Source organism: Miniopterus natalensis, chromosome 17, assembly GCF_054644295.1.
Source record: "Miniopterus natalensis isolate mMinNat1 chromosome 17, mMinNat1.hap1, whole genome shotgun sequence".
NCBI classification, from domain to species: domain Eukaryota; kingdom Metazoa; phylum Chordata; class Mammalia; order Chiroptera; family Miniopteridae; genus Miniopterus; species Miniopterus natalensis.
In genome coordinates, this window is record NC_142097.1 from 37,787,825 (window position 1) to 37,858,033 (window position 70,209).

Here is a 70,209-nt window from a genome sequence, read left to right on the forward strand (position 1 = left end):
TCTGGAAACACCCTAGGTAACAGGTTCATGGCATTTTCTTAATAAACCAGACAGGCACAGGCACTACGCCCACATCGTGAGGGACCTTCATTGGCCCAGCTTGTGTCCCTTGCCCACTCCTTGGCTAGAAGGGGAGCCAGCTGCTGGGCCCAGGAAAAAGAAAGATGTCTTTATGGCACGTTCCTGAGGCTGCCCGTGGATCCTGTGGGCCGGGCTTACCCGCAAGCACCCCTGGAGGAGATTACCAGCAATTATATAATTATAGCGATGCCCTGTTGCAGGCTGGATTCCTCGGGAAGCTCAATGAGAAAGAGCTGGCGTGCCTGGAGGAGTTGGGGGGATGCCCCTTGAGGTGGCCCAGGATTGGGCAGAGGAGGCGCCCAACGGCTGTGCAGGCTTGACCCCTAGGGGGCACTGGAGGCCCTGAATTGTTTGGGTATAGCCAGGCCTTTACATTCCCCAAAGGAGCAGTCATTGAACGTTGGCTGCAGAGGGAAGGGCATGGCCATGGGTGAGGTGTCTCCCTGCAGCTGAGGCAAGTAAGTCCCAAAGGAAAGGGGTTGATGGCTGGGGGTCTGCGCACAGCGCTCCCAGCAACAGGGACTGCGAGTCCTTCATTAAAGGGGGACCCTGAAGGTGTTCACAGTGTCCACCGCTCGGCGGTAGCAGTCATCACCACCCCCCTCCTCCTCCTACAAGCCCAGTGACCATTAGGCAAGCTACATGACTTCTCGGGCTCAGTTTGCTAATCTGTCCAATGGGCACGACAGCACTTCCTTCATTAGATTGTTCCGAGGAGTAAATGGAGTCCCCTATTTAAGTGACCCGACGTGGTAGGTGCTGAAGACATCTCAGTTCCCATCCTGGTCTTCTTTCCCAAGGAAACAAGGAGGTTCTGGGAGCTTGCTCGGGGCCTCTGTCCTTTGCAACATCTTGGAGAGAAGGAAGGAGGAAGAACCAAAGGAGTAGGAGCAGCGACAGCCCTGTGTTTAGGGGCCACAACGAGGCCCTGAATGCTCAGATTGAGCTACTGTATGGGAGTAATTATGGCTGCTATTTTTTGCGCACTAGTCTAATAACGTTAATTTGGTGACAGCCTGATATTATAACATCCTCTCCCACACAGAGGTGGCTCTACTTCCCTATTCCCCAGAATCCATTTGCATTTTTCTTGGGGGTTTTGGAGCTGGGGAGCTGGTGACTCATAGCTGGAGGGGGCGTCCAGGAAAGGCCCCTCTCCCTATGGGGGCGTGAGCTCCTGGCAACATCGCCTGGGGACGGGCGAACTTGAAACTTGCCCAGCTTCCCTGGGAATGGCCTTCTAGCTTTGCTCTGGGCCTCTCCAAAAGCTGGCAGAACTGGCCGTTCCTGAGCCATGTCACCAGGGCACACCTTGTAGAGGAGGAACCTGTGTGATGTGGTTGTTTAAGGGCCTTGGAGCCGAAGGAAAGCACAAGGGCCAGAAAGAAGAATCACATGAATACTCAGGGCTTAGAGATTTGTGAAAATGAGAACAAAAGGTGGCCTCTGAGGGGGGGCTGCAAAAGGTGACTTGGCTGTTTTGCTGAATCAACTCAGAAGTGCATCCATTAGCGACCGGGCAGGTCCCTGCAACAGGGCAGCTGCAGCTGCGAAGGAAGCGAAGACCGAGGTTCAGAAACCAGAGAGCGGGTGAGGGGAGTGTCTCTGAACTGCAGTATTATAGCTCATCGGAGGAAAGAGCCATAATAGAACATTAGCATTTTGCAGCCACCGTTGAAATAATGGACTTAAGGCCACGACTGTCAATGGCCACTGACCTCACAATGGGAAGACAGCCAGAGGGTGCATGCCTCCTAATTTCAGATGACAAAGTTAAGAAATTATTGTTCATATTTTAAGTGTTATTATTGCCATCGTCGTTTTTAAGGAATCTTAGCTTTTGCAGACCCACAGTAAAATATTTACGGAAGACACGGGTCTGTAAGGAGAGGCAGATTGCTGTATTTTAGCTTCACTGGGAGCGGTGGGGACTTGGAGGCAACCTGACCCGAGAGATGCTCTGGAGGAATTGTGGTCGATCCGGGAGATGAGCTAGCAACTCTGGCCTCTCGATCCCATTCTCCTGGTGTCTGTCTCTGAAATTTTCACTGGGATTTGGGCAAAAGACAGTGGATGTCAACAGAGGTGCCCTAGGCAGTGATCAGAAGCAGTGGGCTATGTGTTCATGGAGCAAAACAGGAGCTGGACGAAAAACTGAGAAAGACAATGGCATGCGCACACAATCCCATTTTTTCAAGTGAAAATACACCTGCAAAACCCAACACCACACACTTTAAGGAGCACCTATAAACAAACACTGAGCACATCCGATGGTTGCTCACGGGGTGGGAGGGGAAAGGAAAAAAATGAATGAGAAACTGAGAGCCAAGATTGGGGTGGAAAGATGATGGCTGGGCACCGTGAACTGGGAAGGATACTGATTTCAAACTCTGCCCTGGGGTTTAGGATAAATTAATACAATAAAGTAAAATCAGGTAGGATAAACTGCCTAGGAGCAGCTGGTACACAGTAGGTACTAGATAAATGGTAGAAACAACCAAAATAATACAGGAGCATAATTTAATTATTATTACTAGGCTCTCAGGGTAATTATTAAGAACACTTTGACCATGTTTCCCATCTTTTTCTTCTTCCCTCATCCAGAAATAAAAGTCCACCATTGTGTTGCTGGGACTCACTGAGGGATAATAGGGAGAGTCTTCCCAAAGAGACAGGCTGGAAGGATGTCTTTGAAAGAGGTCAGGGAAAATAGTGAACCCTGGGGACAGTCCCCATGCCTCTTGGGAAGGAAATGAGCCAGGAAGTGCAACTGGTGGTTCCCAGAGTGGTGGAGACCAGAGTTTCTTGCAGGGCCCAAGAGGGGTGGTAGAGTTGGGCTTCTGAGGACAGAGCCACCAGGAGTTGGGGGCCTGCCTCTGCAAGGACCCCAGGGCCTACACTGTGCTGGGCCGTGGATTTCCAGCTACCTGGTAGCCTCTGCCATCCCCTCCCCATGGGACTCCTGGGCAGCCCTTGGGGACACTGAATTTCCCACCAACCAGTTGAGTATGGCACAAAGTTAGATTTAATTCGATTTAGAGAAACGAGGTGATACTTGTCGCGTTGAAGTGTGGTGAAGTGAAAGTCATTCACACTCCACAGCTTTTCTTTGCGCCTCCCGCAGCTGGCAGGCAGCACGGGAGCTCACACGTGTGGTGTTTCAGGAGCCGTTGTGTTGAACACACAGAAACATCCCTTCCTCCTCTCCAGAGGATGGGCCTCAGCGTCGGGTCTCGTCGCCCAGGGGACTCCCTCTGGCCGTGTGCTCCACGGTGTCCCAGGATTCAGCCCGGAAAATGGGACCCGGGAGCCAGAGTCTGCCGTGAGCTCACCTCCAGGATCTGAGCCTGATCCCTCAGCACCTTGCTTGGATCAGGTTGTTGGGATGTGACAGATGACCGCTGGTCACACACTCAGTGGTCAGTCCTGACAGGTGCCGTGAGTCCCTCCAGTAACTAGCGAGCAAGGGGAGTGGGGTGAGGTCCCACCACCGGCTGATCTCACTCGGGAAAACCTGGACTTGTTCTGCAGCCATTTCCAACACTGAATTGTGTGAAATGATAGAAAACAGGTGCACTGGTCTCTGCCCTGGCCCCTGGCACAGCTCGTGAGGCCCTCGTAATAAGTGCCGAGGGCTCTGCGCACGTCTATTGTTTTACTCTTTGGTCTTTGGCCCTGTTCCTGACACCGGGCTCCTACGTCCTTTGGAACTTCTTGGGTGATAGGAGTGTCTTGTTCTAAAGAGGCAGCTCCTGGATGGCCTCCGGATGGGGGTTGGTCTCGAGAGAGCGCCAGCCGCCATTAGAAGCTCGGAACTTCCAACCCCACCCCACCCTCCGGGAGGGGAGAGGGACTGGAGATTGAGTTAATGATCGATCAGGCCTATGTGATGAAGACCTACATGAAAATCCCCGACGTAAGGGGCTTGGAGAGCATCCTGGCTTGTGCACTTCTCAACATCACAGGGACGGCAGCTCCTGTGCCCAGGACCCTCCCAGGCCTCACCCCGTGTCTCTTCATCTGGCTGTTCACCTGCACCCTGCAATGTGCTTTTTACTATAGAATAAATTGGTGAGTGTGTTTCCCTGAGTTCTGTGAGCTCTTCTAGCAAATGATTGGATCCAAGGAGGCGAGTCATGGGAACCTCTGATTTGTAGCCAAGTTGGACAGAAGTTGTGAGTAACCCGGGGACCTTCTTCTTGTGACTGGCGTCTGAAGTGGGGGGCTGTGTTGTGGGGCTGAGCCCTTAAGCTGTGGCATCTGCGCTAACTCTGGTTGGTGTCAGAATTGATTTGAATTGAATTGTAGGACACCCAGCTGGTGTCATCGATTGAATTGAGCATCATGAGCAGACATGTGACAAAAAGTCAGGATTAACAGTGGAGCGCTTTCAGGGGGAGGGCGCCTCACCATCCTTTCCCTTTCCCAGCCCCTTTCCTTCCCCATCTATCTCTGAATGGAAACCTAGACTATTTCTCTGATATGGGACTTGGTGCTATGGCCATGCTGGGCAGTAGAACTGAAGACACCAACCATGTGGCACAGGACTTGCAGAACACTGCAAGAGAGTTAAATGAGACAGTGTTTGCAAAGAACCTACTATGTGCCATCCACTTTGATAGGGCTTTACAAGCATGTTGGTGATGATGACGTCTGGTGATGTCTTGATTCAAGATGGCAAGTCCATTTCCCCCAAACCTATGGCTGACCTTGTAGGACAGTCCATCCATCCAGCCTTGATCAGTTAGGGCCCTGAGAATTGCTTTGGATTTAACATGATACTCAGCTGGAGCCTCCTGTGGGGCCTGTTTAATTTAGTCTCTTTACCATTTTATTTATAAAGGTAAGTTAATCAGAAAAGGATTTACGCACATACCCCCCCCCCCCCCCCGATTCCATGGTGTTTTCATGCATGCAGATTTTCTTGTATCTGAAATGGGGTAGGAAGCGGATACGTGAATGTGGGTGGATTTAATATTAGAATTGACCCAAAATCAGTCTGCTGAGAAGACTGTAATACACGGTCTCTTTAGTGCCTGATCAGAAACCTCCAAAGCCCTCAAGCCCTGTTCTTTTTATGATTGCTGAGCGTGAAATGAATTATTCAAAGACCAGTGATGAAGATTGGCTTAAACTCTGCAGCAGGAGCCCTGAGACTGCAAAGTCATTTCTGAACATCCATCAAGCCTACTCAGGGCCTGAAGTCCACCCCTTGGCCCTGATGGCGGGGTGGAGAGCACGCTGACTCCAGAACGCGGAGTGCCGGGTCCTTTCTCAAGGGCAGGCTCTTGCTGCATCCCACTGAAGACCCGCTCACCAGGGAAAGGGCCCGAGAGCAGAGGGGCTGGGCACAAGCCCACGAACTTGACAACTTGCCCGAGGCACAGCCTTTGTCTAAGGAGGCAGGGTCAGGGAGGGCTGGCAGGTAGCAAGGAGGATGCTAGGCCTTAAGCATCCTTGGCTGCCCACCCAGCACCCTTTCCCCTTCTTTTCTTGCATCTTGTTTGGGAGGCCACTAGACTTCCAACTAAACTCATGGGAAGGGGCTTTATCCCCAGTTCCAAGGGTGAATCCTGGTGGATCTAAGCCAATGGTTCTCCCCCTGGTATCATGTCAGGATCACATTGGGAGCTTTAAATAATTCATGCGTCTGGAACCCAGTCCTTAGAGCCTAGAGCATGGCACAACCTTGGCATCACCTGGAAGCTAGTTAGAGAAACAGACTCTTAGGCCCCACCGGAGAACAACATGAGAATCCCAGGCTAGGAGCACAGCTGGTGAAAGCCTGTCATGTGGCAGGTGTGTTTTCCACCGATGGTTGCCATGACAGATCCTGCTTCTCCCACTCTCCTCGCAATGAGACTTTGAGGCTCTTACGTCTTGAATCAACAGCACCTATGTTCCCTCCCCTTAAATCTCAGGGGTTTGGTCATACTGATGGAAATGACACCAGCAACCTCCGAGGCTACTTCAAAGGAAAGCGATGCTGCCTGTCTCTTGGGATGTTCGCTCTTGGAACCCAGCTTATGCTCTGAGGAAGACCAGGCTCTACGAGGAGCTTGTATAGGTGCGCCAGCCGACAGCCCTCGCTGAGGTCCCGGGGTCATCAACTGCCAGACAAGTGAGCAAGCCCTGGAGATGACAGTCACTGTCTGAGAGATCCTGAACGAGAGCCACCTTGCTGAGCCCAGTCAACCCCTGAAACTGTATAATGATACAGTTGTGATCGTCTTACACTACTGAGTTTTGGGGTAATTCATTATGTAGCAATAGACAACTGGAGCACATGGTCACCCCTCCCCTTGCCAGATGGTGCTTTAGGAATGGGCATGTGACCCAGTTTGGGTCAATAAGACATGAGGTAGAGCCTTCTGGGAAAGTTGTCTTTGTTCCTAAGAAAGACACAGAAGACAGTCCTCCTCTTCCTTCTGATCTGCTGCATCTTGATATGACTCTTGAAATGGTGCACCACCCTCTACGCATGGGGTGTCCAGGCTGCAGCTCAGCCTGGGTCCTGGCTGGCTGGGCCTGAGCGCTCATGGACTTGCTGACTCCCCTCAGCCCCACACTCTACACCAACCCTGCATTCAGCAGAATCCACTTCTGCACCCCCTCAGGACGTGGGGTGTTTGTGTTCCAGAGGCTAATTAACTTCCTAAGGGTCCTATTAGCATATGAGAGTGTGTTGACTGAGTGTGGAATAAAAGTCAAGACTGAAAGAATTGCAAATGGGCTCTGTGTGCTCACTGAACAAATGACCTCAGCTAGAGGGACAGCCTGGGAAGGCACAGAGCCCTGGGTGTGCATGGATGAGCTGACTCCCCACACCCCCAATCTCTGTGCCAACCCTGCAATTCTTAAGGCGGAATGCCATTTCCTCTGCCTTCTCTCCTTTAGCCACTTGGGATGGTTAATTTTATGTGTCAACTTGGCTGGGCCGTGGTGCCCAGGGATTTGGTCAAACATTATTCTGGCTGTTTCTGTGAGGGTGGTTTTTTTGTTTTTGTTTTATGAGATTAATATTTAAATCAGAGGACTCTGAATAAAGCAGATTGCCCTCCTTAATGTGGTGGGCCTCACCCAACCAGTTGAAGGCCTGACTAGCCCAAAGACTGACCTCCCCTGAGCTAAAAAAAAATCTGTCGGCAGATGGCCTTCAGACTTGAGCTGGAACTCTTCCCTGAGCCTCCAGTCTGCTGTCTCCCACATTAGATTTTGGACTTGCCAAGCCTTCATCATCAGGTTAGCCGGTTCCTTAAAATAAATCTCTTTATACATACACATCCTGCTGGTTCTGTTTCTCTGGAGAGCCCTGACACTCCAGTTGGGGGCGTGTAAGAGGCAGCCGATCCATGACTCTCATCATTGATGTTTCTATCTCTCTTTCCTCCTCCCTTCCTCTCTCTGGAGTTAATAAAGATATATTTAAAAAAAAATACAGTAGAGAACCTGGCATTGTTTTGCTAGTCAAAACCTCAGATCCAAAACGCATAAGCATCTGGAGGACTAGTGGGTCACGTCCTGCAGAGACCCTTCCACCATTTTCCATTCCCTGGACTTCATGAAAAATGCTTCACACATCCAAGTTCAGGTTTTCTACCAGGAAAACGGGCATCGGGCCGCCTCATCTCCTGGGGCATCTATTTACCTACATATGTCCCATACCTGGGAAGCAGATGCGGCCCTGTATTAGGATTAGATTGGCAACCCCCACCCCCAATGTTCACGGGTATCCTCAGGAGAGCCGCCGGATCATTCCCAGTCTGGCTTGTTCAGACTCAAAATGCACCAGATGTCAGCAAATCCAGCTCCAAGTCCCATGCAGCCTTCTTGAAAGCTGCCTTCTGCTGAGGTGGTACAGACATCTGTCTGCATGATTAGATTTTAGGGTCTTGGACCAGAAAGATAGCCCATGTGAGCAGGGACAGTATCCCCAGGGCATGAAACAGTGCCTGGGAATATTAACTTGGACAAACAAAATTCTGAAATTCTCATGATCAGAGTCACTTCCTTGGGTTAAGGCATTAAAGACCCCTGTGAAGTATGTTATGGAGGGGCTATACATATTAAGACATCATCAGCCATTAACACCTCTTGTGACTTCATCAGAGTGGCCTCAGAGTGCCCTTAGCCCCTTGGGGACCCAGGTGGGGCAGCTGAGTTCTGGTAGCAGAAGGGGAGAGAGTCACAGCCTGCGGGGCAGGGGTGGGAAGTGGAGAGCACAGACAGGTGTGTGGTATGGAGGGATATGGGTGATAAAAAGAATAAAAGATTTCACAAGGAACACTGCTTGACAACGTGGAACCAGCTGGACCTCCGTAGGAGTCACCTTTTGTCCCCATAATGGGCCAGATCATGAACGTGAGGGCCAGGCCAGTCGGCAAGTACACAAGTCCAGCTGGGTCTGTGGAAGGAACTTGGCATCTCGGAGCTGGCCTTGGCCTGGGCCGTGAAGTTGGATGTGCAGGGATGAACAGCCAGCTGCGACACCTACCTGTCCCAGGAAAGGGGAGAGCAGCTGGGGTGACTGGCACTCAAGAGGTGGGGCTACACCACGCTCTCAGCCAATCCGCTTGCCCGCTGGCTCCAGACTCCTGACACCACGGTGGGGCAGTCAGAGATACTCTGGGGGGAGCAGGGAGAAAACATGGATCAAGTGACAACAGCTAAGTATGGGGGCAGCCCCTGCCTGTCAACCACGGGCCAGGGGCTCACGGGCCAGCAGGGGAGCATAGGAGAGGCTGACTGGCTGTCCGCAGTCCCAGAGGGAGGCCGTGAGGCTCAGCAGGGGGAGGATGACATCTGGTCGTAGTCGGGGCACTTGAGCAAGGCTGGGTAGTTGCTGTTCATCTGCAGGGAGGCGTCGCTGGAGATGTCGGAGGGGCTGCGGCCCCGCACCCAGGCGTCGGGGTGCAGGAACTGGCCGGAGTAATCGGAGCAGTTGCTCAGCCGTGGGCGGTAGAAGCCGGGGTGGGGCCGGTACATGTCCTCGGCGGTGTACCTCTTCATGAACAGGTACACGGACATCACCCCCGCACTCTGCAGAGAGAAGGCCGGGGAGGGCTCACTGCTGGGGGCCTGGCCTTGCTCCCGGGCCGGGTGTGCATGGGACACAGCCATGAGAGCAGCGGGGGTGGGGAGGGAAGTGGGTACGGGTCAGCAGCAGGGCCCTGGGACACCCTGGATGGAGCGGACACCAGCAGGTAAACCAGAGACGTGTTTTGGGGGTGCAGGCTGGCAGAGGAGTGGCCCAGGATGTGTGTGGAGGGTCTTGGTCTTCCGGCTCAGCCTGGGCGGTGCCCGCTCCCCACCCAGCCTGTCGGAAGGGTTACCTCTGTTAAAAGGAAGGAGATGGCAGCGAAGGCAAACGACCAGCCGTACTTGTAGCTGAAATAGGTCTCTGCGTCCTTGGTCCTGTTGAGCATCTCGTCATTGATGCTGGAGATGTAGAGCACCAGGCCCACCACAAGAGAGAGGCCTGGGTGGGGGGAGGGGTGCTCAGAGAGGAGGCCGGGGGGGGGGGTTGCTGAGGGGGCACCCACCTCCCCCTGGGGTTCAGAAGAAAGCCATGGGCCTTGTGGCGACAATGCACTCATTTGGAGTTCAAGGGGGACAGGGGCTCTCCTCCCGAAGACCCTGTTTAGAACATTACCTTTTGGAAGGCGGACAGTCGCAGGTAAGAAAGCTGCCTGTCCAGCCGCCTCCTGAGCCGTGGTAAGCCCGATGGTTCCCACCCCACCTGCCCTCTAGGATCATCTGTCAGGCATAGGTACCTGACCCCATCCGCGGACACTCAGCGTCACCTATGGGCTAGTACCGTCTAAACGGCTCCCCAGGTGACACTAATGTGAACGATGGGTGAGAACCACTGAGCTAGCAGGTGGCTTTTGCTAAACTGGGGAGTAAGACAGACTCCCCGTCACAGAGGCAGCCAGGCCTCCTATCGCAGGCTCCAGCGGTGGGCGGTAACATCACTGTGGCTCGCGGCCTGTGCAGCCCACCCGACCACCGGGCGTGGCCTCCTGAGATGGCCAGGCAGCGAGGTAAGGAGAGTTTGTGTAGATTCTGGCAACCATTACATCAGTGGGGGCACTGGAGCCCAAGTGCCTGCTGCCACTGTGCAAGTGACGGCCGCAGGCACTGGCCCCGTCAATTAGTAACTGTAACTGAATCGGGACATAACTAATTACTGTGTTTTCAGCTGTTCAGGTTTAATTCCATTTCCGTGATTAAACTAGGGCGGCTTGAAGGGTGAATGTCCAGGGAAAATCAGTGATTTAAGACTTCCTTGGCGCTTAACTCAGGTTTGCATCACGGGGCTCCAGTGGACCCTGTCTATTGCCATCATTAAAATAACTTCCTGCGGCCCCGTTCAGTCTGAGCTTCCCGATCCTGTAGCCTGCTGCGGGAAAATCTCAGGTGCCTCAAAGCTACTGGGCAGCCGTGACCATTGTCAGGTTCATAGAAAGATAAAGAGCTTCACCCTGGGTCGCCACCGCTTGGACTTGGTGGAAATATCACCACGCAGAGGGGGGGCTGAGGACATTGCAGGTGTCAATGAATAGGTGTTGGGTAGATGGACAGAAGGGTAGATGAAGACACAGCCCTTCGAAGCCAGGAATACCCACTGCCAGTGGGAACTAGAAAGTACATGGCGGGGACGGTGCAGTGGAGACCCCTGGGCTCTAATCCCAGCTGGCCCCTGGCTGAGCCTGTCAGGTCACTCCTCCTCCAGAAGTCACAGAGGGGCTCAAGGTCGTCAGAAGTCTCCTTCTGACTCTGCCCAGGTCACTGACTCAGCTGGTCGGGTGCTGGGGGCTGACCCACAGCCATGAGCAGGGCTTCCCAGAGCAGGGGTGTCTAGGAGTTAAAAATCCAGACGCACGACAACATGCTCACCTGAAAGGATGAAGAAGATGCCGGAGACAAAGGCCAGTATGGTCCTGTGGGGACGGATGTGTCCGATGTTGCTCAGGATAAACCCAATGAACATGAAGAAGAGACTGACCAGCGGGAATGGCGTGGCCGAGCGGATCATTTCTGATTTGAGGGACAAAAGCATGCTGCCAACCTCCAGTGGCCTTACTCGCTGCTTACTCTCCCCTGAGCCGAGTGTTCCTGGCAGTGTCTGCCAGCTGGTCCCCAGAGCTGCACCCTGCATGAGCTCCCCGGGCTCCACCCCTCCTTGGGTGGCCTGGGACCTCCCAGTGCTGCCAGGGCTTTGTCCCTTGGCCCTTAGCCTGTGGGGTCTGGGCTAAGTCAGGGGGGATCAGTGTCGGAATTGTATTCCAAGTTCACTCTAGGTGTCAGAACCAGCTCTGGTGAGGCCAAGGCCATGGAGTCAGTCTCGTTGGGGGCCAGAGGGCTTGATTCAGTCCTCTGAGTACTACGGCCTGAATGTTTGTCCCCCTCACAAATTCATATGTTGGAACCTAATGCCCAATGTAATGGTATCAGGAGGTGGGGCCTTTGGGGGGGTGCTTAAGTCATGAGGGTGGGGCCCCCATGCATGGGATTAGTGCCCTTATAGAATGAGGCCTCACAGAGCTCCCTCCCCACTCCCGCTGTATGAGGACACAGCCAGAGGGCACCTGCTATGAATCAGAAGAGGGCCCTCACCAGAACGTGACCATGCTAGAGCCTTGACCATGGACTCCTAGTCTCCAGAACTGAGAGAAATACATCCCTGATGTCTACAAGCTACCCGGTCTGTGGTATTTTGTTATAGCAGCCCAGACAAAGATGCTGAGCATGGATGCCCTCTCACTTGCCTGGGTCACAAGATTGGGACAATCCAGCAACCTGTCACCACCCCCGGGTAGATAATTGACAGAGCAAGTTCTGGTGAGCTCAGACTAGCACAACCAGCTGAGTCTAAGGACATTAGCTCCTGAGAAACAGGCTGGTCACCCGACTCTTCCCTCTGCCCTGCTCCACTCTGTCTGGCCAGGGGCCCAGGTTGGAAAGTCCGAGGCACCTACTCAGAACGTTGACCGTGGACTCGGACGTCAGCTGGGTGTTCATGGGCATCACATACTCTATGGTGAAGCAGCGTCCACGCTCCTCACCTGTGAAGACAAGAATTGTTTACCTTTCCAGGCCCTTCTGGAAGGTGGATTTGGTGCTTCCAAATGCTTCTAGGATCTTCAACCCAGGGTGTATTTGCGTCTGGACTAGCTCCAGACTCTAGGGTGTCCTGGCCCTGGCTGGTGGCCCACAGCAGGAGTGGGGCACATCCTGACATCATGTTCTTCCTGAAGAAGCACCACTGTGGAGACAACTCGAGCACCAAGAGTTGCCTGAAAGTGGCCAGACTGCAAACTCAAGCTGGGTGAAACATCTGCTTGTTGCTTCGGGACAGACTCAGTGCACAGCTGGCTTAGATTCCCCACTGTGGGCGTCAGGGAGCAGAGCCCCAAAGCCGTTAACCACTTCGAAGCCAGACCCTGGTGACTTCAAACTCTGCTTCAGATTTAAGCAGAGAGGTGAGGTCAGTAATGGATGCCATTCCCAAAGCAGACACACGACACCAGTAGGCTGGGCCTGGGGGTGTCCTCCCTGATAAATACTGGTGGGCACCAGGGGCTGCTCCTCTCTCCGGGGCAGGGCTGTCTGCAACCCTGGTGGCCCTTACCAGCGAGGAAGCACACACGCCATAGGCCTGAGTGCAGGGACATCTTGATCTCCGTGCTCTGGTTCTGGGGCAGGATCACGCCCTCCTCCAGGTACAGCCAGTAGTCGGTGCTGACGGCGATGCCCAGGAGGCCCAGGCCGCAGACGGCAAAGACGCTGCTCAGCAGGGTCAGCGCCTTCCTCCCGCAGGCGCTCATCTTCCCGACGGTCACGTGGGTGGCCTGCAGCCGTGGTCCCACCGGCAGGGAGTGGGCTCTGGGGACAGGAGAGAGGGCGAGCAGGCAGTGGCAGCCATGGCTCCGAGGAGGCCAAGATGAGGGGTTTTGAGGTAACTAAAGTGAACCCCACCTGGCTAAACTGATGAGTAAAGACCAACAGGTCAGCTCTCTGGAAGCCAGGCCAGAGGGACAGAGTTGCCACCCTCTTCCTCTCCCTGCCAGGAATTCACAGCTTTCTGGCCAGGCTACTGCAAGGGGCCACCTTGTCCTTTGTGGGAGTCCCCCTTGCTGGATAATGCTATCCATCCATCCATCCATCCATCCATCCATCCATCCATCCATCCATCCATCCAACCATCCTTCCATCCATCCATCCTTCCAGTAGTAATCCATGGTGCCCAACATGGGATATAAAAAGACAAACATTGAACATGACACTACCCTTGACCTTGAAGATGTCCCGTCTAGAAGAACAAAGGCCCCCACAAAGCAGGTAGAATGGAGCTGGGTGGGGGCTATGGTAGAGATCTGCCCAAGAGCCCAGGAGCAGGGAGGAGGGATGGAGGAGTGAGCTCTGCTGGGTGGCCTCGGTGTTGAGAAGGACTCCGAGGGTCACATGAACCCTGGCAGGAGCTGCAGCATCCAGAAGGAAAAGTGGCAGCAGCCTTAGGAAGAGGCAGAGGGCAGAGGTGGCCTCTTGGGAAGGTCTCTTCCTCATGGACTACAAGCAGTTGTAGTTCTAGGTCAATGGAAGTAAAGAAGCCACACCACACAGTCCAAGCTCAACGGGCCTCCTAACCCACCTGATTAGAAACGTTCTGACTCTTAACTGCTCAGCACACAGTGTTGGCAGGAGCCAGCTCTGACCCAGCCAGAGAGAAGCTAAGAACCTTTTCAAGGTGAGCCAGGAGCATGCCTGCTGATGCCTGCCAGGGCCCTGCACTGGGCTCGGAGCTGGGCAAACCTGAGGAACAAGGCAGGTGGGTGCTGACCCCACGGAGCCCATGGCCCAGCTCAGGGCTCTGAGCACTGGCTGCAATCTAGAAGCACCCAGGGAGTGCTTAATAGTCCCAATGCCTGGGCGGTGCCTGCATTCGAACCTCACCCTGCCTCCCCCTCAAGACTCTTCTCGTGCCACCCCTCTGAGTGTTTTCCAAAGCAGGTTCCACAGAGCAAAAAGTTCCTTGGAATATTCTAGCAAAAAGGACTCTGGTGGGAAAAGGCTTGGGGAGCGCCGCCTCTACGCCTGGAAGAATCCCACCGCACATTCATATGTCAGAGCCTCGGAAAGTGTGTTTAGCGTCACTCATTCCAGTGTTTTCCAAACTTCTCTGGTCACACAATGGCGTCTGGTCCTGTGAGATCCACTTTGGGAACGAGGCTGTCCCCCAAGGAGAACAGGCCTGCCCTACCCGCCCCACGAACCTGCTGGGAGATTAAACGTCACAGCAGCCACGACAGGGCTTTGGACAATCTAAAGAGCACGGTGCAGTGGAGGGAATTATTAAGCACCGGCAGGGCTTTGGAAAATCTAAAGCACGATGCAGTGGAGGGATCTGTTACTAAGCACCGGTGGGCACAGAGCTGTCCCCGGAAGGCGGGCGGGTCAGGGGTTCTGGAATATGACGGACAGCGCCTGGCCGGAGCTGGACAGCAATTTTAATGATAAGCTTGGCGGCGAGACAAAGAAAGATCTGGGTCTTGGAGGCTTGGAAAGATGAAAGTGGAGAGGAGATTGCATCTGAATCTATAAATACAAGAAATAAAAGAAGAGGCAGAAGCTGACCCGATCCGCCAAACTCTGTAACAGCAGAGCTTGAAGCCTGGCATGAGCTTGGGAAAAGGGAAAAGTCCCCTTCCAGAGTATGTGGCAAATTTAGGGACTCTGCACAGAGCACAAAATAACATTCTTATTCTTTACACAGTGTAGTTATGCCTCTGTTATGAAATCATAATTATTTACACATAAATAATATCATTAGGACCTCACAACAACCCTGCAGGCAGGTGGTATTAGCCCCATTTTGTGGACTGGAAAATTGAGGCTCAGAGATGTTAAGTAGCCTACAGGACATCATAGGTGGGTGACAGGCTGTGGACTGAAGCCCAGGTCTAATCCCAGCCTGTGCTCTGGCTACACCATCGCCCCCACTGAAGTGCAAACAGTTCCGGGTGGGTCACTAGGGAATCTAGAAATGTATGTGACACAATATTTGGAAGACTGCCTTTGTAAATGGCTAAGTGTCACCTAAGGGCTGTTTCTTGAACCTGAGCTTCCTCTGGGCAGTCGCCGGGCATATCTTCTGATGTGGTCTTAGCATTTCTGATTCCAAAACCCACCTTTCTGGTGGGCAGACTAATATTTCTCCCAAACCACAAATAAGAAAATCAAGGTCCAAAGGGGAGACGTACCTTGCCTATGGAGGGACAAATGTGTGAACTGGTAAGTTTTGGAATGCTGATCCATGCCTTTTCCCCGTGCTGCATGGCAAATCATAAGGCAGCCGATGAAAATTGCCTGTCCTGCCCCATTCCAAAAACAGCATTATTTGCATCTTAGTTCATTGCCTGCCTTTCTTCCGATGTGACCGCACACGCAGGCACCCAATGTCTTCTGTTGGGAGCAGGGGTGGGGGTCCCCTTGAAGACACCGGTCTGGGATCAGTTCCTAGTTCCCACATAACCAGGCTTTTATCCAAGTCTTTGCTTTGACACAATTGCTTCTCCTTCCCATGAATCCCATTCTCCATCTCCAAGGCTCATTTGATTTTCCTGATGGGGAAGGCAGACACTTTTTATAAGTTGCTACCACCAGGGTAGATGTTTACACAATAATATTAAGTGAACAAAGCTGGATGTAAACCCACATGTCTAACAAGAATTCAACTATGAAAAAAATTCACAGGCTGGGAAGAAAGAAACAAAAACGTGGACTGTGGATGCTTCCAGGTAATAAGGTTATGTATATTTGATTTTCTTTATTACTTTCCTGCGCTCGGCAAAGCTTCTGAAAAAATGTATTATTTCTATATCCAGAGAAGAGAATTAAAGTAAAGACTAGAGTCGTCGGTTCTCCAATCGCTGCCTTCGTGTTCGGGGTCCCAGTGAACTCCTGGGCTAGAGATGCTGAAATGCAGTGTTATCCTTTGGGGCTTGGGGCCCAGAAGCAGAAACAAGGCAGCTTTGAGTCTTTTAGGGTGATTACCTGGCTGCCATTATCTCTAAGTATTAGCTTGTTAATTATCAGGGATTAATGGTTGCTAATTATCATCCATGACTAGCATTATGGAGAAATGTCTTGTGGAGAATTAAATCACGAATGGCACATTTCCCTGCCCAAGCCAATAATAAAAGGACTTGCAATGAGGTGCTTAGGTGCTCAGAGACGGGTAGGGGTCCAGGTGTGAGTGGGAGCCCAGTTAGAGGACTGGACAGTAGTTTAACTGGAGAGAAGGAGAGAGTGGAAGGATGGACCAATGCAGAGTCCTGGTCTCAGTTTCGTACCATCCCAGACAAACCCTAGTACCGTGCTGAAGGCCATGACATTCTGTGGTGGTTGGAAAGTGACCACAAATTCCTTGAAACTCCTCCCATTGAGAGGTGAGGTCCACACATGCCTCCTTCCCTTGAGTCTAGGCAGGTTTGTGACTGCTTCGACCAGTAGCGTACACTGGAATGATGCCACCTGACTTCTGAGGCTGGGTCATAAAAGGAGATGCAGTTTCTGCCTGGTTCTCTTGGGAGCTCTCTCAGGGGGAAGCCAGCCCCCATATAAGAAGTCTGACCCCCCTGAGATCACTATGCCTTAGAGCAGAGTTCTCAAATTCGGCCCTGTTGACATTTGGGGCTGGGTGATTCTTTGTTGTGGGGGTGTCCTGTGCATTATAGGATGTTCAGCAGCATCCTTGCCTCTTTCCATGTCCATCAAATGCTGGTAGCACTCCGGCTGTAATAAATGAAAATGTCCCTCTGGTTGTCAACACTGCTCTGGAGGCCATGCACAGGTGCTCTGGCTCACAGCCCAGCTGAGCTACCAGCCCACAGCCAGAATCAGCTGCCGGCCATGGGATCGAGCCACCTTGGACATCCAGCCCAGTTGAGCCTTCAGATGACAGCAGCCCCAGCCAACGTCTGACTGCACTTGCATGAGAAACCCCAGCAAGAACTCCCTAGCTGAGCACTTCCCAAATTCCTGACCCACAAAATCATCAGCAAAAGATATTAGTTGTTGTTTTATATCATTATGTTTTAAGGTATCTTGTTATACAGAAGTTACCAAAATAACTGTATTACTCATTTATTAGCATCTTCTTTTAACTGCCCAAGTATGATATAAATCCCAGGTGTGATTGCAGAGAATGTAACTTAGTGATGGAGGGTGTGAGGGTCATAGTTTAATCCCTGGAATTTACAGCTATGTGGGGAAGTGAATGGCATACGGGCTTTGGGATCAGGCAGATCTGAATTAGAAGGCCGGCTCTTTCATTTAACATCCTGGGCAAATCACATGACCACTCTGAACTTCAGTTTCTTCATCTGAAAAACAGGGATCGCTTCATAAGGGTAATTGTGAGGGTTTATGGAAGTGTCATTGGATAAGGCTGGGCTACCGCGTGCCAGCTCAGTAAATGCTGCAATCAAAAACTAACACACCTGACACCCAGAGCAGTGAACAGCACAGATGTAATAGGGTAATTTTGTGATTTTTGTCCTTGAAAAGGAACAAAATGGCCCAGACTTTCTCATCATTATCCAGCTCTCCAAGCTCCCTCTCATCATGGTGGTTGGTTCCTGCAGAATCTTCATCCCCTCTGCCCCCAACAAAATCTCAATCTTCCTGTCTCCTCTCTCACCTCCATATCAACAAAGGCTTTGGCTTGGAGAGATTTTAGGTTTTTCTCATTTGAGGAGCTAAACTGCCCACTCAGGAGCTCTGAAGGTAATGGAGACTGTGGTTTTATTTCATGGGCCCGCAGGACCACTGCACGCTGGGCACAAACATGCATTGAAGGCCCACAGGACAGGAGCTTTAGAACAGGACAAACAGGGACCACAATGACGGGAAGGGTGATGACAGTTGCCACTTATTGGGCCAGTTTATCTACTGAGCATCCACACTCTCGTTCCGACGCCTACCTGGCCAAGTCACATTATGATTATTTTTTTACATAGAGGAACCCGAGGATGGTCACCCAGCTCATAGTGACAGAGATGAGATTCAACCCTAGGTGGGTGCGACCCCTGAGCCCGGGCTCTGTGCACCCTCCTCCCACCCCACCCCCTGCCCCTTGCAGCCATGGAGACCAGGCCCCTCTTCCATTTAATCCAGACATTCAAAAAAATTCTGCCTCCTCTCTTTAACAGCACAGAGGTGGGAAGTTGACGTCAAAAATCATTCTTAACAAAGGGGATATATGGTGTAAAATATAAATGAACAATGAGCCATAAGACCGTTCCATAAATCTCTGAGTTTGAGCAAATGTGTCTGTACCTTGGGGCTTCTGTCCTTCTGACCTGTGCCCATCAATCCCCGCCCTGCCATCAGCCACGAATAACACAGGCTCACCCCCCTCTGCCCCGCTAAGTCACCCCCCAGCTGTGGGCACGTCGGGGACCCCGGCAGCAGCAGAGATGCAATCGCAGCTGTCCTGGGAGGCCCACCACCCCACAACGAGGGCAGCCGCCCGCTCAGTCCCATCCCTCCCATCCCAGCAGATACGGGTTTTTATTTGTAGCATTTGCAGAAACCCAAGTCCCTTTTAGCAAAGGCAGAGTCGCACACGCCCTCTTTCCTTTCGGTCCCACGCAAACACAACCGCCCCGGGGCTGCGCACGACATCGCTCAGTGACAAGTCTTAATAGCTGGCAATTAAGCCCACTCCCCGCTGCCTCCTCTCGCTCCCACCGCCGCAGTGGCGGTGCCCGGAGCCCCGCTGCCCCCGCGGCGCCCAGGCGGGGAAACGAAAACCCGCCTCCTACCCTGTGTCTTAATGCGTGTAGACAGGAAAAGCGGTCAGGCTTGATCTGATTTCGGTGACACTGGCCATCTATCAGGTCCAGGCCACAGAAGCCTCCGGGGAGAGAGCCGGGCTCAGGGCCTGTCTTTTCCTTGGGACCCTGACTCGGGGTCTGCTGCTCCTCCGAGTCCCCCGGCTCCCCGGCTCCTGCCGGCTGACGTTTATTGGGTCAGGACTCGGCGCCAGAAACGGCTCTAAGCGATTTTACACATATTAATTCACTTAATCCCCGAAACAACCCTTGGTGGTAGGCGCTATTATTGCAGTGAGGAAAATACTAGTGCCATCTTCCAAGGGGAATGAGGGATTAAATGGCCCGATGCGGGCAAACAGCTTAAAGCGGGGGCTGCAGCCCGGCTGGCGCGTAGTGAGCGCACAGTCATCTCAACTGTGCCATCACCTCCACCTAACGGACGAGCGGGTTGGTGGTTCGGCCATAGAAAGTGGGGGGACTGGGATCTGAACCCAGCAACCTGGCCCCATCCCCCGCTAGGCGAAGCTGCCTCTCGCTCACATCAGCCTGGGGAGGGGGAGAGGTCCTTTAGACACAGTGCTTCGCTCATCACCTCGCAAATAATCGCAAATAATTGCCTCCGAGAAGCGGAGGCCCTGGCTGTCGAAGGGAGACTTTGACCTAGTTTTGCTCAGCAGCAGCCTCTTGCTGACGACGAGAGGGCTGAAGGTTTCACGCCCTTTCCGGCTCGGCCCGTGGATTGCTCGGGTGGACGGACACACCAGGTATTTTTCATACAAAACAGACAGTAGGCGGGGGACTGGGAGGGAGGAGAGAGAAACTGAGGCTCCCGGCCGGGCCCTGAGTTACTCCTGGTTCTGTCGGATCCCCTCCTCCAAGCTTGGTGCTGGTATTTGTGTTTCAAGAGAAAATTTTTTATTTTTTCTGCCGGATTCGTCATCCTGAGAGAAGGGAGGAAGGTGGGATGGGGGAGCCTGCGGAAGAACATGAGCCTGGCTTCGGAGCAGCTACCTGGACGGCTCGGAGCCCTGCAGACAGCACGCCGCTCCAGAGAAACGCTGATGCAGGAGGGCTCTGGGAGACGATCGATGTGGCCCGGCCAGGTCACCCAGCAGCGATGTGCTCCTATAAATACCTCCTGCCAGCCGTCTTCCCGCCTCCAGCACATTCTACCATAACTCAGCCTTCTAATGGCCCGCAGCGCACATGCCCAGGCCTCCCTCCTTCCATCACCCCAGGCTCCTGCCCCTTTGAGCCCCAAGCCCTGGGGCAGACGGACAGCTGGACAGGTGGCTGTGGGCCCCAGAGAGACGCCCACAAGCCCTGAGTTCCAGCCCTCCCCATGGTGCAGAAAGGAAAGGAAGTGCCAGCCACCTCGGGGTGAGGGCCTTGAACCAGGGGCGAGGAGAGAGAAGCGGGAAAGGGCCTATGTGTTTCCCTGAGGAGTCAGTTCTCATCAACACGATGTCTCCTGCTCCTTCGTCTGTCCCTGTGACTTCAGGTGAAATGAAGTCTGGGTCAACCTGAGACCCCAGGGGCCTGGTTCTGCACATGCCCACCCCCTGTGAGTGAGCAGGTCAAAGGCCATGTGGCAGGGTGAAGGTCCAAGAACTCTCTCAGGCCTGGCAGGTGACCCAGCGGCCCCCCTGGGGGGCCCTGCTGCTGACCCAGGAGGCCTTGTCCCAGCAGATGCCTCACAACTCTTGAGAGAGAAAGTCAAGGTGCAAGGATGTCTTTAAAGAGGGTTTACTACCTCCTGACTGGATGACAGAACTCAAGACCTGGGCAGGGAACTGAGGGCGAAGAAGGGGGGGTTTCACTGTGTACCAGGCCCCCAGGAGAGGGTGTGTGACAAGGGTGCTGCTCTCTCTGCTTCTCAGCCAGTGACACCACCTCCCAGGCCCGAGCCGCTGGGCAAGGAAGGGCACTGGTCTGGAAAAAGCAGCACAAGGCAGGACAAGTGTGAGCCTTAGCCCGGCTGTCACTGCCACTGCTGCTTGCTGCTCAGGCCGTGGCCCCATCGAGGCTGGATGCCCCGGGCGGGGTGTCTGGCTGCCAGTCCGGCCTCTGTGGGAAGGAGGGGGCGGGGCCTCAGGCATGTGGCTCCGCCTCTCAGAGTCTCATCAATAATACAGGAGGGATTGGTCCTTCACATGGTGGCTGTGAGGATCCCGTGACATGAAGTAGGTCGTGGGCTCTCTGCAAATGTTCATCTTCATTCCCTGATGCAGAAAGGAAGCCAGGGAGGCCGACCCCAGGGTGGGAAATACTCGGCTAACAAGATGACACTGGCGGGGTGGGGACAGGTGGGAAGAAGCTTGTGCGCCCCTCACTTTAAAACCAGACTTGACAACTGTCTCCTAGCTGAACAAGGCAAAGACTGGGAGGGGACTCTGCGGGGCTGGGAATATAGAAACCGTCAGAACTGATAGAGAGGACACTGCCTGCCCTCCAGGAGGCCAGCTCAGGTGGGAGGAGAAAAGGGACCTCTCCCAGAATCCCACGCATGACAGGATGGAACAGGACACAGCCCCAAGCCTTACTACCAGGCGGCCTCAATCCCTGCTGCTCATGAGAGTCACCTTGAGTTTTAAAGACAGCCCAGAGCCGGACTGCTCCGAGACCAACTACACCTGACCTTCGGGTGGGGTGAGCGTAGGGGAAAAGGAGGCATCGATATTTGAAAAATTCCAGGTGAGTCCAACGAGCAGCCAAGGCCGAGACCCATTACCCACCACGGAGACCCTCACCAGCCGGAGATGCGCGGGCCCCACACCCCGGGTGTGATTCTAGTTCAGTTTGGACCAGAGCTGAGCTATGCAGCATGGCAGCCGCTAGCCGCACGGGGCCCTTGAGACTTGAAATGTGGCTGGTCCAAGCTGAGATGTGCCATGAGTACAAAACACGTCTGTTTAGCAACGTTGCTACATACAAGATCAATGTACAAAAGTCAGTAATGGTACAACGCATTCAAATAGATTTAAGAACTCAGAAGATACCACTAAGTGAAAAGGAAAGGGGCAGCTGTGAGAAAATGTTTCAGCGCAGACATACGGCGAAGGATTAATATCCAAAATATTTCAAGAATTTCTATAAGAAAAAAAGGTGACCCCAAAAGAAAAATAAATGGGAAAAAGACAAAAATAGACATTTCACAGAAAAGGGAATGGGTGTCACTAGACATGAAAAGATGCTCCCTATCACTAGTAATCATGGAGATGCACGTCCAGATGACCATGAGATACCATTTTATTCCCACTGTGATGGACAAGAAACCTGACAGTACCAGATGTCACTGAGAACAGGCCACAATGAGAACTCTCCCACACTGCAAGTGAGAGTGAGATTTGGTACAGCTACTTGGGAAAACAATTTGGCCTTCTGTAGTAAAATGAAACACGTTTCCTAGATCACTGTGTCCGTGCCATTTCATTCCTCAACGATCCCCGTAGACGGGCATTATATTTATATCTTTACTGAATGAGGCTGAGAAAGCTTAAGTATTTTGCCATTGTTCATATATGCTCTGAAGTGCCAGGGGCACTCAGTTTAACATATTTATGACATTTGTATTTATGTTCATGAGTGAGATTGGCCTATAATTTTTTCCACTGTCCTGTTTAAGTTCATCATCAAGGTTATATTAGAACCACAATAAGATACCATTACACACATGCTAGAATGGCTAAAATTAAAAGGATTGACAACAGTAAGTGTTGACAAAGATCTGGAGCAACTGGAGCTTTCATACATTGTGCTGGTGGAAATGCAAAATGGTACAACTACTTTAGAAGACAGTTTGCAGTTTCTTATAAAGTTATGCATGCCTCTGCCACACAACCCAGCAACCCCACTCCTAGGTGGGCAGGCTTTTCGCCTCCTGTTCATGGAGCGGGTCTCAGTGGCAACTTCTGGCCTTGCCAGGGGTCAAGGTCACATCCTCCTGTCCCTGGGTGGGCATTAAATTTTCAGACTTGAGCTACTATGGCCATATCTGGGTCCAATACCTCCTGATCCTCCTTGGTATCAGTTCACATGCTCAAGGCTCTGGGTTTGAGTCCCTTGAGGACTTTTCTTGAGAGTCAGTCGTGTATTTTAAAACCTTCTTAAGTGCTGGTGGTTGCATGGGAGTGAGTTAGCTGAGCTTACTGTTGCTGAAACTGGATGTGTCTAATTCAGGACCTACTTTTCACCCCCTGTCTTTCCTAGAGGTGGTAGCAGAAATCTCTAACAGCCTACGCCAAGCATTCTGGAGGGGGTGGGAAGGGAAGAATGCCTCTTCCTAATTCTCTGAATTTCTCAGTGTGTTATAATAAGCACAATCTATTTCTCCAATCGGAGTGGGTGCGTGTATGCATAAACACATACATGAACTTTAATTTAAAGATTAACAAAAGATGACCTATATATAAAGAAAAAAAAAATATTTTTAAACCAGAGCAGCTTCATGGCAGAGGGAGGCTGACAGTGAACTCCCTCCGCTCTCTTGGGACGGCCTTCTCTGCTTCTTCCTGGGCACGAGCCAGCCGGCCCCAGGCTTTTGCAATGCTCTATTTTTATTTTCATTATTTAACTGTGTCCAATATACACTGCTAAGTGGGGCACTCAGCTCCATAGCTTAATGGACAACTGGCCTCCGTCTGCAAAGGCGCAAGTCCCATGGAGCTCCCCAGGCTGTTAACGGGGGTCCTTGGGGCCCCTGCCCCTGTCAGTTTCCATCCAAGGCAGAGAGAGCAGGGATGGGCTGCCAAGGGCGGGACACAGGAGTAAGCGAAGCAGCAGCGCCCACTGGCAGCCTGCGCTCAGGAGCAGGAAGGCTGGCGGGGCTGGAGGCGGGCTATCAATTTGTCTTTTCACCTCTACTGGCTTGTTTACCAGTCACTGAACTCAGCTCCTGGCCAGACTGGCTGGGAGCTGCACTGACCCACCTCCTGGAGAACTAAGGGGGTGTAATTCTTCCACCTCTTCTTTTTCTTGGTCATTTGATTTCTTGGCCTTCACAGTGAACTAAACTGCATCTTCTGACCACCTGACCCCACACAGGCTGCACACCCAGGAAACTGGAAAACAATGGGGTGAGTCATCAGGCAAACAGGCTCAGAAGTGTTTGCCGATCCACAGCACTGACCTTGGCCCTCAGCATTCATGGAGTTTTACCAAAGGTTTTCATTGGACCCTTTCATCAAGCCCGGGAATGGCATCGTCCTATGGATGGCATGATCCATTCTGCAAGTGAGGACACTGAGGCTGAGAGGGGTACCCGCCCAGGGGACCTGAACTGTGTCTCCTGGGTACAGTCCTCAGTCTGTATTCTCCCCATGCTCTCTCCTGGGAGGCCGGGCGCTTTCGCAGGAACCCCTGGGAACAGAACTCAGGGCACTGCTCAGCCAGGAAGTGTAATACGCAGGTCTTGGAGTGGGGGGCACCCCGGGATGCCCTGCTGGATCTGCCCCTGCCCAGGGTAGGACAGCAAGGCAGGAGGGCTGCTGCTTTCTCTCTGATTCCGAGTGCAGGGCAGGCAGCCCGCCTCCCCCCCTCGCTGGCTGGCTTCACCCCTCCGCAGCCCTTCCCTCCCCAGTGTGTCCGCAGGCGCATGAGATGATGAGTGTTTCTCATTCCCCCACAACAACACATTCATCAGGAGGGAGACAGCCGCTGCGATCTGGAGGGAAGGCAGGAGCAGTGCAGGAAATCAATAACGGCGAAGGATGTCTCTATATCATAACTCCCGTGTGCTCTTTGCCTCTGCAGAGGCAGGGCAGAAAAAAACACTGGCTGCATTTTTTATTCTAATTTATCTTGAAACTGGGTGAACCCAGCGGTGCCCCCTTAATGGCTTGCCATCGCCTGCTGGCACTTGGGTTGACAACACGCTCTCAATGTGCACAGGGCCGCCCGTTTATCTGACTTGGATGTCCTGGCTGCCCTCTGCTCCAGTGCTGGGGCCTGCTTGGCAGGGTCAGAACACAAGTCATTAACTTGGGGGAGGTGATGGGAGAAGGTCAAAGGAGGGAATCAGGGCCACAACCACAGCCCCAAATTCATGTCTCCTGCACAAAGAAATTCCTACTTTCTTTGGGTTCAACTACTTTTAAAGCTGAGCTGAAATCCCAATAGCCTTATCAGCCAGTAACACTTTAGTCTGAATTTATAGAGCCTTGTCTTCAATGGGGACAGTCACAGCACCTGTGTTGGGGACATGGTGAAGAGTGCATGAGGTGGCTCTCAGACAGGACCCAGCCCACATCTGTTCTGTCATCAGCTGCTGTTAAAGCCAAGCTCTGGTAACTACCCAGGGCTCAGCACAGTTCCTGTATGCAGCAGCTGTTTGCCTCAAGTTTCTGGAAGCCTGCTGTGAGAGTGGGATAGGGGAGGGTATGGGGTGCCTGGAAATCTGGAGCAATGTCCCATAGGAAGGTTTCAGAGGGGGACAGCATGAGGGTGCAGAGGGCCAGGTGGGGTCCCAAAACCACCATGTGCCTGCCACTGCACTCGGAGCTGGGAACTCAGAGGTGGATGCCAAGCCCAGCCCCTACCCTCAGAAAACCCAGCTCAGAGTCGCTGAGCCCCCAACTTGGGGCCTTTATCTTCATGAACTCAGGGGACAGCCAATGCCTTGTGCCCTGGCAGGGTGGAGCTGGCCTTGCCAGCACTTGGCATGCTCCTTCTGCAGAGCAAGGTGAGGCTGGCTGAGGCATCGCGGGCCTCCAGGATGAAAAGGTGTGAGTGAAGGTCACCCACCAGGGAGCAGCCACCTATTCTGAGACCAAGTGAGATTCACACAAGAAGTCACCTGCCTCCTAGGGCAATGGCTGGGCTGTGTGGATGCATCACCCACCCCGTGGGGAAGGCACTGCTTTCTGGCATGCCAACACGTACTGCCCATGGGTGCCAGGATGGTGCTCCCAGCACCCTCCTCCCTGGGCCCTGCTTGGAGGAGAAGCGCGATGGGGAGGGGAGCGCCAGGGGCAGTCAGGAGCAGGAACAGAGTGGAACTCCGCGAGCCCTAAGCCTCTGCCCGGCTCCGCAGGAGCAGGAGGAGAAGAGGCCAGCTCCCAGGCTTTGGGCCCTGAGAGACCTGGGTTCGAATCTCACTCTGCCACTTATTAATTCAGTGACTGAATGGTTGCTCAGCCTCTCTGAGCCTCAGCTTCTCATTTGTAAAGTTTCTTTAATTTGGAAACAAAAAACGAAACAAAAGACAAAAAAAACCCCACTCACTAAAAAACCCTCCGAACAATGGTATTATTATTTCCAGTTTACCACTAAGGAAAGCTGAGAGAGATGGAGCACAAGTGACTTGGTCAAGGTCCCTGGCAGTGAGTGGTGACCAGACAGAAGTCCTCAAGGCTGGCCCACAGCCATCTCACCACCTGGCCTTGCTGTGGTGGTGGGACATTCCCCCAGCCCTCGAATCGTTTTTATACTTTACAGATGTCCTCTGTAGACCACCAGCTTAACCTCTCTGGCAGTGGAGAGGAGGGGGCACAGCAGACGGGTGGGGGAGAAGGGTTGGGGAGAGAAGGGTTTGAGGCTCCCCTGCAGCACACCGGGGACGTGGCGCCCTCTTCTGGCCTTTGCTTGTTGTGTAATGAGACAGCCTTTGATTTCTCATCTCTCCACAGCTCCTTCTGCTCCCGGTGGCCTGGGCCCAGACTTACTCTCACAGCCATGGCCCCAGCAAGCTCCAGAGCTGGGAGGGCTTCGGAAGTTGTGGCTGGAAGCTCCCAAAGGGAGGGGCTGTTTTATTCCATGAAGCATCTCTGAGCCTGGGCACACAGTAGGTGTCCAGAACGTGTGTGGAGAAAATGAATCCTCTCTCCCATCCCATCCTCGAGCAGATGGGAAAGAGTGACCCAGAGAGGAGTGGGGACTTGCCTAGGGGTCTCCTGAATGCCCATCCCTAGGCCAGGGAAGTTCCTGCGGCAGCCCCCGAGAAGATCCGTGTGAAGGATGCTTCCTTGGGCAGGTGCAGAAGGAGCCGTCCACCCAGTGGGCATCGTCTTCAGGTGATTGAAAGATTCTCACAGTAGGATCTTGGGCATGTTCTCTTGGGCGGGGCCTGCCTGGCACAGTCAGAGGGCCTTGGACATCCGATCATCCCACTAGATGGGGCAAACGTGCAAGGACACACCAATGGGGCTTCACACCCTCTTGAGCACATGCCGATACAGGCGTGTGACCAACAGTCCCGGGAATTTCCTTCCTTAGGAACCTATTTCTGACAAGTACCATGTAGAAAGTGAGAACCTGGCAATAGGCCCACTGACACCCTCTAACTTAGAGTCTTAGGGGCTCAGGGGTCACAGAGCCTTGATCCTGTGTCTGCTGCCCCAGTCCCTGCTCACCCACACAGCTATATGCAGCTTCATCAGCTCAGCTCCCGGAGAGGCCAGGCCAGCCTCCTTGGGGACTGGCAGAGCCTGGCCCCGAAGGCCCAGGGGATGGTGACTCAGGAAGAGCGGCTCTTCCTCCTCAGCTCTCGGAGATAGAGAGAGAAAGGGAGCATTTGACTTCCCTCCCGAGATAACGGCCTCGAACTCACCAGATGGCACTGCTGCCGCTCAGCGAAGAGGTGCACAAATCCAGAGCGGGAGCCTGAGGCTGGGAGAAACGGAAGGTGCTGCTTGCCCTCTAGGCCCCTGCTGGCACGAGTGTATGGAGAGGGAGGGAGTACGAGAGACGGCACAGGCAGCAGGAGAGACGGCACAGGCAGCAGGAGAGACGGCACAGGCAGCAGGAGAGGCGGCACAGGCAGCAGGAGAGACGGCACAGGCAGCAGGAGAGGTGGCACAGGCAGCAGGAGAGGCGGCACAGGCAGCAGGAGAGACGGCACAGGCAGCAGGAGAGGCGGCACAGGCAGCAGGAGAGACGGCACAGGCAGCAGGAGAGGCGGCACAGGCAGCAGGAGAGGTGGCACAGGCAGCAGGAGGGGTGGCACAGGCAGCAGGAGAGACGGCACAGGCAGCAGGAGAGACGGCACAGGCAGCAGGAGGGGTGGCACAGGCAGCAGGAGAGACGGCACAGGCAGCAGGAGAGACGGCACAGGCAGCAGGAGAGACGGCACAGGCAGCAGGAGAGACGGCACAGGCAGCAGGAGGGGTGGCACAGGCAGCAGGAGAGACGGCACAGGCAGCAGGAGAGGTGGCACAGGCAGCAGGAGAGATGGCACAGGCAGCAGGAGAGGTGGCACAGGCAGCAGGAGAGACGGCACAGGCAGCAGGAGGGGCGGCACAGGCAGCAGGAGAGACGGCACAGGCAGCAGGAGGGGTGGCACAGGCAGCAGGAGAGACGGCACAGGCAGCAGGAGGGGTGGCACAGGCAGACAATACGCCATTCTCTACAAAAACCCTGGGAAAGCCGAGGCTGGGAGAGGCTCTGTGACTAGTCCAGGGCCACACACTGCTAGCAAGTGACTGAGCTCCAAAGTCCACGTTTCAGTGGATGACAGTAGAGTGTGGACAGCTCAAGTTCATGTCCCATTCGTATCAAGGACCTTTCTGGGCCTTGAAACACAAGGTAAGGAAATAGTCCTTACTTCATAGGACTGCCGTGAATACGTGTGGAAAACTCTTGGGACAGTGTGTGCACCTGGCTCGTAGTGAGCACTGGCCTTACTGAGGGAAAGCTGAAGCCCATCAGGTGATGGGGCCCTTCACAGCCTGACTGCCCCCCCGCCCCCAATGAGCCACCCCCCTCCTGCTTGTTCCTTAACTTCCTCCCCCTGCTGCTGGAAGGCCCTTCCCCCAGATCTGTGTACACCTCCCTCCCCTCCTTCTCTCCCTCCCCTCCTTCCAGTCTCTGCTCAAATGCCACCTGCCAGCAAAGGCCCCTCTGAAAATGGCGCCCCCACCCCACAGCTCCCTAACCCCCGCCCCGCCCTGGCTTTCCCCTGGCTTTCAGCAGCCGCTGTACGTTCCCTCTTTCAGCATCTTCACTGTTTGCCCCCCTCTGTCCAGCGCTCACTTCCTCAAGGGAGAGCAATTAATTCTGTCCGTTCTGTTCACAGCTGTATTTCCAGTGCTTCCCACAGCAGGTGGCTCTACTTCCCAGGGGACATTTGGCAATGTCTGAAGACATTTTTGGTTGTCACAGTGGGAGAGGGGTGTTGTCGACATCCTACCATGCACAGGACAGCCTCCCGAAAGAGTAATCCGGCCCCAAATGCCAATAGTGCCACAGCTGTGTGCCCTTTACTCACAACGGTAGCCAGCATGCATACAGCAGGAGCTCATAAATGGCTGTGAGGGCGGAATGAAGAGCTGCTGCCACATCATGGTTGTTATTATTTAGGAACAGATGTGGCCGAGCACAGTCTTTAAGAATGGTCTGCACTTGGGAGTTCATGCCAACGGGTCCTACTGGTGACCTGTAACCTTTCCCCTCTGGTCTGAGCTCTGCCCTCGGCAGCACTCAGGACAGGCTGTAAACTGCTCACTGCTGGGCCATCATGAGTTTCAGGTCCCTTGAGAGCTGAAGTGACGCCAGCCAGCCCCTCCCGGCGAAAAGCCTGCCTGCGGGCCCCCTGGACAGGGACTGTCAGTTTCTCAACCCCACGATCCCCAACACTTGCTCCCACACTGGAGAACTCAGGACCATGTGCGCAGCTGGGCGCGGACCCGCCCGCACAGTCCTGTAGGGTGACCCAGCTGCCCCTCAGCCCAGGGAACTCCCAGGTCCAGGTGAACCCTGCAGTTTGGGCTCCTTTCGAGGAAGGGCAGCGCGGGCTGCGGGGCGCTCAGGGAGGCACAGGCGTCGAACCTCCCCTGGCGCAGCTCGGCGCGGGCCTTCTGCTGACCCAACCATGACAGCTGACGGTCCGAAGCAGCCAGGTGGCCCGCCGGGCTGCGGGGTGCGGAGCGCCGCCTATGGAACGCGCTGAACACCGCGGACCACGGGCAAAGGGAGGGGGAGCAGCAGGGAAAGGAAGGGTGCTTTTGCTTTGGGCTCCAGAAGTGGGCTGCTGAGGCCCAGCCAGCCGCTGGATTGGAAGCCTCTGGAAGCTTCTATCTAACATCTGCACCCCTGGCAGGCCACCCAGCCCACACTCCCAGCAGGAATTCCCACTTGAGGTTCACAACTTTCCTGCCTACTGCCAGCCCCATCGGTCTCCCGGGGGCCTCCTCGGGCCTCCCAGCTGGGCCTTTCTCTGCAAACTGAAGCTGGGAAAGTACCACCTTCTGCCCGGCCCCCCCCCCCCCCCCCCCCCCCCCGTTATCTCTCCTCCTCTCTCTTCTGCCCTCTCCCTCTCCCCTCACAGGTCCTGAAAGCTTTTAAACAAGTCATCAATGCTACAGTTTAGTTGCTGACATAACTGAGTACAAGGCCATACGCCAGAAGATTTACACAACACCTTGATTTACACAACACCCAGCCCATGCTACAGATGAGGAAACTGAGTCTCGCTGTCAGTGACCCAGCTGGGGTTGGAGCCCGCATTTTCCACCACGATATTAGGCTGCCTCCTCCAGCCACGTGTGGATAATTCAGTCAACCTCTCCCCTCTGCATTCCCCTCCCCCATCTCAGCCCCAAATCACCAAACCCCGACTCACAGCCCAAGAATGGCCAAGCTCTCACAAGCCTGCTGCCAGCTGGCCGGGGCCTTGGGTGCAGCCCACCAGGATGCCAGGGTTCTACAAACTGGACCTGTGCGGACAGGGCAGCCTGGCTCCACCCCACCCTTTGAGGCATCCACTACCGTTTGCATGTGAGAGGGAGGCAGAAGTTTGGGGGGGGGTGGGGATGTCTCAGGCGCAGCTACAAATTTCACCCTTTGTAGGCACCCTAGGGACCTGGCCCTGAAACGAGATGCCCCCAGCTACCTCCAGCTGCCCAGTTAGCAGAAAAGCAAGGCACAGCTCGGGTGTCTCAGGCAGACTCCAGGAGGCAGGCTGGCTGTGGTGTCAGCAGAAAGATGCAACCAACCTGTCACCAGGTTGCCTGTGGTCCTGAGATGTCCGGAAACCAGTACATCAGATCCAGGCCAAAGTCACCCCTCGCCAATGTCCCGTGCAATCTGGGAGGTTAACTCATCAAGCCCGGGGGTTTATGGAGATGAGGGGGTGAGCCTGGGGTGGCTGGGAGGGTGGTCCCACCTTGTGCTCCCTGGCATGGTGTGGAGCAGAAGCCAGCTCCTGACGGCCAGAGGACAGCTGCCAAACCTGAAGACAGGCTCCCCCATTTGGGTCCCTGGCCTGGGACCTGCTCTCATCTGGTCACTGAAAATCCAGTGCAAAGTGGGTGGGCTCCTTTCCTTTACTGAACAGCAGCTTCTTCAACCATAAAGGGGACACCGAGGTGCCTGGCAGGTTCTAGGGGCAGGTGAGCGCGCGGCTACACCCAGCACTGAGCGGGCACCCTGACAGCACAGGCGAGGCTCAGGAACGAGTCTCTTTCCTCCCCAGCCAGGCTCCCTATTTCTCTGTTAAGTCTTTGGGCCCCAGGAAGTGACAATTTGATAATCAGTCCCAGGAAGTGATACATTTGACTTCACTTACAAAATTTTACCAAACTGCACCTTCATCAATGGCCAAGTTAGGGTGAAGGCAAAGAGGCAGACCCAGTGACTAACATGGGGGCTCTGAAGTGGCCGGAGGAATTGGGGCGTCTGCCCGGGGACCACCCCCCCCAGACCACCTTCCCTTCTCCCCCGCGGGGCCACCTCTGCTCCCGGGCACCTGGCAGGGGCACCAGCTCCTACCCAGCCAGACCCAGGCATCCTCCGGGTCCCGCAGCCAGGCGGGAGGGTCTGGGGCAGGGGGACCCGCCGGGCGGCCAGCCCGCTGCAGAGGTGAGGCCACCCCGCAGGCCCGCTGTGGTAAGTGGGGAATCCACCCGCATAGACAGCCCAGCTCCACAGGTGGCCGAGGGCTTGCGGTCCCGCATTATCCGGATAATTATCCAGCCCCATTTGAGTCGCCCTGGGAGTCTGCCCTCGGCTTTGGAGGGGCAACAAGGGCTGCCCAGCAGCGTGGGCAAAGAGGGGCATGGCCACCTCCCCACACATCCCCGTACACGCACTCACACACTCACACACACTCACACTCACACTCACTCATGCCCACTCACACTCACCCTCACACACACACCGTCACGCGCACACTCACACACACTCGCTCACACACACGCACTCACACAAGCACGCACTCACACTCACGCACACACACACTCACCCTCACACACGTACACTCACGCACACGCACACGCACACTCACACACACACTCACACACTTCCCACCACGCGCCCGCCTTCCCGCGCCCGGCCCGGGTGGGGCGCGCGGGGGGCAGTGAGGCCCCCGCGGGCTGCGGGGCGATGGGCGCGGAGGCAGCGGCGGCCCCGGGAGGTCGTCCTCCGCCGCCCCCGGGGTGGAGCGCGCGGGGCGCCCGGTCCCCGCGGCACTTACCTCGCCGGAGCGGCCGCGACCCCGATTCTGGCGCAGAGCCCCCGCCGTTCCGCTGTCGGGCGGCAGGCACCGCGCGAGGTTCCCGGAGCCCGACCGCTCGCCCGCGTCCCGCCGACCAGCTCCGCGCGGGGCACAGCGGCTGCAGCCGGGGCCGCCGGAGCCGCGGACTCGGCGGATGCGGGCGGGCCGTGGGCGGGCCGTGGGCGGGCCGTGGGCGGGCCGCGGGCGGGGCCTCCCTCGGCGCCGGGCGCCCCCACCCCGGGCTTCGGGACCCTGCGGACGCGGGGCTCCTCCCCAGGAGCTGCACACGCGCCTCGCCTTTGTGGGGTTTGCAGGCGGAGGAGGGGGCTGGCGGGGAGGGGAGGCTTTCCGAGGCCGCACAGGGCTGGGCTGAGCCCCCCTCAGCCTCGGGTCAAACTTACCTGCAAATTCCAGCTGCTGCCGCTGCTGCTGCTTAGTAGTAGCCCCAGTGCCATCTAGTATTTACTGCCCGCTTGCTGTGCCCTCGGCACTGCTCAGAGCGCCTTGCATGTACGGAGTCATTTGAGCCCCGGAACAATCCCATCTTACAGAAGGGAAAACTGAGGCACAGAGCAATGGCTTGATGTGCTCCAAGACACACAGCTGGAACACGGCAGAGCCAGGGCTGCGGCTCCAGGATCTGTTCTTTCAAAGCCTCACCATGCTTTCTGTCTGTGTGGTATTAAACGAATTGCTCCTTAAAGGCAGAAGCCCTGGCACATAGTAGGTGTACAGTTAGTATTTGTTGGGTGAATGACCGTTGAGCCAAAGCTGTTAAGGGAAAACCACCAAAAAACAAACCCCCAAACCAAGAAACACTGGTGAAGCTGGATCAGTGATATGAAAAGATGAAAAATGGGCACAGCAGCCAGGAGATGGATCGTCCTCAAGGCCTGCATTTAATATTCCCAGCAAAGGCCAGAGACGCTGCCCGGGGATCCATGTCCTGCAGGGTCATCTCTGCTGGGCAGCAGCCATGTCCTCAGGCAACTGCGGAGTGTGTTTGGCGGTGAGTATCCTGCCCGAGGGTGGGTGTGAGGGATGGGGTGACGGGGCAGTGGGCGTCCGCCCTCGTGGGATGTCAGATGCCCACTTGCTCCCAAGTCCTCTTTGATCCATGTGAAGCTGTCCTTGGTCCCTTGGTGAAGTAACAGACCCATTACCCACAGAAGACACCCTTTAAAAGGAAAATAGTTTCTAGGGGTGCTCCCAGCCTCCTCTCCGGTCATTCTGCCCGAGGCAAATGAGGAGCCTCACAAGGTAGGTGATTGAGAGGAAAGGGATTGGGATTAGATGGATGAGAGTCTTCAATCTGATTCTGCTTCTAACTCACTGTGGGACCTTGGACAACTTGCTTAACCTCTCTGAGCTTCTGTTTCTTCCTCTATAACCAGGGCTGCCTTCAGGGGCATGTGATTTGTGCACACGACCCTGCTTTTAGAAAGGCGTTATGCTTGGCTTAATGATCTGTTTTTGCCACCTTAAAAATTTTAGTCATTTTTTAACAAGGTCGGGTATTTTCAGTTCACACAGGACCCCACAGATTATGTAGCTGGTGTTGGTTAGAATGCCCACCTCATCGGGTTATCGTGACACTTCATTGAGATGATGTCTGACACGTGGGGTCCCCACAGAAGTTGGTGTCCTGTTCTCTGATCTGGTCTTAAAGGCGAGCAGAAGTTCACTGGGCAGAGGAAGGGATGGGAGGGAGTTTCAGGCGGAGGGGCGGGCATGAGCAAAGGTATGAGGAATCGGAATTACATTCAGGGAAAGGCAGATGGGGGGAGGGGAATGGAGGTGAAACCGAAGAGACACATTGGGGTCAGAGTGAAAGGGTTTCTGGCTCCTTTACAGAGATTGGAGCTCAGCTTGGAGGCCCGTGAGCAGAGCGCGCTAGGAAGGGGAGGCAGGTGGGCGCTAAACACCCACGTCCTTAGCCCACAGTTCGGCTGGACCCACTGGTTCGGGTAATGAGACAGGCGGTGGATGGTGTGGGCGGGAGCCCTGCGTGGAGGCTGCCAATACGGTGTGTGTGAAACATCCGCTGTAGACATAATGGGAGAATGCTGTAGGTGTCAAAGCCAGCAGCTGCGCCTGGGGACTTGGGGACTCCGGGCCTGATGAATAATGCAACAGCTCTTCCTCCCTGGGTCTTTTTCTATCCTTTCAATAATTCATGCATTCCACATTGGTTGAGAAGTTTCATGAAAGCTCAGCTTTTTTTGAATCCTGGGCCAATCTGAGCAAATCTGATGGCTTCATGTGTTAGGTCTTAATTAGAAACACACGTGCGCATAAGCACACCCAGCTTTGCAAAATGTGCCATGTGTTCAAGTCAAGGAAAATACCCAGTTATATCTCAGAGGGGACACAGGTCCAGCCAGGCCCCATGGAGGTGGAGGGGGGGGTTCACGTGACCTGCACTCCCCAGAGGCAACTGTATAGTTTGGTGCTCAGCTCCCTCTGGGAGGAGCTTCCTCCCCTGGCTACTGCTGTGGCCAATGCAATGTGAGCAGAAGTGACGTGTGTCGCTTCCAGGTGGGAGTTCTAGGAGCCACTGACTTCTTTGCCATCCCATCTTCCCTGTCTTTGGGATTGTGGAGACATGAGGCGAGCAACCCTATGAGCTAGGACATTCCTATTTCTCAGGGAGGAAATGGAGGCTTCAAGAAGTAATTTGCCCTAGGAACCGCCAAGTCACAGCACTCACAGGAGAATGGCACATTCAGGCTCCATCTGTGTGGGCATCACTCGGGCTGCGAGTGGGCACAGCAGTCGGAATCTCAGGCCGGCGGTCGGGACCCAGGCACACAGGGTTTGGTCTTAGCAGGGGAACCAGGGAGCTCTTTGGGGGCCACGCACTCTGGATGACTGGGCGGACAGGAAGGCTGGGGCGACAGGGTCACTGGCCAGGAGGTACCCAGGGCTCAAGGAATAGTGGACTTTAAGCAGCAGAACAAGTCTCTGTTTCTCCTCAAGGGAGGCTGGGTCACAGGTGATGTTTCCTGTCTAGCTGGTTGGCAGGGACCCAGAGGTGGGGCTGTGCTCCTGGGTGCGCTAAGCTTCCAGGTGAGATGGCTTATTCACCTGCGCGGCCTCGACCGTGGAACCGGTCCCCTAAGTTCCCTCTTTTCTGCTGGACTTGACCTTGCTGGTGGGGGAGGGGTGGACAGGGACACGGGCTCTACCTCATTGTTCCCCCGTCATTCAGATCTCAGCACATCTGCCCTTTCCCATTACCTCTCAGTCCAGTCTGAGCTGTTTTCCATGCCCCCATCTGACGCCCCTCCTCAGCCCCTAAGTGCCTCATCAGGCCTCCAGATGTGACCTGTTAACACCTGATTTGTTTCTTCAATGGGAAGGTGGCTCCTCCTCCCCTTAATGGGGTCGAGTGAGAAACCTGGAGGGTTCACACACTGTCCATGTCCCTGCTAGGTGGCCAGGTGGCCACTGGTAAGCCCACTGGCCGTTCTCCAAGCTGCCCTCCCTGCTTCCCTAAGACCAGCTGTTCAGCCTCTGCTCTCGTTATTTGTCCCCTTGGCAACTAGGTTATTGCTTATACAACAGTGACAAGGGCAGGGGAACCCATCAACAAAATAGGACTCCTCTCCATTTTGACCGCTGAGAAGTTGCCGGGTGTTAAAGGAAATGGCGCTGAAATGAAGGCTCTGGATGGGGCTGAGGACAGGGGGCCGGGAAGGAAGAGACCTTGGCAGGGAAGGCCCGAAGGTGGCCCAGGAAGGTGGGGCTCAACAGGTCAGCGCCAGGACAGCTCCCTGCAGCGGGGGGGGGGGGGGGGGGGGGGGGGGGGATCTTTGCAAAAGGTGACTGCTGCCTCCTAAGCCCTGGACTTTTCCTTGCTCTCCACTGACCCCTGCACAAACTGTCTAGTGATTCTAACCCTCGGGACTCGGAGACACCGATCTCATCTGCTAAGCTAATCCACGCTGCCGTGGGCCAGGTGACACAGGGCAGCCCCCCAGAGGGCTCCCAGAAGCTCCCGCCATGAGAACACGTATGAAGCGGCTGTAAGCCCAGCGAACTTCTCCATGGCCCCAGGGGAAGGAGGGCGGCGCAGCTCACCTAAGGTCGGGTCGGGTGACTGGGCGACTCCCACGGGGCAACAGCCGTGTAGACATCACTGGCATGGTGGGGGGACAGCTCCTAAAACAAAGGGCAAGAGCCCTGGAGGGTGGGGTGGGAGTGAGGAGAGAGGGAGGCCGGGAGATGAGAGCCCCGTGCTCCTATTTCCCAACAAGGGAAGCAGGGCCAGGCTCCAGCCACCTCCTCAATTACCTGGCTCGGAGACGACAGAAAATAGCGTCTTAAGGAGCCATTTCCTGGCTTTGAAGTTAATGAAAAAACCTGTGAATGACAGGAGTGAGGGTGGCTCTCTAAGCTGGCGGCACACAGGGAGGCAGCTGTGTGCCACTGAGACAGATGTGCCCGCTCCAGCCACCACAGTCCTCTGGCTCTGGGCCCTTCAGCTCCCACACGGGGCTGGGTCAGTCCCCTCCCCCAGGCAGTGACTAAGCTTGAGGAAAGGGGTGACTTTCTCTGGGGCAGGCTGGCAGTAGGGATCAAAAGCATTCAAACTGCTGGGACCCCCTTGACCCAGTAATTCTTCTTCTCTGAATCTAATGACCAGTATTCATCATAGCCTTTTTGTGATGGACAGAAATAGGAAACTCCCTAAATATCTACTATTTGGGAATCAATTAGGATAAATATGTTATACCCATAGGATGGAATATTATACAGCCATTGAAAACCAACTTTTCAATTTAAGGATACAGAAAGATGCTCATAGTATGTAATTAGTATTTGCATTTATTATATATTTATGTGTATTTATTAGATAGTTAAATGAGAATTTGGACACAAAATTATTTATATAATATGACCCGCTTTGTGAAAAAATAAAATTATATACATAGACACACCATGAAAAATAAAAAGAGCTGGTGTAGCTTGGTTGGTTGGAGTGTCTCCCCTTATATCAAAAGGTCAAAGGTTCAATTCCCGGTCAGGGTACATACCCAGGTTATGGGTTCGATTCTCGAGATCGGGGCATGTATGGGAAGGCAACCAATTGATGTTTCTCACATTGATGTTTTTCTCTCTCTCTCCCCCTTCCTCACTCTCTAAAATAAAAAAAATAAAAAGAACTACAAGGAAATATACCAAAGTGTTCACAGCCACTAATCCTGTGAGCTTATGGGTGATGATTATATCATCGTACTTTTCTGTATTTTTCGAAAGTTTTATTTATTTATTATGAACACATTTGGGAGAGCTGGTCCCCGAAGCTCGAGCACTGCTGCTTTCCCGTGGCTCTGGCAGTCCTTTCAGGCCAAGCAAAAGTCCGCAGGATTCTTTGGAGCCTGGTACCAGGACACGGAGCTCCCTCTGGGCACGACAAACTGGCCTCTCCAAAAACAGACCTGCCTTGGGTTACCTGGAAGTCTCTAGCTTCTGGAAACCTTGATTCAGAATGACAAATCCCTCAGCCATCACTTGTAAAGATCATAGATTCTGCTCCCACGTGGGGAGAGACAAGATCCCCGTGGTTCCTCAATCACTGCCATCTACCAGGAATTGTCTAAAATGTCCTGGCCCACATGTCCATTCCAGGAGACAGTCTAGCTCAGCCTGTCTTTCCTGTTCCTTTTCAAGACAGTGATAATTAGAGGCGGCCCGCTGGGGTGAGAGGACAGAACTGTTTGCAGCTGGGGGGCTCTGGCTCAGGGGCTCCGGGTTGTGCCCCTGCACACCGGGAACTCATTTACCAGCCCTGGATCACGTGCTCTGGAGTGGGCCCTCTCTATTACTTTTGAAAATTCTTTCAAGTCTTAAATGATTTCAATATGATAAGTTTTGAAATGAAAAAGAGAAGCTGAGATGCTAACATGAATGACAGAAATAAGAAATCCAGCTCCCAGAGCTGCCACAAATCTAGGAACTTCTGCGTTTATTGCAAACGAAGGAGCCTGAGCAGAACCAACTCTTATACAGAAATCTCTGTCTGCATTTCTGGTTATTTCTTAGGGGGAAAAAAAACCCATAGTCGACTTGCTGTGGGTAAGCACATTTTAAAGACTTTTGTGACTTTTGCCAAATTGCCCTTTAGAGAGATGGTAGCCATTTATATTCCCACCCTCAAAGCCCAAGAGCCCTGGCTTCCCCAACTCTTGCCAAAATTGGGTTTTAATCCTTAAACAAAGCTTACTTAATCTTTGCCAAGTCAATAGATAAAACATATAGATACTCATTGTTCTTTTTCCTCCAGGAATTCTAAATTATTTTTTTGGACCAAGTTGGACCACACCATTGGCTACTTAACCAGAGACTTGGCTTTAGCCTGTCAGTCCATGGCCTTCATGAGGCTGCATGCCCATATCATGCCCTAGCTTTGTAAAGATCACCAAAGAATTTAGGCCATGTGGAAATGTATCCTTTTGAAACACCCAAAACATTGTTGAGGACATCATTGCTTTTATTGCTCAGTCACCCAAGAAATTTCTTCTGAAATAAAATGTAATAAAATCATATCCAAGACATTTCTTCTGAAACTTAGTGCTAAGAAAGGCTTTTTGTTCCCAGAGGAACATGCCTGCTTCCTTTTTTACCACTTCCGAGAGCCCTGTAACTGATCATGGTTCCCACCTTTTTTTGGCTGCTAGGAAGTGCAAAGCCAAGTTTAAGGATCAATGACCTCAATTTTGTTAACTCTCTCGGGAAATACATTTACCATTTTATGGTCCTCAGTCCTGACCTTGTATTTTTATTTTATAATTCACATGGAGTGTTTTACTTGCAAGCCACTCCAAATCCTGTGGAAAAAGGCAAAAGTTGAAATTTCTCTTGCTGATAAACTCTGGTAATCATCATGTCCCTAAAACCTAGACCAGACCTGGCACCTAATATAGACCTCACATAACTATTTATTCAATGAATGAATAAATGAATGAATGAATGCACTTGATGACCAGCTAAGAAAGGCATCAACAGTGACTGCAAAGAAACACGAGTTACTAGTTGATCCAATGTTACCATGGAAAGTAGGGCTTCCAGAAGCAAAACAAAAGGAATTAAGTACCCAGAATATCAAAAATGTTCAGGCTTTCCATTTCGAAAAATAATGACCCATAATGCCTTCAAAATTTTAGCAACAAAGACGGTCATCACCTAGTTTCAAATAAAGTAAAAACAGGAAACAACCTAAAAGTCCAATAATAGGGGAATTAGTATGAAGATTGTGGTGATCTGTTTACTGGAAAGTCAGGCACCACGGGCACAGCTTATGCAAGGGAGAGACCCCGCCAGAGCGGTCGCCCTTCCTGGCGGTCACGCGTCCGCAGGCCTTCGGTAACAACCAAATGTTTCCAGTGCGAGCGCGTCAGTGTCGCGTTCGCTGCTTTAGCAGCTCAGCTTGGAGTCCCAACGGAGCTGGGTAAGAGGCTTGCACTGTCCCATCGTGGAGAGGTCACAAAATAATTAATACAAATGAAATAAAGTGCGCATGTTATCAAGCAGTTGAAGCAGGGCGGTGGCTATCTGGGGACAGTGGGCTTTTCTTCTCCTGACCTGTATTGGCTACAAGAATCAGCTGTCAGTTTTGTAAATTTTCTGAAATTTCTAGAGGCCTTCTCTAAAGTAACCGAAAAGCGTCCCCGTAGTATTCTGCCCCAACCAAGCCGGACTGTGCCTCCCTGGGCTGCCCGTTGCCCAAGAAATTGGCTCCCTCATGTTGACAAGCGTCAGATGCTCCTGGCTGGCCTCGCCTGGCCAGCCTCGACTCGTCCCTCCCCCCACTGCCTGGGTTCACCTGCCTCCCCCGGTCCGATTGTTTTTGACATCTGGGGGGCTTAACGCCAGGGCTGTCCTATGGTGAGAGGGCGGGTCCCGGCGCCATACGGCCCTGCCCGCCCTTTGCCCTTTCCCCTGGGGCCTCCCCGAGAGCCAGCCGGGTGGAGTTGGCCGCACCGGGACCTGACAGGTTCTGAGAATCGCAGTGTTATTGTTCCCTCTCCACCCACACCAGGCAGCTCAAAAAAAAGGTCAGGTGAAGGTGGGAGAGAGGCTTCCAGAAACAGTTACAGGAGGGCGTCTAGTCTCGTGGGCATCCGAGTCAGCCAAGAGATGGGGCGGCTTTAAGGGAAGCCATAAAGGGAGGAGGGCCCAGGGCGGCCTGGCACGCCCCCCACCCAGGCTCCCTCTTTGGTCTCGGAGCGTGGCAACATCAGAGCGACCTGGTGCCCGGCCTCGCTGTGCTGCTGAGAGTTACGTAACTGGAAGCCGGTTGATTAGCTTGGGCCTCAGTTTCCCGTCTGTAAGATGAGCACAGTGACTTCTATTCCAGGGAAGGGCCACAAGGATTAAATGAGGTGATTGTGTCGAAATTATGCAACAGCTGCTGGGTAAGAGTTAGCCCCTCCCCTCCGCCTGTTTACTGATTTCTGTGTGTTCATGTTCCCCCCTTTCCATCGTGTTCCCTATGGGACTGCAGCCTCCCTGCCTCCTCCTCCAGGAAGGCCCCTGGTGTAACTCACATCTCTGCTTTGCCAGGTGGCTCAGTTTATCCAGTGTTGCTCACTTGGGAATTATCTGACCTCTCTGGACTCATCTTCCCTCTTTGGTAAAATGGGCACAGTACAGAAGACCTACCTCGAATAGTCACTGTGGACTTTAAATAAATGCACGTAAAGGAACCAGAAAAGCACCTGGCATGCTCAGCAGCGCTCGTGTGCGTGTGCGTGTGTTTATAATTTGCATTATACTCTTGTGGGTTTTTTTGCCATTTTCTTCTGTGTCTGAGTCCTTGAGCCCACGACTAACTCTTCCATTTCTTTAGAACCATATTGTACTTTTCCCTCTCATGCCTACAATTGGCTTCTCTGCAACCTATTTATCGAATTAGCTTTTTGGAAAAAAAAAAAAAAGACTCTTGGGGAGACATCCAGTTCTGCTTTCTTGGAGCCAAAAGCACTCCTCGCACACTCCCTGCAGGCACGGCCTGCGCCCTGTGCTGGGGGCTCCCGGGGCGGGGACAATGTGAAATGGACCTCTGCCTGGCTGGGGCATCAGCGTTTTCGCTGACCCGTAACTTCACGGCCAGAGCACATGGGCGGCCGGAGGAAAGGCTCGGGTCTTTCAGCCTCACTCAGATGTCACGATGGGCAGCCACCGCCTCTAGGAGCTGGGCTGATGGCCAGAGATGGAGGACTTGGGTTTCCCCGGCATGACCGAATGTAGAGTTGACAGTTGATCTTTAAATAATTCTTGTGTGTACATCTGGCGTCCTTAATTAGCTGGTCAACACCTCGAGGGCCCGGGCCATGACACAGGAACGGTTTGAGCAGCACCTTGCTGGACTCTGAGTGGTTTTGAGGTCCCTGAGTTCATTCATTCAGTCAACAAACGTTCTTCGGAGCCCCTACCGTGTGCCAAGCACCCCGATGCTCCTTTCTCATGGAGCTTATATTCTGACGGGAGGAGGCACACGTGCATGAGCCCAAATAACCAGATGGGCCCTTTTCTGAGCTCACTTCTTGACCGTGGAACCACTGTGCCACGAGTCAGACCATGTGAGGCCGGTAGGCTGTGTGAAAGTTTAAGTTTTCTTCTGAGGGTTACGGGGAGCCACTGGAGGGTTTTAAGCAGGGAAGGAACCTGCGTGGACAAGGTGACACTGGCTGCTGTGCAGAGAGGGCCCTGGGGGATCCAGGCCCACAGCAAGGACCTGAGCATGGATGTGTGTGCCTGCAGGTGCAGGAACCACGTAAAGCTGAATGACCTCCTGAGTCGACTTGGGGGTGGGCGGCCAGTCAGCCCGAGGCTCCCCTATGTTGTAGGTATCCGATGTGTGGGGCAGAGGAAGGGACAGGCTTCTGGGACAGCCAAGGAGCTGCAATCCTGAGACTGACGGCTTATCAAGTCCTGGCGCTGCCTGTCTGTCTCCTGGTGCCCAGGGCATCCCCATGGCCTCTGTGGGGCCGGGAGGACCAGCCGCATTTGACCTTGCTGGAGCCGCCAGCGCTTGGTAACTGACCTAGTGGGCTGGAAGCAGCGCCTGGAGGAGGGAAAACGCAGCACAGCAGCGTGGATGCCCGCGGGCGGAGGGGCAGGGCAGGGGCGGGCGGGGACCGTGTGGGCAGAGCACCCCCCAAACGGAGCCGAGGAAGCAAGCAAGGACGGGCTCTGCCGAGGCCGACCCGTGGCTTTCAGCACTGCTAATTCTGTTGTTGGCTTTCAATTCTTTTTGAGGCCATTTCCCTCATGAGTGCCGAGTTTTAAGACACTGGGTATGTTGGGATGTTCCCTACCACTTTCACCCCCAATCTTTTGCACCCACGAGTAAATACAGGACGAGGGCTGCTGAAACTGAAAACAGTGGCGGTCCTGAGGCCGAGTCCACAGGGCGGCCGACAGGGTGTGTGGAAAACGTCTCCTTCTGGGGGACAATTCCCAAGGTCTGAGCTGATTTCCTTCTGAAATCCTTCTTCCAGGGGAAGGGGACAGCCCATCCTTGGACAGTGTCCCCATCAGCTGCAGTTTAGGGGTGAAGAGTGTAAGCTCCACGCAGGCAGGGGCCACACCAGCCCTCTCCACCAGGACCCCCGGACCTGGCACAGCTCCTGCCCCACGAGCAGCCGATGAATGAATGAAGGAACGAAAGACCTACCACTACTTTCTCCCAGTAACTGCTTCGGTTTACATAAACCAAAAGCATAAAGTATTTTAAGGAAAAAAAGGTCGGGGGGTTGGGAGAAGTAGAAGGGTGTTAAGGGGGGATAAATGGTGACGGAAGGAGACTTGGGGTGGTGACACACTGCAATATACAGACGATGTGTCATAGGCTTGCACCCCTGAAACCTATACAATATTTTTAATCCATGTCACCCCAAAAAATTCAATTAAAAAATAAATGCATCAAATTGTATACATGGGGGAAAAAAGTGAACTTAAATAGAGAGTATGTGCAGAATGTGTCCAGAGTCAAACTCCAGGAGAGGAACACTTGAAAAATAATTGTGATGCCCCCAATGAGACCACGTACACTAAGGAATGATCATTATATTTATTCATACACACGTAATTAATGTACCTAACAAAGCATATCATGCAAACAAAGGTTAGAGGTCGTACGAATTGAGGAAAGCAATGCAGTAATTTATACATTCATGTCGCCCGCTCTGAACCCAATGTCGTCTGGCAGCTGAGTGGCCTCTAACACACACGGAAGAAATCTCGGCCTCCGTCCCCTCCCCCCCCCCAGACCTGGGGTCTCGGACGGCGACTTCCAGTGAGCGCTTTAAACGCGGCCTGTCCTCCACACACACGACATTGCGTGGCGAAAGCAATGATTTCAAATGTTTCTGACCATCTACCAAAGTTAATCGGAAAGACCCTAAGCGAAGGGAGAGGAGGTGAAATTCTTAGACCATTTATACCTAAAAGAATAACCGCCTTCATGTGTGATTCTGAAGAGCCCCCGAGTCCCCTCGGGGAAGGACTCACATTCTTCCAGGAGGATCAACAAACGTCTGCGGACAATGGGGGATCATCACAGGGACAAACACTCCTCGGGTCAGCGGAGGAGACGAAGACACAGCTGTTTCATCAGAAAGGGCGTATTTTAGAAAAAAAGGTTCTTATAAAGGGGGCTGGATACCTGTTCTCTGAGGAGTAGGGTTCCGTCTACTCACGTCGGAAATTACTCCGCAGCGATGCCAGTGGTGTGCTTGCCGCCCCGCTTCTTTCTCAGGGGTTCGGAAGGGTTTCCGAAATGCCCAGCGGGCAAAATCCCCGCAGGACAGTTCTGAATATTCACCAAGTGTGACAGGCCTGGGGACCCCAGGGAACTGGAGGCAGAGCTGAGGAAGTGCCCGCTCTCCCTGTCAAAAGGTGGTCACACAGCCACGCAGAGCAAGGAAAGGGACCCCCGGGAATGCTATCCTAGGGCTGCATCTGGAAGAGGGACAGTAAAGCCATCTCTCTGAAAACTTTTAGACCTTAGACAGTTGTCACAGTTGTCCCCAGTGTCTATTAAAAATACGGAAGGCATCGGTCTGCCAACATGTTCCACCTGAACTTCCAGCCATTCTGATGAGGACCCATGGGAGTGCAGGTCAGGGCCGCTCCAGCTGACCACTGCCGAGTCCTCCTACAGGCTGCATGTGATCGGAATCTTATCAAATTGTTGGTAGTTTTATCTTAAAAACTCATTTTTAAAGAAGAATTGAGTTATTAAAGTTCTCTATAAAAAAGTACAAAGAACCCGGTATACCAGTTGTTCTACTGGAGTTAATTTCTTTAAGATTTAAAAAAAGGTCTTTGGAACTTGTGGGCCTTAGTGTAGGGGCACTGTAAGGCTGTTTGCTGTTTGATGACTGAGTCCTACCTATATGGTTGTTGACTGACACTTGATCACAGATCAGAGGCACAGGGAACCCTCCCAAGGAGTCCACGACATGACAGAATTCACGGAATTGCGGTCAACACCATGACGATGGCCTTCATTCGTGAATAACTCGGATAACTTTTCCCGATTTTCTGTATCTTCTAATAGCAGACATATACAGCATTCCCTAGGTTTGCTGTATCAGCCCAAATGGGAAATGACAAATGTTTACAGCCTGCTATATTTCATAAAATGTAACCCGAGCAACCTTAGGAAAGTGTTTTCAAAATACTTCCCAACACTCTTTGTCAAACTAGTGTGCAGTCACCAACAACCAGAGTGACCCTTTGCTTTGCTAGACCTGGCACCTTCCCTGCGCCTGTACTCCTTTGGGTCCCTGGCCCAGCGCCCGTTTCATGATCATCATTATTTGTGTGCTTGGTGAGGGAACATTCCTGCCCTTCCTGGGTTTAAAGAAACAAGAAATGGTGTGAACATATAAGAAATAGGTGACTTCTTCATAAGCCAAGTGAGAAAATGACTGTCAGGTGGTGTTGATTTTCGGAGGCTTTTAAAAACATAAGACTCTCACTTTCCTCTTCAGTCGAGAGAAAACAAATTCCGGCAAAAAAAAATCGAATGTCTCTTGCTAAGTGGAATCAGGTGGGGGCTGCATTGTTAGCGGTTTCTGAGGCTTCCCTCCATCCCCGGGTGCCGTAGTGCTCAGCAACAAGCCACGGAGGAAGGTGGGTGGGGACCCGCTGGCTTCCAGGGTGGGTGGATGGTTTTGGCTCAGCTACTTCCACACAGGGAGGGGCGGGGGGCTTCTAGCAGCTGTGAGGGTGCTGCTGGCTGGGCGATGTGTTTTTTTTAAGAGGACTAGACTGTGTCCCTGGCAACAAACTCATTTTCAAGGACCAGCAGGCGGTGACTTTCATCTGCACCAATGGGACGCCCCTGGAGATGGCAACAGCTTCCTTCCCAAGGCGCCCTCTCCTCCGTCTGCAAGCCGCCTTCCAGCCACACTCAAACCCAGCCCTTCTCTCGGCTCCTTACCCACCTCTGCCTCCGGGGACCTCTTGCTTCTCAGAACACTAACAGGAGGTCCTCTCGGTGTCTGCACCCTCATTTCCAGCAAGTCGCCAGGCTCTGCTAAGAACCGCAGCTCAGAGAGGTGCTGGCTTGCATTGATCTTGGTCTTTCATTGTCTTTCAGCCAACCGTCTCAAGTCATTTCCAGAGAGCTCTTAACCTTCTGATTTTCTACCACAATTCCTCGTAAGAAAGCCTCGTAAGAAAAGACAGGTGGTGATTCTGCATGAACTTGGACCACGTCATGAGGATAAGAGAGAACCAGACGCGTTGAAGAGCATCCATTTCGGTTCCTAGGATCTCGTATCAACCTTTGAAGTTAGTTCTTGCCTTCTGTGAACTTCATTAACCTCTACGGGCAGCACTCCAGATCTTTCCATTCAAACCAAACACCCGGTGGCTTTAGATGAGATGTCAATGGCCAGCAGCCTCAGGGGGAGTCCTACCGTGGGCAGCGGCCACCTTCTAAGAGAAACTAATGCAGGGTGGTTTGATGACCTTTTGGGGTCACAGACTGATACACCCGGTGGAGGCTCAGATTGTGCTAGATTCTGCTGGGGCCCCTGACCTCCAGGGGCCCTGGCGATTCAGGCAGAGCCCAGGGGCTGGAACTTCCTAGAGTCCCCCCGGTCACCTGACCCCGTAAGGTGTCCTCCTCATTCCAGCCTCCACCAGGGCTGCTCGTGGCAGTGCCATGGAATTTCACATCTGCTGTGGCCAGTTCTGTAACCATCACCCACATGCCTTATTCTTTTAGCAATGACTATTTTGGGCTGCAAAACCTTTCAAGCATGAGCCTTTATCTAAATTCAGTGCACAGGCTGTGTCACGGTAACACCTCACCGTCTGTCCTCAAGCCTGCTGTCCCTCGGGCCCCGCAGACAGAGCACTTTCTTTGAAAACTTTGTCACTCGTTTGGGAAGAATTCGAGCCAGCTGGGATGTGAGTATGTTTCCTAGAGAAATCTGAATGACTTGGAAATGTGTTGGCTGCTTCCCGGAAAGCCCGAGCCTGCTGCTGGCTTAACACAGGCGGGTGGCGTGGGCTCGGGCACAAATGGTTGACAACCTGTGCGCTTCATTCCCTTCGGGGGCTCTGCTGGGGACCCGTCCTGCTGCGGCTCCATTCTGGGCATGGCGACTGGCTCTTCTGTTTCTTAGGCTCTTTCTATAAACTGGTCCCTTTTCTATCAGATCCAATTGAGGTGACCCGGTGAGGACATGTCCCCAAAATGTGCTCTGAATATGCTGGAGCCCCCTGGAGTTCTGCTCTTTCTGCATCTGACCTCTTCCCTGCTCATTCCTTCTGCCCAGCAGGGCTTCCCAGGACAGATGAGGCCCCTCACCTCAAAGCCCCCTCAGTGATTGTGTCCCATGGACTTCAGGCAAACAGCCAGGATAAAATTGAGGAGGCACTTAGCTGGGAGATGCTCCTGGGGAGCAAGGAGAAGCAGAGCAGCCCCCGGAGGGAGCGGAACAGCTTCCGTTTGGGACGCTCTCTCCGTTGCGGAGCCTGGCTCCTCCGAGGATGCGCACGATGGTGTCCCGCCACAGAAGGGCTCCTCAGGCTGGTCCCAGGGACAGACGGAAGAAACTCTGCAGCCTCTAGAAGTTGTGTGCTGAGCGCTCCGGGGGACGGTTTGTCTCGTGAAGTCTGTAGGTGAGGGACAAATGTGCAGGTCCTTCCGGGGGACAGCGTGCGCCTGGTGTGTCCACGCAGGTGCATCGGCAAGGGCACCCCCCACCGTCCGCCTCCCCCGAGTCACTCACAGCAACGGGGGGCTGTGATCGCACGACGTCTGCTCACACTGTCCGCTCTGGAGTCGAACACTCCCGCGCCCCCCGGAGGAAGGGTGGCTCAGGAGGCAGAAGAGAAGGTGGCGTGAAGAAGCTAACAGACAGTCTCATTTCGAACGTAATCCCCCAAAGCTTTTGTTTGCAGGTAGAATCAAATATTTATACAGATAGAGAAGCCTAATGAATCATGTAACGCAGCCATTCATTTCTGAAATTAGATCTACGTTAAAAAATGAGTATGTCCGACACAGTGCCAACGCGCGGGGTGCACGCGGGGTGGGCGCGGGGGCCGGGACGCGGGGGCCGGGACGCGGGGCAGCACAGGACTCAGCGAACACTTAATCATAGAAGCAGATGGGAAACAAGAGCCTTCACGAATAGAGCACAATTGTCTTATAAAATTATCTTAATACTCTCCTTATACTTGATGCGATTATATCGGTGATATGGATTCACTTGTTATTAAGGTTTATTATAAACATGCAAAATCCATTGCATGAGGCATCTGCAAAACGTATTAAAACCCTTCTCGCAATGAAACCTCTCTGGGCTGACGTGTTCCTGATTCTACAGCTCCAGGTGGGTCGCTCGACATGAGCCAGAAGTGGGGACCAAAACCGCATTGTTTTTCATCCCTAAGGGGGCGTCGAGGGCCAGAGGCAGGAGGGAAATCCGCCAGCAGGGACTGAGTGTAGAGTCAACACTTGAAGTTACTGTACATCGTACTCTCATAATCAACACCGCAGCCTGCTCAATAAATAAGTACAAAAGGGGGGGGGGCCGTACACGCGAGCTTCGTAGGAAGTAGGTAGCAAAATACCGAGGGGGGTGTGGAGGGGGGGTTGGCTAACAACACTGGTGAGTAGTGGCATTGCTGATGGCACCCTGGATCGCAGAGTCATCTCCCAGAGATGAACACGGACGCGCACACGCCCTGTCGTCCTTGATCTGAAACAGCGTCACGAGCTCCTTTAGCAAAGTCCTTAGAAGGTTTGGCCTCTTACAAACAAACGAATGCAAGGATCACGACAGGGATCCATCAAGTAGGGTACAAGAGGACAGATCCACGGAACACCCGTCTGAGGTTTTCTTTCTTTTTTTTTTTTAAACTGGTACCCGCCGGACCATGATCGGGTTATGACTGTCCAAGTCTGGGAACAGGGACGGCGCCGATGACACCCCGGCCTGGCAGATTCTATCGGCTGTTTTCGTGGAGGCAGAGGAGAGAAGCGGTAGGTACCCTGCAGCCTGCCGGCCCCCAGCCCTGGCCGCCCCACTCTCTGCTCTCTGGGCTCCCTGTCCTTTCATTCCAAAGGCGCCTGGGTGGAGATGTGTCCAGCCCACATCTTGGGGTGGGGGTGGGGGTCCTGATGGTAAAAACTGACAGAGGAAAGGGGAGACATATCAAATCGTACCAAAAAAGGGGCAAGAGTCTGTTTGCTTCCTAGGAAGGGTGGACCTACAGCCAGAGGTGACCTCTACGGCGTTAAACCGGACACGGAACATTGCATCGCCTTCCGCTAAGATAATGTCCTTGGTTGTGAGAGAGAGGAGACCCTGAACGGTTGGTCACGTTTGGATTAATAACCGTACGACTGTCAGGCCCCCACGTGGAACAAGAAACAAGGCCTTGGCCTCGAAATGTTAGGGTTAAGGGTCATTTCCCACTGCTGGGGGCTGGGGGGGGCAGGGGCGGGGGCGGCGTTTGTTTCCGCCGGCGGGTTTCATACTGCGCTCTGTAAGATGGGGTGCACAAACTGGGGGTTGACATACGAGAACCCTTCGAAATCAGACTGGTCTATGTTAGCGATGACCAGCTGATCGGGAGGCGTTAAGACGGGCTGCCCTCGCGTGAAGAACTTGTCGAAGTTTTCCGCTCCTTTGCCACACTGCGGAGAAAGAAGAGCAGGGGAGGTCAGTAAGCGTCACAGGACACGGGCCGCGCTCTCCAGAGCGCGCACCCCCCCCCCCCCCCCCGGGAGGAGCGCAGCTCGGGGGGTCGGGGCTGGTTAGGCAGGAAGAATTTCGGAGGACTTGCGGGCCGCTGGATGGAAAGCCAGGCATAGCCAACAATACCAGAGACTCACTCGGTTGTACATCTTCACACACGCCCACCCCCTGTGAAACCCTCGGTGGACAGTAAGGTGACCGCAAGGGACCAGCGTCTTTTATGTCCACCTCACAGGGTGAGCAGGGCTTGAGCACGGGTGCCACACGCGGGGCCATCAGTCTCGGGTCCATGTGAAAGGCCAGGATGCCAGGTGGGGATGCAGGAAGCTGCGCCTGGACCCAGAGGTTGGGGTTACTGTCCCACATCTCGTTCTTTGCAGCCGTATTTGTAATAAAGTAAGAGCTGTGCTATCCGTGTCGTCCAACAGGGATGTTCTGAAAAGCTCGACCCCTGAATTCATCTCTAACCAACACTGGGGCGGGTGGGAGGGCAAGGTTGGGACGTTCACCCCGGGGCCCAGCTGGACGTCAGCATCTGGTCAACCAGCTCACGCGGCTCAGTGGTAGTCCTTGTGCAAGGTGGTCTCAGGCTGGGGGGTCTGCACTGGTGCCCAAAGGAGGCAGAGCCAGGCCTGCTCCTCTCTTCCCGGGACACCAACCATGGTGCTCAGTGCAGATGGGGCTGCAGGCAGAGCTGCCGTTACAGGCTCTGAGAAACACAGCAGCTGTGGGCCGCTGCTGGCAGCCTGGCCCCCAGTGGGGCAAAGGGGTGTCTCCACTTTCCCAGCCACCCAGAAGGTTCGTGGCATGTCAAAGCTCCCAGGATCCCGGGGTGACTCTGAGACAGGGAGTGTGGGGAGGTGTGCCGGTGGCATAAATCATGGTACCCCGCACTCTGTGGCTAGTGCCACAGGGCAATGCGAGTGAACTCTGAATTAGCAGAAGTTTTAAACTAAGCAGGCACTCCTGGGTCTCTAACAGAGGATGGCTCTGGTAACTGTGGCTCTGTTAGGTACACTGTGGACTGGGGTCTGTCTCATTCCCTCATCTGTAAAATGGGAGAATAGTTGAAACTCCCTCCCTGGACTGCTAGGGAGGTTAAATGTAGTGTTTCACACACAAGCTGGCTTGTGCTGAGGGCTCGGCACACGGGGCTATTATTTTTGTAAAACGAATCCAGTCTCGTGGGCCCTGCTTTCTTGTTTCCTTTCCCGCATCTCCTCCCTATCTCCTGGAAGGTTTCGTTGAGAATCTAGTTTCATGGTGTTTTCCCCACCTTCTTATCATTAACAAAACCTGCTCCCAGGTAACTACTGAGGTGGAAAGCATGTCATAAATTCAGAGTAAGGTCTTCCTAACGGATAGCTTTCCTTTCTGGGGTTGTTTTCATTTTCTTAAGCGACTGCATGCTCTTAACTGGAGGAGAGCTCAGACCAGTGACTGGTGGGTGGGAATGAGGGGCGTGTTGGTGGGGAGACGGAGGGAGGTGGGTGGGAGACATGGTGGGGGGGTTGTTTGGGGCCCTTCCAGCCCCTTGCGGAGGCGAGGCTCACTATCAATCCTGCTACCACATGGGCCCTGCCTCCCGCCCGCAAGCTGGTAGAGGTTTTCCTCCACGCTCCCCGTTTCCATGGTGCTTTTCCTGGGAAGAGCACAAAGTGCCTTCGAGACAAAGACCAGCAGAAGCGGAGTCAGCAGTCAGCACCCTCCCGCATGCACAGGCCAGTCTGAGCCATTCATTCAAAGGCTCTTCAAGAAGGGCCCATGTTTCTTCCAGGAACCAATCAGGAGTCTGTGCTCAATTCGATTCATCAGTTCAACTGACCGCCCACTCACCCACCCACCAGGACCCACCTTGCACGGGGCACCCCATTCAGACACTGCTGTTGCGAGGACAGCTAAGGAAACAGCCCTCCTTTGGACATACCAGAGGTTCTCAACCAGGGACGATTTGCACTCCGCCCCCTTTTTTGGGGACACTGGGCAATGTCTGAATTCGTTTTTGGTTGCCATGACTTGGGAGGGGGTGTCATGACTGTCATTTAATGAGCAGAGGTCAGGGATGAACTTAAATATCCTGCAGGGCACAGGAACATCCTCCGCCCCCGGACTGTTGGTCCAATGTGTCAACAGAGCTGGTGTTGAGAAACCTGGGATATGCCGAGATGGCAATGTGAGGCTGAGGCGGTCCTAGGGTCAGACAAAGAAACTGGGCAAGAATGGCCAGATGCAGGCAGAGAATGGAGAAGCTGCAGGAGCCCGAGGCGCAAGCGCTGCCAGCAAGCGTTCTAGCCGCGGTGGCGCTGGCTTCGGGGGGAACGCCGTTAACCAACACACATTCCAGTGACTCTACTGTGGCTGCTCCCAGAGGCTGGTTAGGTGCCTCCTTAAAGAGCAATCATTTGCATCTCTTTTGCTGTTCACTAACCACGCACAGATGAACAAGACGGAACTTCCGGAAAAACAGGAAGGCTGGTGACATCTCTAAAAGAGAGAGGGCGGCGAGCCTACGTCCATGTCCCTCTCCAGGCTGGAGGCCTCTCTGCCTAGCTCTCGATTTGCGTGAAAAGATCACACAGGTCTGACCCTTCCTGCGAGAACCATCGTGATGCTGGTGAATCTTCTTCCAGTGGGAAGTTCCGAAGCTGTGGCTTAACTGCCACAGAAAAGTAGAAAACCAACTAAAAGAAGGGTTCCCAAGATCCAAAAAGTGGCCCATATAAATGTCAACACTGAGAAGCCTGGGGACGGAGACAGATGGTCCAGGACATCACGTTCTAAAGCTGTCGTCCAGAGGAGGATCACTCCTGAGGGCGGCCACAGCTTGGAAGGCCAACTGCTGTAACCCATGGGGCAGAAAACCCCACTTCGTAAATCCGCATGCCAGGGCGGCCGCTGACCACAGCGCTAGGGGGCCAGGGAGAGACCGGACCAACCCGAGCTCTGCTCTGCAGTCACTCGCAATGGGAGCGTCACCGTTGGTCTCAAGACTGCTCGCCACCACAAATCTCTTCGTTCTAGTGCTAAATCTTGTTGGGATTTCCCTGATCCCAGAGAGAGAGAGAGAGAGAAATTGGATGTTGGCAAATGGAAGCCTTTGAAACCTGTTCACTCAGGTGGGGACACGAGGCAGGATGGGCTGAGGGCAAAGATTAAGAACTGAGTCTCTGGCTATATCCAGTAAGCCACGGGAGAAAGCCACAGGAGAAAGCCACGGGAGAAAGCCCTGAAGAGCTGGAGGCGGAATCTGAGGATCAGAAGAGATCCAGGACACAGGAGAACTTATTCTCAGGGAAATCATACCAGAAAGATGTCACTTTTCCTCCACAAGGGGCGGGGATGGGGGGAGGGGAGCACAGCTATTTTTACCAAAGGGGCTGTACTGTGAGGAGCAGCACTCATCTTTCCACCATGGAGGGTCTCTTAGTGCCTGAAAAATCAGCCCTCCACAACTCTTAGTGAAATGGGGCGTAGAAACAGATGGTTTCCTTTAAGTCATACTGGAGAAGATCTTGAACTACCTGTTTTCCTAGGTGCAGGGAACTCCAGCGATTCTCATATCCACCACTACCTATTGCAAAGGATGGTGAGAGTCAGGGCCCTTTGGATCCTTGGGGAAACGACAAACAATGGCTTCAATAAGCTACCTGTATTGTTAAGGTGGAAAGGAGTCTTCCTACCGCCTGGGAGCCAACCCTACTCCTATCAGTCAGCTGTGGGCAACGGGCCCGGGCCCCCTTGGCTCTGAGAGGGAGAAAGAGGCACAGAGACAGAAGGGGTCAGGGGCACCCAGTGGTGCCTGTGAATGTGTGAATGACCAAGTCAATGAGTGATGAAAACGTGAGTGAAAAATAAAGCCAGCCGGACGGCAGACATCTCCCAACATTCCTCAGGGATGGAGCGGGAGGGTTCTTAGCGTGGCCGCCGGAAGGGCAGCCTCCGCCACGGTCTGTGACAACAGGCAGGGCTGGGTTGTCCGTGGCCTCGGAGCTCTAGGCCACTGGGCAACACACGGAAGCTAAAGGCAGCATTCGCTACTTGTGGGCAAAACTCCTTGGCTGGGGCACCGTCTTCAGCTCTACAGGCCGCCCATGTGGCACACGGTCCACTCGCCGCCCGCTGCCTTCTGTGGCACTGGCCGTGGGGAGGCTGGGGCTCGGCCCAGGTCGGCTTCCCGGCTGATTCTTACCAGGGAGAGGCCACCGAGAACGAACCACGCCTGTGTTGGTCTCAATCCTGTCCTTTACCTCGGTGTCCCCCCCAGTCGTGTAGAGTATCACCCCACGGGCACTGGCACGGGAATTAGGGGGAGTGTGAGCAGCACGAAAGCACCGCCACTACCGAGCAAATCCACGCAAACCCAGGAGAGCAGGAAGAGCGCGCAACCAGCCAAGAGGACAGGCGCGAGCGGCGGGAAGGCGACGGAAGCTTATCCGGGTGGGAGCGTCTCCGGCACCTACGGGAGGCAGCAGGCTGCGCTCCGCCGTAGGGTGACCGGGGCCCGTGTTTCCTGTCCTGTAGCCCTGTGCCGAGGTCCTAGTGCAGCGTGTTAGTAAGAAAACGGCCAGCGTCTGGGCGTGCGCCGTCTGCATTTAATTAAATGCCCAGCGGCAGAGACGGGCGGAGGCATTCTGCTTTGGGCTTCCCGGTCACGTCCACACTACAGGACCCCCAGGGAGGGATCGGCCCGGGGCAGCAGCCGAGGGCCTGCCCTTTCTGAGAGGTCAGCATGCTCGGGGAAGGGTCTTCCGTGCACGGCCAACGCAAGCGGGTGCACGCGCTGAGGGTTAAAAATGAGGTCAGCGCGCTCATGTCGCCACCCGAGGTTCCGGAAAGGTGCTCACCGAAGGCCTGGATGCCCACTGCAGCCAGTGCGTTTTGGTACAGAACGTCTGGAGGACAAGAAGGGACAGGGGACAGTGTTTGGAAAACAGTCCGTGCCTGGCCCCGGGACTCGGGACGGCCCGTGTCAAGGACGCCACATCCCCGCGCGGGCTGACGTGGAAACACCTCCGAGGGACACTGTCTCGTGAGAGGCGTGAGGTGCGAAACGGGGCGCGTGGTACAGCCTCACGTGTGTGCACGTTCACCCGCACACTCCACTTTCCGGAAGGTTACGGAAAACGCAGTGAACAAGGGGACTAGTCGCCGGGGACAGTGTCTTTTCATTTTATGTCCCTTCCTATGGCGTAACTGCCTGTCTCACCACTTGGAGCTAGTGTTTTCATAATAACGTTAGAAAGGGGGGCTGGGACTCCTTCACCTCCTGCCGACATCACCTGTGATGAGACCAGCCAGGCTTTGGTTTCTCAGACAAAATGAAAGAGCATTCATCTCACCTGTCGCCTTAGAGCCTCGCTCAGAAAGGGCCGGTTCTGCGGGGAGGGAGCGGTTTTACTGATGGGTTTGTTGACAGGCACAGGCGATAAGCCACCCAGGAAATGAATGGATTTTCGTGGGCGTGAGAGCCACGTGTGTATGAGGACAAAGGTTCCGGCTTACCCTGGGCTGTGTTCTGTGGAAAATAACGTGCCCCCATGCGGTCCTTCATCCTAACGGCCAGCTTCAGGTGATTCAGGCTCCTTTTCCATGGAAGGCTGTTGTAATGGCCATTGTGACCAGAGACCGGTCTTTTGGACAATGGGAACTTGTCAGTTCCCACGACTTGAGGCTCACAGGGTCCGCTGTTACCCTGCCACTCACCACGGGAGCTCCTGGAGGTCGCAACAGAGCTGCTTACTTATGTTGATGATGACCGCAAACGCCGCATTTCTTTCCATTTCTCTTTCAAGCAGAAGCATGTCTGGGAGAGTAATTATGGAAGAGAAGGAAGACTTCTCACCTCCAATGAGCCAAGGGGAAGCTGCTGTCGTAGGCTGGTCGAAAGGCGTAAATGAGCCCTCAGTACGTCGGGATGCGGCAGAGACTCTGGTCTGCAGAGGCCGGTGAGTGTTCCGACGGTGCCCGCAAAGCCCCGAGTCTGGAGAACCTCACTTTTAATTAGCATCACGGCGTCTGGTTCCACGGAGAGGCCAAGAGAATGAACCTGCCCGCTGCCCAGGAGACCTGATGAGATTCAGCTCAAGGCTGCCTCGGGCACGGTCGCGCTCCGGCAGCCCCCCCAGGGCCCTCCTCTCCCTGGACGGCCGCTGCTCTGTGCACGCAGCTTCTCAGGGCAGCGGTGAAAGGAACACGGCACCGTGAGATGCCCTTCGTGTTAGGAAATACACAGGAAGTTATTCAGACGTGAAGACGCACTGGGTCTGCCACTTACTCTCAAATGATTCCGAAAAAAATACGCGCGAGTGTGTGTGTGTAAAGAGAGTATGACCCAGCAAATGTGGTAAAGCGTTAACATTTAGGGCATCTGGGTGTAGCGACTACAGCAACTTTTCAAACTATTCTTGCAGCTCTTCTGCAAGCCAGAGAACTAGAAATTACTTCAAAATAAATGAATAAAACAAAAAGGGGCCCTACACCACTTTGCCAATTAAACCGTCATGAAACTCTCTAAACAGGCCGATGACACTGAAATAAAAGACTTCGGGGTGCCCGGCGCGTCATCATCACGGTGGCACCTACTCTTGCTCTTGACGTGGTTGGTTCTTTGGCTCTTGCTGCAGGACTGACAATGTCTCGATGAAAGTTACGATTTTTTTTTTCTGTCTCTTTTTGATAAAATGACAGCAATTTCCCAAGAAAGGCTAGCCGTGAATGACAGGCCTATTTCCAAAGCGCTCTGCTCATTTATCAGCTCTGGGATATGTTTCTCAGTGTTAGCTGGAGAGATTAATTTCTCTCTCCCGCAACCATTTAAGTACAGCGAATGCTTCGGTCTTGCCCGTGAACTAGCCATTCCGCAGCTTGGTGCCAACGGATTGGATTCAAACATGAAAAATCAATTAAGTTTCCACTTCCAGTATTTGTATAAACTGTTATTTATCACGGGCAGGATGGATGGAAATGTGAAGGCTGTTCTTGGGCATTTAATTCACATGAATAATAAATCAGGATAAAGGTCTAAAAATTCAAAGCAACTCCAGGTCAGAATCTTGGGCCCACGTGGGTGCACCTCCGAGGGTAAGAAGAATTCGGGCCTCTAATTTTTCAGGCAAAGAGGAAAGAAAGAGCTTCCTCTCCTTTGGTGGGTTCTAGGTGACACAGGCTGGTATGTCACCTCCTCAGTTACCCAATGCTCAGGAGGCAGCAGGGACCCTGTTGTTTCTCCTTCAGAAAGTAAATATTCACCTTTTCTCGGGTGACCTCTTTTCTCAACCTAAAAATAAAACAGGTACCTTCCTCCGTGGGATCTTCTGAATGGGCCTCTTTTTGATGACTCCGGTTTTTTGTTCAGAGCATCAGCCAAGTGCTGAGCCGACGGTCCTCCTGTCTGTGGAGCAGAGGCGCCTCCACCTGTGTTTTCTTGAAGGGAAACTGGAAACAGCCTGCTTTCTGCTTTCCTCCATAAAGAAGGAGAGAGAGTTCTGTGCCTGCCTTGTCTCCAGGAGAGCGGAACACAGCTGTTTTTGTTTCTGCTTTTGTTTTATAAAACAAACCAGCACACAGTGATCACCCCGTCTTCTAGAAAATCACCTTCATCTTCACAATTGCACATGGTGGCCTTTTGGGGACACAGGGCCCACAGGGAGCAGCTTACACTCCCGGCTTCCGGAGCCCAGTCACGCTCTCGCTCCCCCTACGTCTGAGTCTAGGGCTGCATCTCGGCTCTTTCTGGGAAATGGATTTTGCTGGACACTTAAGGCAGGGGCAGCCTGTGAGTCTCTACATTGCTCCTGTAAAGAAACTAAGCTGTGTGTAAGAGGCTACGGTGCACCTTTCATATGCCATTTAAGGAGGCCAAATATGAAAGGGACAAAGGAGAATCCCTAACAACGTTCCGCTGAGACTGTCCGCAGCGCCACTTATCACTGTCTTCACCCCCCCACCCCTTTAAAACCAGGTTCTGTAAACTGGAGCTTTGGGGTGCTATGAGAACTCCCAAGATCAGCAGCCAGGGCCGGCTAAAGAGAAGGTGGGAGGCAGATGCACAATGTTTCTACTTGAAATGATGATTCAGGAGACAGTCAACCGACCTGATTAATTTTAGTTTTTCTTCAGTTCGTGCTAAAAAGGCCTCTGAAAAATAAACTCCACGGCTGACCACCCGCGGTTTTATTCTTGGAGTAGGGGACACATACGCATGTTCAATGAGGAAGCTGCTGCTCTACGAATAGAGCTGTGTGCCCCCTAGTCAGGGACTCAGTCACCTGGGGGGTCCCCTCTGCCGAGGCCCCACGATCACGGCCCAACACTGGCCGAGACGCTGGCCGAGCCGGAGGGCATGGACCGCCTGCCTTCAGGCCTGGGATGCAGGGAGACGCAGCCTCCCTGGAGGCACTGCAGCATGGCAGGTGGTGTGATGAGGCGGCTGACGTCTTAAAGACGCTCGGTTTATCTCAAGAGACAGAAACATTAAGAAAGGCAAGCACGGCCTGCAGCCCAGTCAGAGCTGGCGCATGGCAGTCACCGAGGTGGAGCGAAGGTGCGGTGGGCAGGGCACAGACCTAGGAGCGAGAACGCTGGAGCCTGAGCCCTGGTTCCACCACCTACCGGCCATGTGTGCTCAGGCAAGTTACTCGGCCTCTCTGAGCCTCAGTGTTACTGGGAACGGCAGTACCCACCGACGGGGTGGTTGTGAGGGTGAAATGGACTAATCTGTAAAGCCCTCAGAACAGGGCCTGGTGCATAGTATTTGTTAAATAAGTGAAGAAGGTGGGGTCCTATAGGGAGAGTCTGAATAAAAGTGGCAATACCAGAAACGGTGGGTCACACACACATCCTGTAGCAGGCGCAGGGGCCAATGTGAGAACTGCCCCCGGCGCCTGCCAGTGAGTTACGCTTCAGGGGCAAGGCAAGCACCGGAAAGCTGGAGACCGCTGAGAAGTCCGGCCAAGGGCTCAGAGCAAGGAACGCAAGTTCAGACATCCAAAACCAAGCACACCGGCCCTGGCTCTCCAACAGTTTTGGGGGGCACCCAGAAGTCTCCCTACTGGAGTGTAGGGTGGGAACGGGCTCCCCCTTGCTGCGTGGTCGGTCCTCACTCTCGAAGTCAGCAAGCTGCTCAGACCACAGGATGGAGGGCAGGGCAGGTACCTGGCCATTTTTTCCACCCTCCAGAATCCAGGGGTCACTGGCTTCCACTCTCCAGAAAAAAGGGTAGGTGAGACGCCTGCAGGATTTGGGGAGACAGGGCTCAGGAAACGGGCTGCACCCCGACTCACCACTTTGGGCTTGAAGGGCGGCTGGATCTCCCTGTTCTCCAGTTTCTCCCAGTCAATTCTCCGGAAGAAGGCGTGTTCTCGCACGTCCCGCTCTCCCTCGGGCCCGCAGCCCAGCCGCTTGCCTGGGTGTTTGGTCATCAGCTAGAAAGCAGGAGAAGGGATCTAATGCATGACCTGGTGACTATAGTTGAAAATAACATATAATTGAAATTTGCCAAGAGAGTAGAACTTCAGTGTTCTCCCTCCAAACAAGGAAAAAAAGTAACTACGTGAGGTGATGGGTAAGTTACGTGGCTGTGGGATCGCCCTCCCTCAGTATAGCGGGGGATTAGACCCAGGATCCCTCCCGGGCACCGAAATCCACAGACGCTCAAGCCCCTTATGCATAAAGTGGCACAGTATTTGCAAAGAGCCTACGCACATCCTCCCGTATTCTTTAACCCTTTGCGGTCGTTTGTCTACTCTCAGCCACCAAGGCTTTTTGACCGTTCCGGTCATATGTCTGCTCTCAGCCACCACAGCAAGGAGCCGTACGAATCTTAACTCTATTCATTCATGTATCAGTTCATAATTTCTCTTGTTTATCCTTCATAATCTTGCATGTTACGTATCACTGCTCTTTCAATGGAAATTAATTCCGACCCCTACGACACCCATGTCCAGATTTAATACGACCGCAAAAGGTTAAATCATCTCTAGATCACTTATAATATCTAACACACTGTAAGTGCTGCGTAAAGGGCCGTTACACTGTATTGTTTGGGAAATAACGACAAGAAAAACGTCTGCATGCTCAGTACAGACGCACCCATCGCAGGCCTAACTACAGAGTGGCAGCAGCAGTGTCACTTTTTTGGGGAATATTTTCCATCCGTGGTTGGTTGAATCCACAGATGAGGAACCCATAGGTACAAAGGGCCAACTACATACATATATCAAATCACCACATTGCACACTTTAAGTATATTACAATTTTATGTGTCAATTATACCTTAATAAAGTTGAAAAAAAGCAGCAGAAAATTTGTCCATACGTTCCTCAAAACACAACCCAGAAGGTTCCCGGCCGCCTATCTGTAACAGCCCCACACCAGAGAGAGAACGGCCCAAATGCCCACCGGTGTAGACGCCTAAGGACTGCGGTCCATCTACACCATGGAATACTGCGCGGCCGTGCGCAGGACGGACGACCACATGCAGCAACGTGGAGAAATCTCACCACAACGACGGGGGGAAAAGCCAGGCCCAGGGAGCATCCACTGCAAGACGCCACGTGTGCAAAGTTCAAAACAGGCACAATAAATCTACGCAGTGATGAGCAGGAGTGACTGCGGGGCGGGAGAGGAGGGGGCTCCGGGGTGCTGGGAACGTACAGCTACATGGGTGTGTTCACTTTGCAACAATTCACTCATCTGTACAAGATGACTGGGCCCATTTCTATACATCTCAGAAACAGCTAAATGAACAAAAAACTAATAACCGAGTGAAGCAACGGCGGAGAGCCGAGATTTTCTAAGGGTCTGCGGCCACTCCCGTAACCCCCACCACGACTTCACAGGGTTGATGGGAAACGAGGGCTGACCGGGCCAGGTCCCCGACGTGCGGGGTGTCAATCTGTTTTCCAGGCCTGCGCTCCTGCCCCCATGCCCCGCAGGTCGCCAGGCTCCGGCCCTGGGCGGCCGTGGGCTTGGGGCCTCTGAGTCCTCTCACAGAGTGTGGGGCAGACTCCCCTGCGGACCCCGTAGGCCTGTGACCGTGGGAATCCAAGTCCACTTACCCCCTTGCAGATGGAAACGGCCTCCTTGGACAAGGATTTCGGGTAGGAAACGTTGTGCTCCATTATAGACTGAAACAGCTCGTCTTCGTCTTCGCCATCAAACGGAGGCTGCTCAGGGAGAGAAAGGTCACCGGTGAGGCGTCAGGGGGCCGCCGTGCACTCGCCGAGGCGCAGCTCCACACCGGGAGGCGCCGGCTGCGAGGGGGCTCTTCCATTAGGGCCGCAGGCTTGTGCGTTTCCCAGGGTTTCCTCCGCTCCTTTAATGATCCCGCCCTGGGCAACCCAACAGGATCTTGAAGAAGAATGTTTCTGAACAATGCTTTGAGTGGTTTTCAAATAAATGATAATGAATCCATTAATCTTGGAACGATGCGTTAAAATCTAATTATGAGCACGTGAGGCTACAGACGGCTGTGTGTTCAGAAGGTGGGGGTGGGATAGAGGATGCTAATGCCTCTGCGTCCTGAACACGGTGAAGGGGACAGGACAACATGGGCAAAGAGCCTTCCTTAGGTCTGGAGTTCACACCAGGGCCCTTCTGACCCAACACAGAGCTGCCACCCGCGGTGACCGGAGCTTAGCTTCCACCGGACACCTTCCTGCCCTTTTCTACCAGGTTTCCATCCCCATGTGGAGAGCGGGAGGCGGGGTGACCGGGTGGCAGGGCTGGAGGTCACAGCTTTAAAGCCAGGCAGACGTAAACCAGAATTCCAGCTCCACCACCTCCTAGCTGGCTGTCCAGAGGCAAGTGACCTGCCTCTTTAAGACACAGTTTTCCAATCTGTAAAATGGGGTTTCCTGGGGCCTGATATTGTGTCTTGCACCCAGTAAGGGTCCTCTGAAGGGTGCTTAGTGGTACTGGTATTGTGATTAAGCCTTTGGGGGGCTGCTAGGGGTGCTCAGGGGGAACGGGCGAGCTCAGGATGCCCTCCAGCACGCCTTCAATCCTGAGATTAGCCAATCACCTGTCACTCTGGACAACCCACAGCATGAGGGGGCTTAGGGAAAACTGCTTAACTTAGCCAACCTTGAGCTTAGCATGCAAAAGGCAGACTAGGGGTTAGCTCTCTTCCAGAGAATCCTATGTTTCATCTTGTATTTTCCTTCTCATTATAGGAAGATGTACAGTCACTTTGGCTAACGTGGTTAGGACTTGGATAATGACAGAGTCTGGTTTAAATTTAAACTATGCCATGGACCAAAGACAACCGCGAGGTCATCAGCAGGATAGCTATCCCTTCTCATCAAACATTTCCCCCGAGTAGGAGAGAGCAGTAGAACTAAGCCGAGCGCTCCCCTCACCGCCACTCACAACCCACCCCAACCTGTTCATCTGGCCCCAGCCTTCCTCCTGCACCCCATCCCCAGCCCTGAGTAGGAGCTGGGAGCGAGGTCTGCACCCGGGGGCCTCACCCACCAGAGGGAAGATGCCAAGTCTATGAAGAACCCTATCTTGGTCAAACGAACGCCGCTGTAGACCGACTCATTTGTCCACAGCACGTTTAAAACCGCTTCCAGCACTAACACATGCTACACCAAGCATCTCTGCAACGTATCGTTTTTGCTTTCTCTGAATTACTTCCTAATTTCCCAGGTGTGGGATTATGCAGCCAAAGGACATGAATGTTTGCATGGTTTTCCTTAAGTCTCTCCAGATCTCGCCTGGAGCATTCCTACAGGTAACTGCTCTCAGGCCTTGGCGGTAAAGGTGAGTCAACGCTGGGAAGTTATAATTATTCATTTTCCTCTCCAGACATGCCAGCTATGGAGCCTGGGGACAACAGGGGGTAATGGGTTGCCCAGGTACTTAGGAGCATGACTGTTTTGGGTCGCTTCTCACCCCTCTTCCCCCCATTCCCATGATTATTTTTTAAATTTCTACAAATCTGGACTCAATACTTCAAGCTGAGCTAATGTCTTGGCTTGGGGGTGCCTTCCTTGGCAGTATGTAATCTGTGAATTTTAAACAGACAAACGAGGAACGATGGATCCCTCTTTCCAAAGTGATTCCACAATCGCTCACTAGTAAGTGGTCGCTGGGCCCCTGCCACGTTCATTTGTCACTGATGACCAGGGGTAGGGGGGTGGGAGAGGACTCGGGGACACCTCAGGCTGATGTCCTGGGCGGAAGAACCCATTTCTGATTCACCAGGACAAAGCATTAATCGCCCTGGCAGACAGGGACAGACGGGGAGAGGGCTGGTCGCTGTGTGATGAACACCCGCGAACGCTTCGAGCCTTGTCCGCTCATTAGAGCGCTGGGTAAATACTATTTATGCCCAGAAGTAATCGTATTTGTCAAGCAACCCGGGAACCGAAGACAGACTCGGGCTGTTTGTGCTCAACTGCCCCCCTGGCTGCTGCTAATAAATAAAGCAAATGAGAAGGAAATTGCAATAAACTATTTCTTCGGCTCATCTTCAGCTCTCGATTAATGAGGACAATTTCAGACCACAACCCCATCAGCAACTGTAAAATTAGTCTTACTTTTCAATAACAGTATCTGTTCCCTCTGCCCGGTCTCTGAGGTTCCTTTAGCGGGAGAGGGGAGGCGTGGGCAACACAGGCAGAGCCTTTATCGTCTTTTTAGGTGAGTCACAGCCCAGGAATACATTTAAATTTGCATCGAGTCAGAGAGGAAAACTGAGGGGAGGGAATCCTGAAATGAAAATACCGGGTTTGTGGCAGGCACGGTGAATATTTAGAGGGACAGTGGCTGTGCCTGCTGCTGCACCGGAACGTGGGCGGCCTTTAGGGTGTCATATGCAGAGTGTCACCATTTTCGACAGAGATTATGGAAACTTCCAGAGACCACATAAGGCAGGTTAACTGACCCCTGAGACCGGATGGAAAATAATGAAAAGGTAGCAGAATGTCTATGGAACCACTGGGTGTGGGGAGGGCCCCGTGCTCTCTTTGGGGGCTTGAGGAAGGCCCAGTCCTGCAGAATGGAGACCCAGGAAGGCTTGGGGGGGGGGGGGGGGGGGACAGTCTCCTGCTGGCCAATAAGGAGACAGCTCATTTGATCTCTTGTAAAGTGTCCTTGGGAACGGATCCTACTTCCACCCAACCCGTTTCGTTGTCGGCATATGCAAATGGGCCTCTGGGTAAAAGCAGGGTTTGTTTTCTGGACCGAGAGTCAGGACATTCAAGTGGGATCAAGGAGGGGAGCTCAGCTTTCTGTGCTTTCAGGCTCCCGGGGGGGCCGATAATTCAGTCGAATTTCACTGTCAACACTCTAAAGAGGGGAAATTAACTTCAGGAGCGGGCAACGTGTGTTCTGCCAGCCGTTGTCTCCCTGTCAGTTGTTCTGTATAACCTGCTTTCCTTGCATGTCCACCGGTGGAAGTATATGGCCTGAAACGAACGTTGTATTGGGGACAAAAACTTAAATAATACAAAAACCGCTTTTAAAAAATACCAATCAAGTCTTAACATCACCGAGAAATAATAACCAAACGTAGGCTAGTACCTCCTATCTTTTAATATCTAAAAGACGGCTTTAGTATTAAAAGATGTAAGATACCATGAGAGAGCTATAAAGGACAGGTCATCCATGGCCTCCTACGCCGGAGTGAAAGCCAACGGTTACAATGATCTCCATGCAAACGTGGCCTGGTGCTCCCCCTCCTCTGTGACCTCAGGCCTCCTACTCCCTGCTTTTCTTAGCTTTTCGACTTATTTAACTTGCCCGCGGTCTCTCTCTCTTTGGGCTGTAAGCTTTAGGAAGGTGCAGACCTTTGTTCAGGGCTATTACCGCAGTAAGCGTGCGTTCAATAAGTACGTGTTGAGTGAATAAATGAATGAGTCAATGGATGTAACTTGTCAGAAAGGCTTGACTTTTGTTTCCAGGAACAAAGATTTAAAGATTTCTTTGGGGGTAGCTCTGCTGCTCAGCACAAGCATTTTTTTTTTCCATTCTCCTTACGCAGGCTCTTAGCTACGGAGGGTCAAATTCCTTGTCACCAGGACTCGAGTGCTGGCAACTGCAGAAGGCCACCATAACAGAATGTTTTTTAGGTATGATGGCAGAGGCCCAGACCCGGGAGATGCTCACCCAACCTGCTCCCCCTTGGTGGGCTCACAGGCACCTGCTACCTGCAGCCCTCCGCATCTCAGTGGGCCGCGGGGCCAGCGGAAGGCAGGCGGAGGGATGCGTGCCTCCTGCAGACCTGGCCCTAGACGGGTCCTGCAGCTGTCTTCCTGCTCTCCCCGCACTGGCCCGCCGAGTAACGAGGCGTCAGTGGAGGGATTCAAGGCCACAAAAGGTGGAGCCAATGGATGGAAGCAGCCTGGGTCCCCGAATGACCATGTGGGTCTGTGCTCCCCTCCCCCCACCACGCAGGACTGCACCGAGAATGGGAAAGAAGCCCGTGCCCTGCGGTAAGCCAGAGATTTTGAGGTTAAAACGGCAAGTGTGACTTTCTCCGATACGGATACGAAGGCCATTGTATTAGAAAGCGCCATGTTAGGCAGCAAGGCACTTGGTTATCTGCCATGTGTCACATTCCCAAGAGAAACTACATTTGCCCTTTTTTTTTAGCTGGAAGCTCAGCCTCACTGGACTTGGTAGAAGCGATAATGAACTGCCACGGGTGAGATCGGCGGGGATGGGGAGAAGCCATTCGCGCCCTTGCTCAGGAACAGCGACTGTGCAGAAAGCAGGCTGCTTTCTGTGGACGGGCGAAAACGTGGCGGCCACTGTCGTCACCAATGTGCGGGGGGCTTTCGTGTGCAATGCGACCGCTGCACCCTGTCTACACTCCAGGATGTGCCTTTCGGTTTAGGTGTTTGTGACCAGAAGATAATTTCTGTACATACTAAACATAACCCACTCTCATGGGGGGGCGTTTCTCCGTCTTCCACGTGGGCCAGGGCGGCAGAGCCAAAGCGTTCTCGCTGGACCACAATAAACAAGCATGAAAACACAGCGACACGTTACCTGCCCAGCCAGCATTTCGTACAGCAGGACGCCGTAGGCCCACCAGTCCACGGATTTCCCATACGGCTGGTAAGCGATTATCTGTGGGGAGACAAATACATCGATGTCATTCAGGGGCAAACCGGAAAGCCTGTGTCGGAAGAGGTAAGTCAAGCCCGTGGGCATTGACGCGGTTTGTAAATGAGGGGGCAATGATGTGTGTCTTTGATTCACCAAGGGAAGAGCGCCCCTCAAATAGGGCACATGGAGAAATGTCGCCCCATGATCCGCTGCCTGAAACCTGTCTGGAACTCGTTTTCTGAACCCCCCGAGATGCCACAGCTCTGTCGAGGTCGATTTAATTATCTTCATTGGAGAAAAAGATTGGGACACTGAGGAGGATTTAACTTTTGGTCATTCAAAATTTGGGTCTCATGAATAAGAGAACCAAGCAATGCAACAGAACTTCACTAAAAGTAATAAAAATGATGATCATCATCATAATAATGAAGAGAAGGAGGAATGATTAAAGTAAAAATTCCAGTTTTCTTGTGTTCCACAGACGTACAATGATATCTCTGCGGAGTGAGCGAAGGGTCAAAATGCTTTAAAAGAGACATAAAATATAATCATCAAAGGTAACATTTGGACCTTGTCTGATCTTGATTCGAACCAACCAACTGTAAAAAAGAAAGTGGGGAAGTTTAAATGTGGGCTTGATATCGGGTGATATCAAGGGATTACTGTCAATACTGTTAGGCAGGATAAATGATACGGTGATTAAAGAGCGCCCTTTTCAGTTAGGGATGAGTGCATTTTAGAGTGAAATGGATGAGAGGTGAAGAATTTATGGCTAAATGACTTCTCAGGTTGGTTTTAAACACTTCAGTAAAATAGGTGGGGGGAGGAACAGATGAAATGAGTTGGTGAAATGCAGGCAGCCACTGTGGGTGATGGGGACCTTCCCTCTCCTCCGCCCTCTCCACCTCTGCGGCCTTCGCAGCCCTACAATAATTCCGCAACCTCCCCCTTGCGGAAGGGCGTGATGCTCGCTTGAATTTCTAAGTGTGGCTGATTTATTAAAACACTGGCTTTGCTGCCTCGCAGGCAGGCTGGGGACCTAACACACACAATTCCCAGGCCCGTGGATCACGCCCCAGGATTCCAGGTGGAGACAGACTAACAGGTACTCGGTAGGACTGTTCTGCCACTTTGCACATGAATTAACTTGGAAATGCTCTGGGGTATTTTTATTGCTCCACTATGTCTAATGAAACGTCCTGGGCCATGAACAAACTCCCTGCCCGCCTGCCCGTCAGCGCTTCCTCCCTGAGCAGTGAGAGGTCCAGGCTCCGTGGCTCACTTCAGTGAGGGCGACGGCAAGGGGGTCTGGTTGGATTTGGTGGCTCTGTGGCTCATCTCCTTGATAAGAAAATGACAAACAAAGGGACCCACAAGGAGGCCTTCATTTCTTTTTAAAACTGCATTTGTTCTTTTCTGAAAACTTGGAAAACACACACAGAACACCAAAAAACCCTACCAAAGTGAGTCTCTAATCTGTTACCTAGTGACCTGAAGTGATGTCCCTCTAGACCCCAGACAGGAAACCACGGGGTCAGGCCTGTCTTGCCCGAGTAGAAGCACCACAAAAACTGTCTCTGGGGGAATAAAAGTGCACCTGCCGAGCATTTACCATTCCCCCAGTGCTCTCCACACCTTTTGTGTAACTCAATGGGACAGAAACGATCATTGTTCCCATTTTACAGTGAGAAAACCAAGGGGTAAGAGTTTGGGAGACTTGCCTGAAGCCCATCGTTAAGATGTGGGGCTCGGAATATTGACACATTTGTTTTAAAAATGCGACTTATGGCTTTCAAATGCATGCAATTGCTCCCACTGGGATTAATAAAATATTAATCAAAGGGCTTTGAGGATTAAAGAGGTTTGAAATCATTTCACTTTAGTAACTATACTTCAAAAGCATGTGCATAAAACTTGTTCTGGTAACTACATTAAAAGCGGTCCCTGGGGTCTATTCTCAAACAACTGGCATTTTAGTAAGTTCGCTTTTACCACAGGCAGAGCTGGGGCGCCATGGCGGTGTCAGACTGTGACGCCGAGGACTGGTGGGGGCTGAACAGGACGGTCACGCTTTATTTCATATCCAATATTCTGCCAATATCCGCGCCGTCTTATCAGCCAGGCCCTTCTCCGTGGGCGGTGGGAAATGCCACCAGAGCGTGGAAAGCTGTAGGAAGTCAAGGGCATGGAAACCCTGCTTCTGGTCAGAATGAGTCACAAATCCTAAAAGCCACGGAAACCTGAAGTGTTGTGTTTTTTTTAACTTTATCAACGTTGGTCCAACTTGCTTTTCCTTTTCAGTTCCCACAGCATTAAACTCCATGACTCCTGCTGATAACACCCTCTCCTTCCCTGCAAAAACACAATGCCACGTGCCAAGGCTCGTGTCTCTTGGGGATAGAAATCGTCAGTCCCTAGGGCCCGCCAGCTCGGCCACTGCGCCGAGAATAGAGCCACTCTAGTCACAGCAGCAACTACAGCAAGAGGATGGGATTCAGAATTTGGTGGGAGCATTTCCTCCCGGAGAAGCTCCCCACCTGTCACCACGGCTACCTGCGCTCGGTGAAATGGGACATTCTGAAGATCTAAGTCACAAAACCCGGGGGGCAAACTTACCAACGCAAATTCACTTTTAGCACAAAGCATACTTTTCTCGCAATGACCAGCTGCTATTAATAAATGCCTCCCGTTACCCCAAATCTCACTGCACAGGGAAACAATGCCAGGGAGCCCCATGTGTAGATAAATAGGTGCCCATGATGGAGGATGCTGGTTACACTGTCCCTGGTGAGCTGTCGCGACCTGTGCTGTCCAGCACAGCAGCCACTGGCCACATGTGGCTCCTGAGCATCTAAACTGTGGTCAGTACAGCAGCCACTAGCCACGTGTGGCCACTGCACAGGGCCATGGGCACTAGGTGTAAATGACATATCAGATCCTGAAGATAGTGCCAAAAAGTGCAAAATATCTCAATAATGTTTTACTTTGGATATATTAGGTTAAAATATATTCAAACTAATTTCACCTGTTTCTCTTTTAACTTCTTAAAATGTGCCTGCTAAATGTGGTTGGCTGGCATTTATTTCTGGTGGACAGTGCTGGCCTAGACCCCTTCACTGGCTCCTCCAGTGGGCTCAGGGAGCCAGCCTGGGGGTGAGGACCAGGCTCAGAGGACACAGGCTGGATGGTGAGGCTGCCTTGCATCTGTCCCCATTAGAGCAGGTGTCTCTGGCCCTTGTGCGCCAATGGAGGGTTACAGCCAAGCCTGGAGGTTGGAGGGGGGGTTGCCTGACATCTTAAAACCCCAGGCAAGAGGCTGTGATGGCAATTTGGTTTCTCACAGCAGAGAAACTCACAAAAGGAGAGGCTGACTTGGCAAGAGGGGCTTGAGTTGGCAGACCTCCTGCAGCACATGGGAGGTTGAACTTTAGCTTGCAAGGCAGACCCCCAGCAGGGCCACTGTCATTCAGTTTGACTGCTATTTGTCATTATGATCATTATTATTAAACTAAGATGAGCCCATTGCTTGGGGATATGTATCAGGATGTATAAATGGCTGCCTGTCTTATAAAAGTGAGCTATGAATGAACTTTCTCTCAGCCTGGGCACAGGACGTGGAATAAAAGGGGCCAGGGAGCAGCCTCTCATCTCTTACCAGGCCAAAGGCCCACAGCGGCTGGAAGGATGTCATATTTTCATCTGACTACCCCTGAGCACAGTCCTCAAACCTCACGGTGCTGAGCACCACTCCTGTGGAACACTGGGGAAGCCGAGGCACGGCAAGCTCAAATGTGGTGACACAGTGGGAAACTGGCAGGGCCTGGGTCCACCCTGGGAATGGGACAGGGACATTGGACCTATTACCTCTGAGCCCTCTGTTTACTCTCCCTTCCTGTTCTGCTTGATAAGAGACAACAACGTTGACTGTGAATATAAAAACACATTGTGGCTTAAAACATCATTTATGTGGCCCACGGCCAGGGCCCCACATGGCCTTAGGCTGGGCCCATCTCTAACATTTGGGGGTGGGGAGGATCCAGGTGCATGAGGCCCATACTCCAAATGTCTAAATATATGTCACAAATCGAGCTAACAAACTGTCGAATACAGCACGTTCTCTCCTTGACAAAAGTACTTTCCTGTATCAGTCAGCTCAGACTTCCATACAAAATACCACAGACCAAGTGGCTTAAACAACAAAAATTTACTTGCTCACAGTTTTAGAAGCTGGACTTCCAAGATCAAGGTGCTGGCAGGGTTGGTTTCTGGGAGGCCTCCCGGCTGCAGGCAGCAGCCTTCTCAGCAGGTCTCACCTGGCCTTTGCCGAGTGTGCTCTCCTGGGTTTCCTTCCTCTCCTTTAGGGCACCAGTCCTATCAGATTAGGGTGCCACCTAATCAGCTCATTTAACTTGACCTCCTAAAGGCTCTACCTCTATGTACAGTCACGCTGGGGATTAGGGCACAACACATGGATTTTGGGGACACAGGTCAGTCCATTTATACCTCCCAATGATCCGGAAGGCCAGATTTGACGTTAGAATTCATGGACCCCTTAGATTCC

The 70,209-nt window shown here is 53.2% G+C and overlaps 2 protein-coding genes across 4 annotated transcripts in view; both read right to left on the reverse strand.

Moving 5' to 3' along the window:
- Positions 1-6,928: 6,928 nt before the first annotated feature.
- CACNG5 (calcium voltage-gated channel auxiliary subunit gamma 5) lies at positions 6,929-32,416 on the reverse strand. 2 transcript variants are annotated; one of them, XM_087826316.1, is made up of 6 exons: positions 32,329-32,416; positions 12,716-12,969; positions 12,063-12,149; positions 10,981-11,121; positions 9,414-9,559; positions 6,929-9,120 (listed from the first exon to the last, which is right to left on the reverse strand). In XM_087826316.1, exons 2-6 carry the CDS (start codon positions 12,909-12,911, stop codon positions 8,863-8,865), a joined length of 828 nt encoding a protein of 275 aa, XP_087682442.1. In that variant the 5' UTR covers positions 12,912-12,969; positions 32,329-32,416; the 3' UTR covers positions 6,929-8,862. The 2 variants fall into 2 exon arrangements, with proteins under 2 accessions (XP_087682442.1, XP_016070008.1); XM_016214522.2 differs by lacking the exon at positions 32,329-32,416 and adding an exon at positions 15,345-16,333.
- Positions 32,417-47,937: 15,521 nt separating this feature from the next.
- The window catches only part of PRKCA (protein kinase C alpha), a 248,670-nt gene continuing 226,398 nt past the window's right edge, over positions 47,938-70,209 (reverse strand). For both annotated transcript variants that reach the window (XM_087826312.1, XM_087826313.1), the window contains 4 exons: positions 65,589-65,669; positions 60,647-60,754; positions 58,871-59,011; positions 47,938-49,528 (listed from right to left, as the gene is read on the reverse strand). In XM_087826312.1, the coding sequence (XP_087682438.1) occupies positions 49,364-49,528; positions 58,871-59,011; positions 60,647-60,754; positions 65,589-65,669 (495 nt within the window). In that variant the 3' untranslated portion in view covers positions 47,938-49,363. The remainder of the gene's footprint in view (positions 49,529-58,870; positions 59,012-60,646; positions 60,755-65,588; positions 65,670-70,209) is intronic.

Bases quoted from the DNA above. Each gene is read 5' to 3' on its own strand.
- CACNG5 (XM_087826316.1), bottom strand. From the start codon at position 12,911: ATGAGCGCCTGCGGGAGGAAGGCGCTGACCCTGCTGAGCAGCGTCTTT. The intron at 12,150-12,715 runs GTAAGGGCCACC...TTGTCTTCACAG, and splicing joins GCGTGTGTGCTTCCTCGCTG to GTGAGGAGCGTGGACGCTGC. The intron at 9,121-9,413 runs GTAACCCTTCCG...TTCTCTCTGCAG, and splicing joins TCTCCTTCCTTTTAACAGAG to AGTGCGGGGGTGATGTCCGT.